This window comes from Macrobrachium nipponense, chromosome 40 (assembly GCF_015104395.2).
Source record: "Macrobrachium nipponense isolate FS-2020 chromosome 40, ASM1510439v2, whole genome shotgun sequence".
NCBI classification, from domain to species: Eukaryota; Metazoa; Arthropoda; class Malacostraca; order Decapoda; family Palaemonidae; genus Macrobrachium; species Macrobrachium nipponense.
In genome coordinates this window covers 57,880,464-57,952,552 of record NC_061101.1, presented here as the reverse complement: position 1 = coordinate 57,952,552, position 72,089 = coordinate 57,880,464, and the positions used below count along the sequence as shown (strand labels likewise).

The 72,089-nt window shown below is 40.2% G+C and overlaps 1 protein-coding gene and 1 long non-coding RNA gene across 4 annotated transcripts in view; both read right to left on the bottom strand.

Annotated features, from left to right (window-relative positions):
* Positions 1 to 8,575, bottom strand: part of LOC135212179 (uncharacterized) — a 117,849-nt gene extending 109,274 nt beyond the window's left edge. Inside the window, exons 1-2 of one of the 3 annotated variants that reach the window (XM_064245620.1) lie at positions 6,165 to 6,198; positions 4,011 to 4,466 (exon numbers count right to left, since the gene is read on the bottom strand). In XM_064245620.1, coding sequence (XP_064101690.1) covers positions 4,011 to 4,167 — 157 coding nt within the window. In that variant the 5' untranslated portion in view covers positions 4,168 to 4,466; positions 6,165 to 6,198. Of the gene's footprint in view, positions 1 to 4,010; positions 4,467 to 6,164; positions 6,199 to 8,304 lie in introns of those variants that run through there. The other 2 variants (XM_064245621.1, XM_064245624.1) reach the window with 2 other exon arrangements.
* A 16,712-nt stretch (positions 8,576 to 25,287) lies between these two features.
* On the bottom strand, positions 25,288 to 45,690 carry LOC135212361 (uncharacterized). The gene is made up of 3 exons (XR_010313889.1): positions 45,612 to 45,690; positions 44,786 to 44,887; positions 25,288 to 25,387 (listed from the first exon to the last, which is right to left on the bottom strand). It is a non-coding gene; the product is annotated as an uncharacterized LOC135212361 (long non-coding RNA).
* Between the last annotated feature and the right edge of the window lie 26,399 nt (positions 45,691 to 72,089).

Sequence of the window (72,089 nt, the reverse complement as noted above, 5' to 3'; positions counted from 1 at the left end):
AGTTTAATAAAATGCCAATATCACTAGGTTTTTAAAAAAAATTGTACGAATCAAGCGGCAGATCTAAAATGTATATTTACCAATTACACTGTTCCACCAAAAACAGAAATGAAAAAAAAAATCACAATTTCGCCTTGGCTGTAATGTTTGTAGTATTTCTCTTTAGTTTTGATAATAACATCGTCCAAGTTTCTTTATTACGAAATCATCTACAATAAACACACGTAAAGGCATTCCGATTTTTTCCTTATTGTTTGTTTGTATGGTGTTTTTACATTGCATGGAACCAGTGGTTATTCAGCAACGGGACCAACGGCTTTACGCGACTTCCGAACCACGTCCAGAGTGAACTTCTATCACCAGAAATACACTTCTCAAACCTCAGTGGAATGCCCTAAGATCGAACTCGCGGCCACCGAGGTGGCAGGCCAAGACCATACCGACCACGCCACTGAGGCGCTAATTTTTTTCCTTATCCCCGAAGGATTTGACGTCCAGTGCCAAAACGACCACTCTTAACCGCTGCTAATGAATATCGACGAGGAGTGATCCGATCTCCAGCTTACTCAACCGCATGCTGCAATTTACAATCAAATAGGATGTTGTTTCACCACTGGAAATTAAAATAAATACGTCTATATTATTAGAAATAATTTTTCCTGTATTGTTTAACATGCATATTATTTATTTTTTTCATTTTCATTCTAATAAATAAATCCCCCAGCAACAAGAACAACAACAAAGTAGTTTGTAGGCTTACTCCTCGCGTAAGAGAAGGCTCCCCTCTGGAAAGAGAGAGAAACCCTGAACACACGAAGGAACAAAAGGTAGGTAAAAGAAAACTTACTTGAGTGAAAAACCTCAATGGAAGAAGAGATCCTTCTCACCCATAACGGCATTGGGCTGCAAAATTGGTACGTTGATCCTCCACCATACTGTCATCAAACACGCCCAATTGCGACCCTCTAACCTCAGCAGCTTTCATTTTATCCAGTGTTAAATTTAACCATGATCGTACGTCTGGCAATGATATAGGACAGGCCACCCGCAGTTTTTACTTGCTTTAGATCAACCATGCAATGATGGCCGTCTCAGTGTTACGACTAATTACCCGTGGGCATCAAGAGACACCATTATCATGTCTGCAGTTTTGACAAGCCAATCAATGACTGTTATATTGCACGCTTGCACTTGTGCCTGATGGAGGAAAATTCAGGAAACAGAAGAAATACACACAGCTACTACGTCCATAGAACGAGCGATCAAATTCTCCGCCCATATAAAACAGTTTTTTTTTTTTACATCATGTGAATTTCCTGATCGTTTACCTGTTAACACGAGAACAATTAAATCCCTTTCAACTGCACCTTATCTTCCTTTATATATTGTAAAAGTAGATTAATACTGCATATATCTTCTCTTGACTGTATGAAATGTTATATAGAGTTTTGCACCATTTTCAGATTCCTTATTTGCTTTAGAGTTATAGGATGTCTAAAAATGTATGTTCAGATTTTGCATTACATAATGTAAAAGTTAATATAACGTAGAATGAAAAGAGAGATTAACTTTGTCTGTTCCAAGATAGAATTGTTTCCACAACTTGTCATCACCTCAAGATTAGAGACCCTGAGATCTCCGTTGTGTTTTGGAAATCTGTCTTCATGTATGATAAGGGACTTCTGTTTCAGATCGAGTAAGTCTTTGTTGAGCATACAATGTACATAAACTGGTTTCATACGTGTACGACTTTGCAGAAACCACGTGAAAATTTCACAATTTTTCTGTAAAGTTACATCATATTAGAAGCTTCTAGAAAGATTGCACCATCTTTCACAAGCCCAAAACATTTTGACCCTGTCAGTCTCTTGAAGTGCCCATACTAGGAGGAAGAAAGCATTCATTCAAACTTAGAACATCATAGCGTTTAGATCTCTCTCTCTCTCTCTCTCTCTCTCTCTCTCTCTCTCTCTCTCTCTCGCACGCCACTTTTGATTTCAAAGTAACATTAAGACTTTAGTGTACATAATTGTTGGTAACTCGTAAATTTTAGATTTTGTATTTCTTAGAGTTATTTAGTATTATTGAGTGCATTTTGTGGAATCTGAACAAACATTGTACAAGCGTGTAACAGCGCCTTTTTATTTTTTGAAATATTGTGAATTGTGTGGTAAAATTGTGAAAAAAGCTGCAGCAGCAGAAAGACAATTGGTACCAAGGTAAAGTGTAACTAATAGTTACAATGGTTTGGTGAAAATTTAAATTTTTACACATTGCAATTTTTTGTTTTGTGTTTGTTTCATTTGAAGTGATTTTATGTGCATTTATCTATTTTCTTATTGAAATGTTATATATATATATAATAATATATAAATATATATATATATATATATATATATATATATATATATATATATATATATTTATATATATATATATATATATATATATATATATATATATATATATATATATATATTCTTATATAATATATATATATATATATATTATATATATATATATATATTTGTGTGATTGGCGCTTTTTTCACAATATTGGTATTTTCCACATTTTTCTGTGTTTTCATTTGCATTCACAATTTAATTAACTTGGTTATTTTCATTAATTAATCATTGCACATTTAATTGAATTTAGCACTTGTGAATTAATTTGCATTTACTTAGAATTCTTTTCAAGTTTTAGAATCTTTTCAAGTTTTAGTGATGTTTAGCACTTGTGAATTCATTTCCGAATTGTTTTAATTATTGCCTAACACTTTTGAATTTCGAATTAATAAATTTTCTTGAATTTTGTGATAAATTAATTTTGATCTAATTTTACGTAATTTAATTCAAGAATTAATTAAACTTTGCTTTGTTTTCAAGTAACAGTAATTTCCCTGAGATTGTGAATTTCACTTATAAATTTTGAGTTTGATAATAAATTTTTGTACTTAAATTTTTTATAAGTGTTTTCTTTTTCACCAGTATAATTAAGTAATTATATGATATGTTTAGGTACAAACATAGAGTGGTAAGTGAGCTGTTTTCCTTCAATTTACTTGAAGTGAGTTAGAACCAGGGAAGTACTTAGACTTCTGAAATCAGGGAAATACTTAGACTTTTAAAGTTGTTGATGGAGTGATGCCCTGTAATTAATTTAATTACCTATAAGATTACCTCACACCTGTTATAATGAACTTAGTCTGAATTTCTGCAATACTGGTAATTTGTTTAAGGGATCACTGTTACCTTTAGAGTATTCACTCGTTTAGTACCTGTGATGAAGGTTCAGGTGTCTGGCTGTTGTGAGGTAACAATTAATGATTGGTATATATATATATATATTATATATATATATATATATATATATATATATATATATATATATATATATAGATAATACATATATACATATGTATATATAGTATATATATACATATCTATATATATATATAAAAAATATATATATATATATATATAGTAGATATATATCACATATATGATAGATATATATATCTATGTTATATATATACTGATATATAGATACATATATATATCGATATAATATATATCATACACATATATATATAGATATATATACACATATATATATAGATATGATATCTCTAATTCTATATAAAATGTCTAAATAATAAATTACATAATATTATAGATATATATATCTATATATAATTCTGTATATATATATTAAAATAATAAATCTAAATAATGTATATAGAATATTATATATATATATATATATGTATATATAGATATATATATCTATATATACTATATATATTTATATTCTCTATATATATATATATATATGTGTATATATAAATATTTATATAATATACATTATATATAGTACATACATATAATGTATACATACACACACATACAATAAAATGTGTCATAAACTATATATATATATATATATATACATATATAGTACAAACATATAACGTATACATACACACACATACAATAAAATGTGTCATTTACCTGGATTACAGACAAGATCATCTGGATCGGAGTTGGTCTTGTTTTTATTGTTTCCTTTATTTCTACGTTTGCCATTTTCCTGTTTGTCTGCGGTTGGGCTCTGTAGTTTCATGCTGAGGTAATACTGGTCCATAACTGATCCGGCTAAGGCTCTCATGATGACATTGTCGAAAAGGAAACAACTTAATCTATCTTTAGCGAAATCATGAGCACCGTTGAATCAGCATACTTCTCGAAAAGTCACATGATTCGGAACCAGTTCTTTCTCACCTGGTACCTTGCTCTTACTAAAGTGTCATCTTTGCTGCATAAAATAAACAATTTTCTTTCAATTTTTCTAACGTCTACTTTATATCTGTTACCTCAATATTCATTACGGTTTCATATAGACTTAGTCTTGAGGAGCAGGTTCTACACCGGCACAGACATCTTGTCATATAAGACTTAGTCTTCGGCCTAAAATTTCAAGAATTGTTTTATTAAGTTTATGTCGTTATCCTACATTGGTCCTCCTTTCTAGCACCTTATCATTACTCAAATTATCTTCTTCGATAATAGGTCAGAATAAAACCTACTCAACCAATTTTCTTTGGAGTAAAAGCAACAAGCTATAACCAGATTAATTAACACTCTAGGAATCTGCATTCTTTTTGCATTTCAAGCTTTCAAACATCTGCTCTCATTTCGCCTCCACTGAGGATTTCCAATTACCATTTCAAGATCTATCTCACCAGAGGCTGGCTGCAAGCATCCCTCCTCTTGTAACTAAAACTTTTTTTAAATAAATAAAGCATCAATAGAATCTATCAAATAACTCCACCATCGATGCTAACTACAGCTAAAGACTTGCATAACTGTCTCAATATCATCAAGGTTCCTATCAAGAATAGCAGCCATCTTCTAGACTATGTAGGTGGTAACGTTCATCAATCTTCTAGGCCTAATTTCCTATAAGGAAATTTAAGTGAAAGTGTTTATCAATCTTCTAGACCTAATTTCCTATAAGGAAATTTAAGTGGAATCATTCATCAATTTTCTAGGCCTAATTTCCTATGAAGAAATGTAAGTGGAATCTTCATAAACTGTTCTAGCCCTAATTTCTTATAAGGAAATGTAAGTGAAAGTGTTCATCAGTCTTCTAGACCTAATTTCCTATAATGAAATGTAAGTGAAAGCGTTCATTAATTCTTCTATGCCTGATTTTTCATAACGAAATGTAAGTGGAATCTTCATAAACTCTCCTAGGCCTAATTTATTTAAAGGAAATGTTAGTGGAAGCGTTCATCAATCTTCTAGGCCTAATTTCCTATAACGAACCCACGCTAACCATCCATTACAGCCATGTTGAAAATGAGACTTTGCAGATGACTACAATTACCTGTCATGCTAGCCTGGGGTTCTTAGTACATTGTCACTGCAACAGCTGTTTAACAACCTCTACTACGATTAACGGATATCTAATAAAAAAAAATGCCAACACCAATTCTACCAACACAGAAGCTTCTTACGAAATCCTCCACGTAATACACATCTGGGAACTGAAAGTATTTAAGGGCAAATTTGACATATAATAAAGAATAATTATGACTATTTATCAGAGATGAATGATGAATACAACAGAAAGCGGAACCGTTTGAAATTAAACACTGATACGATGGCTTAATAACTGTGGTGATGGGGCAGCAGCAGTCTTTTGTAAACAAACAATAAAAGAGGCTAGCAGATTCTCTCTCTCTCTCTCTCTCTCTCTCTCTCTCTCTCCTCTCTCTCTCTCTCTCTCTCTCTCTCTCTCTCTCTCATGGTGGTAAATGTGGCTATCTTTAAACCAAAAATATGCTGAAAGCAAGTCACACTAAGGGTTACTTTTCATCCACAATGTAGAGTTTCCCTGATCATAATATTCTGCGCAAATTACGAATCCAATTCATCCCAACGATTCCAGTCTATTCCCACGATTCTAGTCTATTCCAACAACGCACGAAAGGGAGGGAAAACGGATATCTGGTAGAAGTCACGCAAAAAAAAATAAAAAAATAAAATAAAAACACGTTCAAGGGACATGTGAGCTCCTTCGGAATAGCATCCTCGATTTTCACCACAAAAAGAAAACAAAAAAAATGTCCCGACGACATAGTAGTTCTCGACACCACTCACTCATCCCTGGTAATTACCGCCACCTCCTCCTCCACCACCAGCGACACCAACACTGGTTGGAGGAGGAAGGAAGGACTAGGTTGGAGGGGCGAGTGTGGGTGTGGGTTTGCGTGCGTGCGTGTGTTTGTGCGTGCGCGAGGCGACGGCGGACGAGGGGAATCGGAGAATGAGCTTGCGCATAGAAAGCTCCTCCGTCCCTATGGTTTCTCTCCCTCTTGCTAACCGTCATCAATATAGCCCACACCTCCTCGCCAACACTCCAGGCCAGCGAGGGGGAAAGGTCGCCGGTTAAAAAAATCACCTCTCTCTCTCTCTCTCTCTCTGTATGCCGTATCTTTCTTTCAACCAAATAGTGATGGGAAGCTCTGGAAACTCCTCGGGCAATCCGATGACAATGGCTGTCAACAATTTACGTAAACAAAACAAAAAAAATAAAAAAAGTTATACACCTATGTAAAAACAACTGATATTATGTCAGGAGACATGATATGAATAATTATCACATCACCGTGATTCATATAAATTATTCAAGATACTAATGTCCTTTAATATCTAATTCGCTCTACCTCGGAATTCATATATTTTTATATATGTAAACCGATGGGGATTTTGTTTTTAGTTGAGAAAACGAAATTATTATCAACTAAAAAAATTTCCTTTCGGCTTAATATATGAAAATATATTAATTCCGAGGTAGAGCGAATTAGATACTCAATGACATTTGTAACTTGAATAATATATTATATATATATATATATATATATATATATATATATATATATATGTATATTATATGTATATATATCATCTGCTAAGTAAAGGACAAGAAGTCGAAAGGCCTTGCAGAACTACATCGTTTCTCTTCCCTTCGTGGATTTTGTCTTTATTTATTCATACATAGCCATCACGTTCCATATTTTCGTGATTCAGTTATACATACATACACACACACATAGTACATATATACATGTACTATGTGTACACGATTATTAGCAAAGCAGTGCTTACTGGGTCATGATCAGCGCCTCAGTGGCGTGGTTGGTATGGTGTTGGCGTCCCACCTCGGTGGTCGCGAGTTCGAGTCTCGGCCATTCTATTGAGGAGTGAGAGACGTGGTTCGGAAGTCACGTAAAGCCGTTGGTCCCGTTGTTGAATAACCGCTGGTTCCATGCAACGTAAAAACACCATACAAACAAACAGGACCATGATGGCAAGAATGGCGTATAAACGGTACCTTACTCTATTATTAATTCTTTTTTCGTGCCTGAGGTCAGGTTATATTGCGTGGGGAGGGGGCGGTTTGGGGAAGGTAGGACCCGGAGCCCTTTAGGTTGATGACGAATAAATAAAATTATGTATTTTTCCATATGCATTTTTTTTTCTTTATGATTAATCCATTTCAACCATTACCTCATGCGGTACACTGTGGGCAATACTTATGGTTCTTTGCAGCGTCCCTGCCTCAGGCCCATAACTACATCCCTTTCATTCCTTTTAGTATTGTACTTTCATTCATATTCTCTTTCTTCCATCTTACTTTACACTCTCCCCCAAAACAATTACTTCAAGGCACAACTACGAGGTTTTCCTCCTGTTACACCTTTCAAAGGTATTTCTATACGTATAACAATTCCGCATGACCACATCGTTCATCCCCGCGAATACGAAAGCCACCAGGAATTGGGGAATCTGTATTTCGCCGTGTTTAGTACGAGCCCCTGGGGGTTAATTACAGTCGTCCGAATAAATATTACTTAAAATTCTTGTTCAGGAGGTAAAACTGCATAGAAAACCGCAACTGCCATAGTCTAGGCCGCCGCGGAATAGAACTGTAGATCTACCCAAAACAATTTTGGCTATCAGTCCTAGATTATTGTATACGATTCAGTAATGAACTTAGCCCATTGACGATATTACAAATAATGTGACGGCAACATTTTTAGCCTCCGAGAGGCGAGCCTTTTTTCTTCGTTACTCTTCTTTTTTTATCTTTTTTTTATCAACGTATGGGGATTTCGGTACAAGCGAACTATCTAGATCGCCGTATGTTGCCTACCATACCCGGGTGCTTACTCGTTTGAACTGTCACACACAGCCTGAACAATCCCATGCATCTGAAACTGAACAGTATTGCAATTACCTTGTTGTTGAACTTGCCCGGTTTGGATGACACTCCAGCTATGCAGTTTTCGGTGAAAGTTGCACTTGGCCTTTTCTATTGCTAAACGAAAGCCTTTCTTTGTCTCTTGAGTTCGTTTCAGTTCTTGTTAAGAGTACTCCATGTGCAGAGGGCTTCTTTTTCCCTAAGGAAACATGGGTAATTTTTTTTTTCTTTTAGATTCTGCAAATAGCACGTGCACGCGACAGCCGCAAGGTTTCCGTCAACACGCCTCCCTTCAACACAGCCAGAGAAAACTGACGCGGGTGGGAGAGACGGGGACCGTGGAGTCGGGAACCCGCAACGCAACCCTTCAACCCAAGATCCCAGAAGCGAAAGTAAAACATGATGCTTTGCCAGATAATTCCCTCGTGATTTCCTTCACAATGGAGATTCTGATTCAGTTCGGCTCACTTTCGTTTTCCGAAAATGAAAAGTCGGTGTTTCTGAATGTGCAAGCGCATATTGTGATGCCTCTCGTCGAAGAAATTCCAAGTTAGTCAGAGTTGTTGATGGTATACGTCTGGCAGCGCGCTAGGACCGCTATGATCAATCTATTGCCGTAGTGGAGACGTTGTTTCATGGGTTACTTAATGGAAATTAATGGGGCGTCCCTGCGCGTTTTCTTGTGGAAGGAAATACCAATTGCCCTTTCTTGCTGTAAGTGTAGGGATGCAACAGTTTCTAGGTAGATGTATATATAGTATTATGATATCTCGCGGCGTGAATACGGGAGAATTTAGACTCGGCAGGTGTGTGAAGTTAAAAAGCCATTGTAAAACGTGTTACTCTGAGAAATTATATGAATTGCTGTTTCATTAGAAGACTAATTAGCCTACTGATATTGGTTTTCAACTGTTATTATCCATATATGATAAAAGGAGGCCAATAATGTACTTCTAATCGAAGTCTTCCCATATTCACTCAGAAAAATGGTCAGGTACCCTAAAAATCAAGTCATTCTCTCTAGATAAGACGACAAAAGCATTCAGAGAGAGAGAGAGAGAGATTACAACATATTAACCAAACGAATATAATGATAAATGAATGAGGAAGATAAAACGTGCCTGGTCTTCGTGGTGAGGAGAAAACTGGGCCCCTTCACTGGACAGTCAGTCACGAGATTAATCCCGAGGCAAAAGCTGTTTAAGGACGTTCCTCGCAAAATCTGTTGTGACCAGTGAAATAATTTGCTAAACTGAGTTACATCAGACAGTGCAAACGAGAAGTGACGACAGGCATATGTACACAGTATTTGTGCATCGGGTTCCCTTTGAAAAATCAAGATCTTTTTTTTTCTTTTTCAATATACAGGAGTCAGTGAATTGAAGTTTGTGTAGTAAAGGTTTCAGATAGCACCTTGTTCTCTCTGTGGGCCATTTTGGAAATGAATTTCTACCTCTTAGGCCTTAATAACGAGAAGTGTACAGTGATCTATAAAGAAAACTGTTTAAGTGAGCTACAGATTTAATTTTTTAGTTTTCTGTAGAAGAAAACTATTGTGCTGGCTTTGTCCGTCTCCCTGCAATTTATTCTCCCCGCCCTCAGATCTCAACATCTACAGAGGCTAGAGTGCTGCAAATTGGTAAGTTGATTATCCACCCTCCAGTCATCAAACATGCCCAATTACAACCCTCTAGCCTCGGTAATTTTTATTTTACTGAAGGTTAAAGTTAGCCATGGATCGTGTATCTGGCATCGCTTGGCGTAGGACGCACCTTCACTCTACCACAGCTGGAAAACAACTGTAACAATACCGGGCGTAGCTGATGGTTTTATACAGCATTATATATTGTACAGAAAACTCGATTGCGCAAAAGGAACTTCGGCGCGTTTTTAACTTGGTTTTATTTGAAATTTTACATTGTTCACAGAAAGGTCAAAGGTTAATGAGTGCGTCAAATCAATATTGATAGTGCTCTTTATTTTCCATAGAGTTTTCCTTCTTTCTCTTATGAAATGTGCATGACCTCACACAAAGAAAATGATCATTCTAATTACAATTTGCCAATTAAGCAATATCTATTCTTCTTTAGGTGATATTCTATTGGTGCTTTATGGGTTCCTTTGACTTTGCGTTCTTTACACAAGTGCTGAATGAAAACCAGTAGAGGCGCTGCTTCCTTAATTAATAACAGTCTCCTCTACGACCAGACTAACTTTCAAATACATGGCTTCAGGATTTCCTTGCAGCTTCAAGATAGAGAAGTACGTTGGAATATTTAGACTACAAAAAAACTAAAAGTATTGCGAAGTCTGCTCTTTAACCAAAAGAGATGGTGTTTTATACAATGAAGTCAAGACTACTGACTGCATTCCAGTCATCATACCAATGAAACATTCAAAAGATTAATGTTTACACTTGACCCAGCTCCCAAAGTCAAAAACTAAAGCCATGGTGTTACTAGATGACAAACTATTCATTTGACGCTTCTAGTGGACGTTGACATAAACGTTGACATATCTATCTAACCCCTTTCCTCTTGAAGGGTCGGCAGCAGCACCTGTGATAGAGGAAACAGATCATTAGAAAACAAGGCATGATCCAGACCGTTTTCACCAGAGAAAATTGAAATGAATAGGCTATATTCTATTAGAAATAATTGTTCTGTACTGTTTAACATGCACATTATTTAGTATTTACATTTTCATTTTAATGAATACCTCATAAATATCCCATCCTAAAATTCCTGTATCTTTAACTCAACATGAAACACTTTTTCAGAACTTCTTAGGCTTTTCCATTGGGCTTTCCTACCCCCTTAACAAAAACAAAAACAATAACAACAAAGTACGTAGTTTGTAGGCTTACTCCCCGAGTAAGCGAAAATATATTTCGTTTGCGAATTCTGACAATTTTTGTCTTTTCATTCAGAACGTTAATGCCGTAGTGATACTACGTAATACCTTTCGCAACAAAGTTCCTTCTCTGCTAGAATGAGATTCAAGTCTGATCTTAAAGGTCTGCATCTTGCCTACTCTATTTGCTTATATCAAGACAAGGAATGCAGGTAATGTTGGGGTTGTGTGGAAATGGAAGAAGTTTAATTACAATTTCAACAGTCAAAATTGTGACTTTGATTTTGATTTATATAGATATTTGGCATTATGAAACACACTGGGCAACTAAGGCCATTCAGCGTTGAAACGGAAATTGACAGTAAAAGGTTACAAAGGTGTAACGGGAAGAAAACCTCAAAGCAGGTGTACTATTAAACAATATTGTTACGAGAGGGTGGACAGTAAGATTGAAGAAAGAATATGAATGGAGGTACAGTAAAAGGGATTTCGAAAAAGGGGACTGCAGCTTATGCGGGCCGAAGGGACGCTACATAGCACCGAATGAGGCGCACTGACAACACTACCCCTTTACGGGGGTCTAAATTGTGGTCAGTTTTGTAGCAGAGTTGGAAATTGCAACATTTTTTTTTTTTTTTCTAATAAATAGTACAGCCTCTTCCATGACTACTTTTACTAATAGTGGACTGCCAAACGTCTTAAGACAATTCATTTTTCTACAGATGCTTACAGTCTCTATCATCTTGTGGCGGAATTACAAGCAAGCAAATCTCCGCACAGTGACTTTAGTCGTACCGACTATCATTGTTCCCCAACGCACACTTTCCCCTTTACGATACTATTTACAGACAAGACAACTGGTTGACCTACAGACAAAAACAAAATTCTCACATTCATGTACTCACCAGATACGATTGCCGGGTACGGCCGCCGAGACGCAACAACCGCCGGAAACCACAATGCAAAACAACCCAACAACATCAAAACAACAGCACTACAAGTCCATACACAACTACTTACAAACAACACCTAGAAACCACGGTAATTCTGAAGAATAGTTCCGCACGGACTGCAAGGAACGTAACCGCAAATACAACATCCACTAGGGATTAGGGCGTCCAATGTATTTTGGCGTGTTTAGTACTGGCCCCGGGTGGTTAATTACAGTCTTCCAAATAAATATTACTTAAAATTCTTGTTCAGGAGGTAAAACTGCCTGGAAAAACCGCAACTGACATAGTATAGGTCGCCACGGAATTGTACTATAGATCTACCCGATTGCCTTCAAGGTGAGAATCTATGCTGCCAGCCGGGTACTACGGCCGCCGAGACGGCAACAACCACCGGAAACCACAACGCATAACAACCCAACAACATCAAAACAACAGCACTACAAGTCCATACACAACTACTTACAAACAACACCTAGAAACCACAACAACTCACAACAACAACGCTCAATTTATAACTACAACAACTCGCATACAATATCACCAGCAAATCAAACAACTTCAGAAAACACACAATACAACTGACCATCCAATGCCAAGACCACTATCTGGGAAAACCGACTGACCATCACAGACTCTGATCATAGACTGACTGACTGACTGACCTGGCAACCGCGCCAGCAGACAACATAGACGATCACCCAACAAACAAACCGCTTGTTAACTATCCATCCACCATATACGATCTTTCTCTCTCTCTCTCTCTCGTCTTTCTCTCTCTCTCTCTCTCTCCAGCTCACTAACCCACACTCTTCAGAAAAACGCATACGCACTTATACACTACCACACAGCAACACCAAACATGAACACGACGCACCAACATACAAAAACATTTAAACTCTCAATTATTCCCGACAACTACAAACAACTTAACGTCACTCTCTCTCTCTCTCTCTCTCTCTCTCTCTCTCTCTCTCTCTCTCTCACACACACACACACACAACCCTCGAGGACGTTGTCAAATGTAACTACCATATCACTACTCCAAAATCTGTACTACATATGACATAATCCAGCTCAATTTTACTTTGTCATGTTTTATTCTGGCAACCCTGAATTCCTTGAAAGTCATTTCAGCAACTGTTAATCTTTCCCACCTATGAAGTCACAATTCATCGAAAAGTTTGAGGTTCTTTTAACAGGTGGGGACTAATGGGATCTCGGATATTCACCATCGTTTTAGCCTAATATCACCACAGGTAAAAAAAATGTGTCTAATACCTCACAGATATAAGGATGTGAAATTTAATGTTATAGAAACCTTCCACTGTTAACTCCCAGTGCTATACTGATAGTATAAGAGATTATATAAAGGTGACGAAGAATATGGGGTCTAATAATAAAGCAACCTCTGATTTTTTACTTCCAAACTAAGTTTGCTGCAAATATACCCTGGTGCTACTTGGCTTGTTATCTATGTGTCACCTCCTCCGAAGTGCTAGTACTAAACATGGCTGAAGCTCCTTGGGAAGCCGTGCTTAGCACTAGCCCGCATGTAATCAAAGATATCATTTACTAATATAATTTTTCGATCACACAGTGTAGAAATGGTTATATATAATACTACTTTGATCCCCCAAGGGGCTTGTGCTAAACATGGCATCCCATTGAGATTCCGCCATGTTTAGTACTAACACCTTGGAGTAGGTGACGCGTAGGTAACAAGCCAAAGTAGCACTGGTAAGAGTTAGCCTACAGATGCATCGAGTAACAATACAAAACCGGAGGTGAAAACTGGATTTGCATATGATGGCCGACCTCGAATCATAACTTCCCATGTTATTTCGTTGCTGGCAAGAAATTCGGCTGGTGATCCGATGAACGACGATATGAAAGATGAAAGTGTCCAATCCTGACATGATATTGTTCCAAGTGAAAAGGTTAAGTATATCTTAGTTTTACCAGACCACTGAGCTGATTAACAGCTTTCCTAGGGCTGGCCCGAGGGATTAGATATTTTTACGTGGCTAGGAACCAATTGGTCACCTAGCAACGGGACCTACAGCTAATTGTGCGATCTGAACCACACTATGTCGAGAAATTAATTTCTATCACCAGAAATAAATTCCTCTGATTCCGCGTTGGCCGAGCCAGGATTCGAACTTCAGACCACCGGATTGGTAGCCGAGCGCGAAAACCACCCGTCCAGCTAAGAACTTCCAAGTGAAAAAGCAGGTTAATGACGACAGGAGTAGCACCATAGATCATTGCATATTTGTAATTTCATATGATATAAGCTGATGAAACATGAATCAAACAAGAAATGTTAAAAATGGGGTTTACCAGATTTGCACGGTCCATCATGTGCTTTCTTGAGTCCGGGATACCTGCATTTTGCATTATATAAGCCACACTCGTTGGGGTATGTGGTACCATCGCTACCACAAACGGGCTCGGAAATGGTGGGGCAAGGCTTATAGCAGGGATCTGGAGTAGCTAGTTATGGAAAAATTAAATCACCTGTAGAATTTTACTTTAAAAAAGTTAAGAATTTACCAAAGCAAATGTATAGATATACATAAATTGACATATGAATGTGTGTTTGCTCCAGCATAACTCTGAAATACGTGGAGAAATTTCAGCCAAACTTGGTATACATATCACTTACTATCTGGAAAAGAATACTGTGGGGGTAAGGCATCATTAGCATCAAAGGGCACCATTGGGGGTTGGGGTGGAAAGAGCTTTCCTGAAACGGGGCTGGTGCTACTAATAGACTTAGTAACTGAATAAACTTGATGGGTTTATCAAACCTCATTTCAACCAACTGAGGAAAACAAAAAAATTAGCTGCTGAAACAGTGGGTTACGCTCTTTCTGAGGGGAAGAAGTATTTGATATGGGTGATTGTATACTACATGAAATCGTTGCCAGTAAGAAAGCAACTTACTGGAATAACCGAATCTAATTGAAAAGACATTTAACAAAGAAAAATCATCATGAAACCCCTTGACGCTCCAATGCAGATAAACTAGAAAAATAAGTCGGTAGTCGTTCGAATCCCTACATCAAAAAATACTTGCCTACAACATGCATACGTAAAGAGCAAATATTACTAACTTGGGGATATGTACGCCTCTAGGTTTTAGTGCTATACAAAAAAATGTAAAAACTTCCTAAAAACATTGACAATTAGCAACTATAACATTTCAATATGTATATATATCATATATATATATATATATATATATATATATATATATATATATATATATATATATATATACCCGACTTATTTTTCTAATTTATCTGCACTGGAAGCATCACGGGGTTTCATGATGATTTTTCTTTGTTAATTGTCAATTAGATTTGGTTATTCCAGCAAATTGCTTTCTTACTGGCAACGATTTCAAGTAGGATCTTAATCTTTATCCTTATATATATATATATATATATATATATATATATATATATATATATATATATATATATATATACGATTTCTTATGTAATTGAAAAGCTTAATGATTTCTTTGTAAAAACCGTAAAGGAAAGTAACAAAAGAATAGGGGACTACATATCGACAAGCTGTAAATTAAGAAGGAAAAAAAAAAGAACTTATTACCATTGCACGGTCCATCGTGTGCTTTCGTGATCCCGGGATTCCTGCAATCTGCAACATGTAGACCACACAAATTGGGGTATGTGGTACCATCGCTACCACACACGGGCTCGTAAATGGCAGGGCAAACCGTATAGCAGGAACCTAGAATACAGAGTTATGGTGTAAACAAGGCGCGATCTGACCTCCAGCTTACTCGGGACCCGCTCAAGATTTTTTTCTCCCTTCTCGCATAAGTTGTTAACATTATATTCCTGATTTTGAACGTAAATTAAAACGTGCTAAAATCTAGTCAAATAAAGACTTGTTTCACCATTGACAATTAAAATAAATACGCTATATTTTAGTAAAAATCTTTTTTGTACTGTTTAACATGTATATTATCTATCTTTTTACATTTTCATTCTAATAAACAAATCATAAACATCCCATCCTAGAATTCCCGTATCTTTAACTCAACGCGAAACACCTTTTTCCATAGACCTTTCCTAACCCTCAAACAATAACAACAACAACAACAACAACAAAACAAAGCAGTTTGTAGGATTACTTCCAGAGTAAGCGAAAATGAAATCAAATATAAACTTTTATTTCTTATCCAAAAGTTAAAAACTTACCAAGACAAATACTTTATAAAACAAAGGTAAGGTATACAGTCTCATAAACTAATAAGTAATTAGCCAGTCAGTGCCATAAAACCCCAAGTGCATTATCAGTCACTGTAAGGCCTGAATTTTGTTATAGTTTATCTATTTTCCTCCTTATGCCTTTGCTCCTAGTCTGGAAGCTTATTACAACCACTTGAGATTTTTTTTATTCTTTTTTTGATAAAGCAACATTGGTTCCCTTTTTCATCTTTCGTGGTGTTTATCAGAGTTCATTTTTCTCAAGTATTCTGTTCCTCTAGACTAGGGCCACCTGGGTCTTGATTTAATTCTCTTTTTATATATTGGCCAACTACTGTCTTTTTGTGTCTCACCTCATCCCAGTTACTTTTGAGCATGATACCAGTGTTTACCATTAAAGTTCAAAATATTTTCAGTTACTTTCTAGTTCCCAATAAGTATAACTAGGTAATTTTGGCTCCCAGTCTCAAATTTCTTCACCCAAAATGATACAATATAACTACACTAGATGCACAAACTAAGAATGGTTTGTAAAAGTCAGGGAGGAGGGATGTTTCTGTAATCAATTGAGATTTTTCTTGTCTCATAAATTAGACTGGAGACCTCCAGTGATGAATGCATGCAGATCACTTTTTGTTCTTAAGAGGCCTTCCACTTGTTGGATTGCTTAAGACTTAGAGTCTAAGATATACATACAGAGATACCACAGTGTCTAAGTCTTAGACACTCTGTGTTATCTCTGTATATCTTTTAGCAAGTGACTTAATGGTTAACTCAGTCGTTGTCATTCCACTTGAGGAGCATAGGTTACAAACGGTTGACTCAGTTTTTGTCATTCCAATTGAGTTCATACTTCTGAAGCATTTATAAATTGCACTGCAAATTTCCTTTCCTCCCAACATTCACCAAACGTGATATTTTGTCAGTTCTATGAACCTCACTTCCGGCAGTCAAAGAAATACCCTAAGCTAAGTACTAATAATAATAAGTACTAGGAGAGCTGTTAATCAGCTCAGTGGTCTAGTTAAACTAGGATATACTTAACTTATTCACAAAATTACTCTAAAAGAAATAAGGAATTTGTAGACAAAGTGAGTGAATAACAATTTGTAAATTTACCGCAGTTTCCTTTATGTGCCAAAGTAATGGTTGGGTCGACGCACGTTGCTTTGTCCAGTTGACATTGTGTGGCGTAGGTGACGCCATTGCTTCCACAAGCAGGCTCCTCCGCTCCAGGGGCGCAGGTGACGTCACATCCACCGGCAACTAGGCAATACGAAGAGATATTTATGAGTGACTATTAATTGGTTCTGAAGTTTTTTCCACATGAAACAATTTCTATAAGGAAGAAGGAAACCAGTGTAGGGTCCAGTGGCTTGGCAAAAAATCATTTAAAAGTTGCTGCACAAGGTTGCTAACTTAGCGAGAGTTGTGTGAAATATTGGCAGTTTATCTACTTTCATATACAACCCCAATGATGTACAATAATGTACCGAAAAAGTGAGTAAAAAGAGAAAGGTGAGTAAAAAGAAATAGCCATTAATAAAGGTTTAACGAGCCAAATGTAAATTTACTGCAGTTTACTTTATGCGCTAAAGTAATGTTACAACCCCAATGATAAAGTAATGTACCAAAAAAACGCGATAAAAAGAAATAGCCATTAAAAAAAAAAGGTTTAACGAGCCAAATGTAAATTTACCGCAGTTTACTTTATGCGCTAAAGTAATGTTACAACCCCAATGATAAAGTAATGTCGCGAAAAATGCGAATAAAAAGAAATAGCCATTAAAAAAAAGGTTTAACGAGCAAAATGTAAATTTACCGCGGTTTACTTTATGCGCTAAAATAATGTTACAACCCCAATGATAAAGTAATGTGCCGAAAAAGGTGAAAAAAAAGAAATAACCATTAAAATAAGGTATAACGAGCCAGATGTAAATTTACCGCGGTTTACTTTATGCGCTAAAGTAATGTTATAACCCCAATGATAAAGTAATGTACCGATAAAGGTGAATGAAAAGAAATAGCCATTAAAAAAATGTTTAACGAGCCCAATGTAAGTTTACCACAGTTTCCTTTATGCGCTAAAGTAATGTTACAACCCCAATGGTAAAGTAATGTACCGAAAAGGTGAATAAAAAGAAATAGCCATTAAAAAAAAGGTTTAACGAGCCAAATGTAAATTTACCGCAGTTTCCTCTATGTGCCAAAGTAATGGTTGGATCGATGCACGCAGCCTTGTCCAGTAAGCATTCTGACGCGTAGATGATGCCATTGCTTCCACATACGGGGTCCGTTCCAGGGGAGCAGGTGAAGTCACATCCACTGGAAGCTAGTTAATAGGAAGAGATGACGATTAACAATGTAATGATGTCTCTGCTATCATTTTTTCTTGAAAACAATCACAAATTTATGAACAAATCATTCAGCATATGAGCCATTTTGCTTGAAAAACATGCAAACTTTAAGTATTGTAATAAAGCTTGGCAATGAAAAGCCACGAGAACTTACAGCAGTTTGTATTTTCTAGAGGAACCTTGGCCCATCCACAGTCGCCATTGCATATGTAAGCTGTATTGTATTCACACCTGAAGAGAATTCATGGAGGATACTTTAATCTTAAATATTAATATACTGAATGCATCATGATTACCACCAATGCAACTCCTACACATAAAAGTGTAATTTATCGTTTTATTTCATTGGGCGTTTGGAAGTAAGTTTGTCAGTGGATTATCTATGGCTACTTTATGTCATATGGACAAAATGCCTATGAGGCAAGTCTAAAGCTACGCAGCATAGTGCTTACGAAAAAGTGGAAATGTCTTTAAAAGGGGGGACGCTTGTTTGTATGGTGTCTCTACGTTGCATGGAACCAGTGGTTATTCAGCAACGGGACCAACGGCTTTACGTGACTTCCGAACCACGTCGAGAGTGAACTTTTATCACCAGAAATACACATCTCTGACGCCTCAATGGAATGCCCGAGAATCGAAGTGTGAAGACCACAGCAGTACTGGAGAAACGGTACTCAAAATTACGAGCTGACTCTAGTAACACCAACTTGTTTAGGGAGACATTGCCAAGATTGTGAGGTGATTTTTCTGAGTATGCATCCCAACAAACATGTTCAAACGGCATTAGGTACAGCTTAGAGCATGTTTACCGAGAAGATTGATAAATAAAATGAACTGACTGGCTCTGTTGATCTGTAGAATTTGAACTAAGCCACTCGCTCTTATTTTCATTGCAGTCACCACACATGACGAATGAAGCTTTTGACTCCTGCGATTGCGCCATACTAATCTAAGAGAAAGGCGTAATATGGAACAGTCAACATTTGGATTGCTGTAAACAGCAATTATATCAAAACTGTAGAACTTGCTGACAATCTTAAAAAAAAAAACTTCATGGCAAATACGTATGGAATCTCACGACAATCAATGAAGTTGGAGCCATCAAATCCGGGGTTTAAAACTAAACCTATAACTTGTCTCAGATATGAACATCAAATCGTAGTTATGGGCAAAAACTCTGGAGACCAAAAGAAGGTGACCTTTAGCCTCGAATTTTTGAGTAAAGCACTCTGCAATCTCTCATATAGTAATTAAAAGCAGGCTCAAGGTTAAGCTCAATGTCTCCCAAAAGAATTGAAATTAACGGCATAGAATTAGAAGAAAATCTAATAAATAGAGGCATAACATCAACAACGCAGTAAAAAAACAACAAGCAACAAACAATGAAGCAACACTTCCACAACACTTCAACAACCTAGAAATGGGCAAGACAACACTTACACATTCTCTGATGTATCTTTGAAGTTCAATGGAGGAATTTTGCAGCTAAGCTTGACTACACAATCTGTGAAGGTAACCAGCTGTCTGGCCTTCTTTTTGGAAGCATCAGGGATTTGTAATTACACACACACACATACACACACACACACACACACACACACACACACACACACACACACACACACACACACACACATATATATATATATATATATATATATATAATATATATATGATATATATATATATATGTATATATATATGTGTGTGTGTGTGTGTGTGTGTGTGTGTGGGTGTGTGTGTGTATGTGTGTGTGTGAGTCTATGTATGTGTGTATGGATATGTGCAAGCAAATACCACTGGAATATAATGGATGGAAGGTCAGTGCCAAGTGCTTTTGCGCTGACTCACGCAAATGAGACACGGTAGAGAAGTGTGGTAAAAGGTTAAAAGGGGCCCCCGGGCGCAAAAAAAAAAAGGAGTATAAATAACAAAATGGCGGTTTGCCGAAGGGAAACAAAGTCTGAGAAAATCCGAGATAGCAAAAAAAAAAAAAAAAAAAAAGTGGATGTTACAATTTTTTTTAATACTTATCAACAACTTTAAGTTAAAACATTTTAAGAATTAAATTTCCTGTTTTAAATTAAAATCTTTGACTGTTTAAGAGTGATGCTTATGTTACTAAAAAATACAAAGAAATCAGCATGAGATTGTGTAAAAAAGAATATCATTACAAAGAGGTAACGGGATTCAAAGTAATTAGTGACATCATAACGTAATGTAACACACTAAAGAATAATCAAACTTAGAAAGAAAACAAGACGTGATCCGACATCCAGCTTACTCGATGCGTGTGCTAAAATCATTGGTCAGATAGTGCATTGTTTCACCAACGAAAATGAAAATAAATACACTATATTTTATTAGACATAATTGTCCTGTGCTGCTTAACATGCACATTATTTTTTACATTTTCATTTTCATACATAAATCATGAGTATCCTATCTGAAAATTCCTGTATCTTTAATTCAACGCGAGACGTCTTTTTCAGACCTTTTAAGGCTTTCATACCCCTTAACAAGAACAACAATATGAAAGTAGTCTGTAGGCTTACTCCCCGAGTAAGCAAAAATGGGAGAAAGGTGCCAGGGAAGTTTGGGGTTTTCCCTTGTTCAGAAGCCAATGAGATGGGCAACCCACAGAGAGGGAACAGGAAAAAGAAGGGGAGAAAAGTCCTGAAAGAAGGCGGATGTTCCTGCTTAAGGTCAGAAGATTGTAAAAACCAACTAAATTTGGCACCTGTGATGATCCAGCTTCTGAAAACCACCATGCGGTGTAAGAATACTACCACCGTAGGTCCTGCGTTTCCTGAAAGGCAACTAAAAGGACAGCTGCTGCCTCGCAGTCTTACTTTTTTAGTAAAAGGCCAGACCCACTGCCAATAACTGCGGAAACTGCTGCCCTGCCATATTACTTTTTAGCAAAAGGCTAGACCCACCGCCAATAACTGCGGAAACTGCTGCCCTGCCATATTACTTTTTAGTAAAAGGCTAGACCCACTGCCAATAACTGTGGGAAACTGCTGTCATGCAGGTGGACTTTTTAGTCAAAGGCTAGGCCCACTGCTAATAACTGCGGAAACTGTTGCCCTGCCATATTACTTTTTAGCAAAAGGCTAGACCCCACTGCCAATAACTGTGGGAAACTGCTGTAATAGCCAGGTGGACTTTTTAGTCAAAGGCTAGGCCCACTGCTAATAACTGCGGAAACTGCTGCCCTGCCATATTACTTTTTAGCAAAAGGCTAGACCCACTGCCAATAACTGTGGGAAACTGCTGTCATGCAGGTGGACTTTTTAGTCAAAGGCTAGGCCCACTGCTAATAACTGCGGAAACTGCTGCCCTGCCATATTACTTTTTAGCAAAAGGCTAGACCCAACCACTGCCATAACTGTGGGAAACTGCTGTCTCGCAGGTGGACTTTTTAGTCAAAGGCTAGGCCCACTGCTAATAACTGCAGAAACTGCTGCCCTGCCATATTACTTTTTAGCAAAAGGCTAGACCAACTGCCAATAACTGCAGAAACTGCTGCCCTGCCATATTACTTTTTAGCAAAAAGGCTAGACCCACTGCCAATAACTGTGGGAAACTGCTGTCATGCAAGTGGACGTTTTAGTCAAAGGCTAGGCCCACTGCTAATAACTGCGGAAACTGCTGCCCTGCCATATTACTTTTTAGCAAAAGGCTAGACCCACTGCCAATAACTGTGGGAAAACTGCTGTCATGCAGGTGGACTTTTTAGTCAAAGGCTAGGCCCACTGCTAATAAAAACTGCGGAAACTGCTGCCCTGCCATATTACTTTTTAGTAAAAGGCTAGACCCACTGCAATAACTGTGGGAAACTGCTGCATGCAGGTGGACTTTTTTAGTCAAGGCTAGGCCCACTGCTAATAACTGCGGAAACTGCTGCCCTGCCATATTACTTTTTAGCAAAAGGCTAGACCCACTGCCAATAACTGTGGGAAACTGCTGTCATGCAGGTGGACTTTTTAGTCAAAGGCTAGGCCCACTGCTAATAACTGCGGAAACTGCTGCCCTGCCATATTACTTTTTAGTAAAAGCTGACCCACTGCCAATAACTGTGGGAAACTGCTGTCCATGCAGGTGGACTTTTTTAGTCAAAGGCTAGGCCCACTGCTAATAACTGCGGAAACTGCTGACCCTGCCATATTACTTTTAGCAAAGGCTAGACCACTGCCAATTACTGCGGAAACTGCTGCCCTGCCATATTACTTTTTAGCAAAAGGCTAGCCCACTGCCATAACTGTGGGAAACTGCTGTCATGCAAGTGGACTTTTTTGTCCAAAGGCTAGGCCCACTGCTAATAACTGCAGAAACTGCTGCCCTTCATATTACTTTTTTAGCAAAAGGCTAGACCCACTGCCAATAACTGGGGAAACTGCTGTCATGCAAGTGGAACTTTTTAGTCAAAGGCTGCCCACTGCTATAACTGCGGAAACTCTGCCCTGCCATATTACTTTTTTAGCAAAGGCTAGACCCACTGCCAATACTGGTGAAAGCTGCTGTCATGCAGGTGGTACTTTTTAGTCAAAGGCTAGGCCCACTGCTAAACTAACTGCAAACGGAACTGCTGCTCTGCATATTACTTTTAAGCAAAAGGCTAGACCCACTGCCATAACTGTGTAAACTGCTGTCATACGGTGGACTTTTTAGTCAAAGGCTAGGCCCACCACCCTGCTATAACTGCGGAAACTGCTGCCGCTGCCATATTACTTTTTTAGCAAAGCATAGCCTCCACTGCCAATAACTTTGGAACTGCTGTCCATCAGGTGGACTTTTTAAGTCAACAGGCTAGGCCCACTGCCCTAACTGGCGAAACTGCTGCCTCCATATTACTTTTAGTAAAAGGCTAACCCACTGCCAATAACTGTGGGAAACTGGGGGGCCCTGTCATGGCAGGTGGACTTTTTAGGTCAAAGGCTAGGCCCACTGCTAATGAATCTGCGGAAACTGCTTGCCCTGCATATACTTTTTAGCAAAGGCTAGACCCCTGCCCATATAACTGCGGAAAACTGCTGCCCTGCCATATTACTTTTTTGAGCAAAAGGCTAGACCACTGCCGATAATGTGGGAAACTGCTGTCATGCAAGTGGACTTTTTTAGTCAAAGCTAGGCCCACTGCTAATAACTGGCAGAAACGCTGCCCTTCCATATTACTTTTTAGCAAAATGCTAGGCCCACTGCCATACCTGCGGAAACTGCTGCCCTGCATATTACGGGGGGGGGGGGGGGGGGGGGGGGGGGGGGGGGTTTTAGCAAAAAGCGAGGCCCACCGCCAATAACTGTGGTTGATGACAGCAAGGGCATGCGGTCGTAAAAACCCCTTTGCCAAATAATAAACTATGCCTGATGTTGTAAGGAAAGGTGCATCAGGCAACCGACCCCATAGTGTAGGGATAACTGTAGGAAAGAAGATAATCCAGCTTCTGAAAAATGTGGCACTGACTATGACAGTGCGAAAGGTAACTGAAAGGAGAGTTGAGCTGAGCATACACAAACTGACCTCCCAAAAGAGAGAAAAGGAAATTCATAGTTTATGCAAAAAATATTATTATTACCATGCAGATGAAAAGAATAAACGGCAAATTATCACTACCTGTACTGGCCTGCTTCATACACCTGCATCTGGTAGACGCAGAGCGAGTCGTGGTCCTCTGTGAATAAACGACAGTTAGTGTAGTGTAACTAGTAATGATTTTGCTCTCAAAAGACCCTCAGTTTCATCAAGGATATTATTACAGGCTACTGTAACCAGAATGATGTATTATCAAACTTTTCAGCTCTTAATTATGTTTGTTTTTAATATGCTTCATTTAATGGAATACGACTCATTCTTTATAGTTAATACTGATGCCTCGAATAGGATTCTGTATAAAATATTTACCAGATCTTCCTCAGATCTGGTAATCGTTGTAAACATTAGTACAGCAACATCTAGTTCAGTGGTTCTTAGATTTTTGCCAAAGTGTAAATTTGTATACTATTATACCTCATTGCGTATATGAATATATGGACGAATGATAGATTTTAGTTTCATTGCTGTTAAATGTTTTGATAAATATGCAGTTTTTGGTAATTTTGCAACTAACATCACAAATTTGAAAAATGATAAGCACCATCTGGCAACCTGTTGCGTCCCAGTTTAAGAATCACTGATCTAGTAAAAAACAAGCAGTCAGATAAAGAACTAAAAACTAATTTTTAGATAGTCCAAAAGATTTGAATGCTAAGAAATAATTTCTGCTTTCAGAAGTCCCGAACTAAATAAAGTAAAAAAAAAAACTTCAATGTGCTTTTCCCATGCAACCTCTCATTTTCATCTTCACAATATTACAAACACAGTGACTTACCTTGTAAGACATCAGCTATTTCCGAATATGACTTTTGATTTGCTAATGCCAGAGGAGTTCGGCCTACGAGTAAACAAAAATAGATACTGCGTCAGTAAAATTGCTGGTTGGGAGAAAATTTCTCTGTTTAAATTTGTCGTGTTCTTCCTGAGTACCATTTGTTAGAGGGGTCAGAATTTTTCCGAGTATAGCAGTTCAAGAAGAGAAGTGTGATTCAAATAACGAGAGAAATAAGGTCGTACCCCTGTTATCCATGAGAAGAAGATTTGGACAAAATTTCATCGCGTACCCAAGCGATTCAGAGTCCCTACTCAAGACAAGGCGATGTATAAGGGTACCATCTGTGAAGAGAAGAAAATCATCGAGTTTTTAAAATCTAATAGTATTTTGACATTAAGCTAAAATAACATCGATTATAAAAAGATAGAGTGAGTTTAAGTGACCATAGAACGATACACACAATTCTTGATGACATATTCCACAGCCCCAAAGGTCTTACAGATAGTTCCCATCTCATTCTAGTTTTCAGAGAACCCACAATCTTCCTTCACTCTGACTATTTTGTCTTCAAACTTTCATAGCTTTTGTTTTAACTGTATTCCTAGAAATCTTATTGAGGTGAACAGGTTTCCCTTAGTCTGGTCCACTTCTGTGACCAGTCACGTATACGCAAACTTTTGGACGGGTTTCTTCCAGTCTGGTCCGCTTCTGTGACTAGTCACGTATACGCGATCTTTTGGACGGGTTTCCTCCAGTCTGGTCAGCTTCTTTGACCAGTCACATATACGCCGCGATCTTTTGGACGGGTTTCCTCCAGTCTGGTCCGCTTCTTGTACCAGTCACCATATACTCTGCGATTCTTTTGGACGGGTTTTCCTCCACTCCTGGTCCGCTTCTGTGAACTAGTCACCCCTATAACGCGACCTTTGGACGGGTTTCCTCCAGTCCCTGGTCCATTTTCAGTGGGACCAGTCACGTTATACGCGACCTTTTGGACGGGGTTTCCTCCAGTCCGGTCCTGCTTCTGTGACTAGTCAACCCATACGTGGAACCTTTTGGATGGGTTTCCTTCCAGGTCTGGTCCATTTCTGTGACCAGTCACGTATACGCGATCTTTTGGACTGGGTTCCAGCCAGTCTGGTCTGCTTCTGTGGACTAGTCACCCATACACGACACCTTGTTTTGGACGGGTTTCTTCCAGTCTTGGTCCATTTCTGTGACCATCACGTACTAACGCGACCCTTTTTGGATCGTGGGTTTCCTCCACTTCTGGTCACCGGCTTCTGTGACTAGTCACCCATACCGCGACCTTTTGGATGGGGTTTTCCTCCAGTCTGGTCTTGCTTCTTTGTGACCATAATCACCCATACGCGACCTTTTGGACGGGGGTTGGGTTTTCTTTCTCCAGTCTGGTCCATTTCTTTTGTGGACCAGTCACGTTATACGCGACCTTTTGGAACTGGTTTCCCTCCAATCTTGGTGCCTGCGTTACCTGTGACCAGTCACCCAATACATAATCTTTTGGACGGGTTTTCGCCTCCAGTCCCTGGTACTGCTTCTGTTGGACCAAGTCCACCCATAGACGTAATCGTTTTGGAGGAAACGGGTTTCCTTTCCTCCAAGTCTGGTCCCGCTTTCTGTGACCAGTCCCCACCCACACGAGGAAATCTTTTGGACTGGGTTTCCCTCCTAGTCTAGGGGTCCGCTTCTTTGTGACCAGTCAACCCATTAACGTAATCTTTTGGACCAGGGTTTTCCTCCAGTCTGGTCCGCTTCTGTGACCAGTCATCCCATTACGCGATTTTTTTGGACGGGGAGGGTTTCCTCCAGTCCTTGGGTCGCCGCTTTCTGTGACCGAGTCACCCATACGACGGATCTTGTTTTGGACAGGTTTTCCCTCTAGTCTGGTCCGCTTCTTCTGTGACCCAGTCACCCATACCGTAATCTTTTTAGGACTGGTTTCCTCCAGTCCTGGTCCACTTTCTGTGACCAGTCCACCCATAACGTAATCTTTTGGACCGGATTTTTTACCTCCAGTTCCTGGTCCCGCTTTCTGTGAACCATCACGTATACAGTGTATCTTTTGGATGGGTTTCCTTTCCTCCTAGTCTGGTCCGCTTCATGTTGACCCATCCACACGTATGACCTGCGATCTTTTGGACCCGGGAGGTTTTTCCTGCTAGTCTGGTCCGGCTTCTGTGACCAGTCCCACCCATAACTGCGATCTTTTGGGACTGGGTTTTCCTCGTAGTCCTGGTCCCGCCTGCTGTGGACCCAAGTCACCCATAAACGTCGATCTGTTTTGGACTGGGTTTTCATTTCCTCTAGTCCCTGGGTTCCGCACTTCTGTTGAACCAGTTCCCCACAGCCCATACCCGCGATCTTTTGGACGAGTTATTTTCCCTCTAGTCCCTGGTCCGCTTCCTGTGACCAGTTCTACCCATCCAAAGTACCGCGATCGTTTTTGGAACGGGTTTCTTTCCACCAGTGCTGGTCCCGATTTCTGTGACCAGTCACCGTTACACCCTGTTGAATTTTCTTTTGGACAGGTTTTCCTCCAGTCCTGGTTCCCATTTCCCTGTGGCCATTCACGTATAAGCGATCTTTTGGGACGGGTTTTTTCCTCCAGGTCTGGTCCGTTTCTTTCTGTCACCAGTCACCCATAGCGCCCAATCCTTTTGGATGGGTTTTCCTCCAGTTCTGGTCCCGCTTTCTGTGACCAGTCATGTTACAACGTGAATCTTTTGGACGGAATTTCCTCTAGTCTGGTCCGCTTTCTGTGGACCAGTCCACCCCATAACGAAGATACTTTTGGATGGGTTTTCCTTCAATCTGGTCCGCTTCTGTGACCAGGGTCCACTGTGACACCGTGATCTCATTTTGGACCGGGTTTCCTCTAGTCTGGGTCCGCTTCATGTGACCAGTCACCTATACGTGATATTTTTGGACGGCGGGTTTCCTTCTAGTTCTGGTCCGCTTCTTTTCTGTTCTGTGGACCATGTCACCGCCCTAGATCGCGGGATCTTTGGGAACAGGGAACGGGTTTCCTCCAGTCTGGTCCGCTTCTTCTTCTGTGAACCAGGTCACCCATAGACGCGATCTTGTTTTGGGACGGGTTTTCCCTCCCAGTCTGGTCCGTTCTGTGACCCAGATCCACGTTAACACCGTGATCTTTTGGACGGGGTTTTCCTCCAGTTCTGGTCCATTTTCTGTTGAACCAGTTCACGTATAAGCAAATCTTTTTTGGGGGACGGGTTTTTCCTCCAAGTCTGGTCCGTTTCCTGTGACCAGTCACCCACCATCGCAATCTTTTTTGGGAATGGGTTTTTCCTCCAGTCTGGTCCCGCTTCTGTGACCAGGTATTATGTGCACGTGATCTTTTGGAACGGATTTCCTCTAGTCCTGGTGCCGCTTCTGGTGAACCAGTTCACCCATCACCGATCTTTTGGGATGGTTTTTCCCTTCAGTCCCATGGTCCGCTTTTTTTTCCCCTTCTTGGGGGTGAACCAGGGGGGTCCCACGTACACCGTTGATCATTTTTTTTTGGACGGGGTTTTACCTCTAGTTCTGGTCCTGCTTTTCCTGTGGACTAGTCACCCATACGCGACCATTTTGGACAGGGTTTCCTCCAGTTTTGGTCCATTTTAAAATGCCAGACTAAATTTCTGTGACCAGTCACATGACGTAATACGCGACCTTTTGGACGGGTTTTCCTCCACTCTAGTTCCGCTTCTTCTGTTTGACTAGTTCCCACCCATAGAACGCCGGACCTTTTGGACGGGTTTCCCTCCTAGTCTGTGGTTCTGCTTTCTGTGACTAAAAAAAAAAAAAAATGTCCACCCATACGCTACCTTTTCGGACTGGTTTTCTTCCAGTCTGGGTCCATTTCACAGATTTCTGTGACCAGTCTACGTATACGCGTCCTTTTTTGGAATGGTTTCCTCCAGTTGGTCCCCCTGCTTCTGTGACCAGTACCCCCATACGTAATCTTTTGGACGGGTTTCCTCCAGTCTGGTCCGCTTCTGTGACCAGTCACCCAATACGTAATCATTTTTGGACGGGGTTTCCCTCCAGTCTGGTCCGCTTCTGTGACCAGTCACCCATACGTAAATCTTTTGGACGGGTTTCTCCAGTCTGGTCCGCTTCTGTGACCAGTCACCCCATACGCGATTTTTTTGGATGGGTTTCCTCCAGTCTGGTCCGCTTCTGTGACCAGTCAACCCATACGCGATCTTTTGGACAGGTTTTTCCCCTCTAGTCTGGTCCACTTCTGGGACCAGTCACCCATACGCGATCTTAAGGACAGGTTTCCCCTCTAGTCTGATCAGTTCTGTGACCAGTCACCCTACGCGATCTTTTGGACGGGTTTCCCTCCCAGTCTGGTCCACTTCTGTGACCAGTCACCCATACGTGATCTTTTTTTTTTTTTGGACGGTTTCCTCCAGCTGGTCCGCTTCTGTGACCAGTCACCCAATACGTGATCTTTTGGACGGGGTTTTTACCCTATAGTCGGTCGCTTTCTGTGACCAGTCACCTATACGTGATCTTTGGACGGGTTTTCCTCTATCTGGTCCGCTTTCTGTGAACCAGTCACCCATACGCTATCTTTTGGACGGGTTTCCTCTAGTCTGGTCCGCTTCTGTGACCAGTCACCCATACGCGATCCTTTTGGACGGGTTTTCCTCTAGTCTTGGTCCGCTTCTGTGACCAGTCACCCAAAAAGCGATCTTTTGGACTGGGTTTCCTCTAGTCTGGTCCACTTCTGTGACCAGTCACCCATACGCGATCCTTTTTTGGAACGGGTTTCCACCAGTCTGGTCCGCTTCTGTGACCAGTCACCATACGTAATCTTTTGGATGGATTTCCACCAGTCTGGTCCCGCTTCTGTGACTAGTCACCCTACGCGATCTTTTGGACAAGGGTTTCCTCCAGTTCTGGTCCGCTTCTCGTGACCAGTCACCCATACGCGATCTTTTGGAACGGAGTTTCCTCCAGTCTGGTCCGCCTTCTGTGACCAGTCACCCATACGAGATCTTTTGGACGGGTTTCCTCCAGTCTGGTCCCGTTTTCCTCTTGACCGGTCACGTATAAAAGCGATCTTTTGGACGGGTTTCCTCCAGTCTGGTCCGCTATCTGTGACCAGTCACGTAACACGTGATCTTTGGGGGACGGGTTTCCTCCAGTCTGGTTCATTTCTGTGACCAGTCACGTATAACGATCTTTTGGACGGGTTTCCTCCAGTCCTGGGCCGTTTCTGTGAACAGTCACCCATACGCGATCTTTTGGATGGGTTTCCTCCAGTCTGGTCCGCTTCTGTGACCAGTCACGTACACGTGATCTTTTGGACAGTTTTCCTCTAGTCTGGGTCCGCTTCTGTGACCAGTCACCCATATGCGATCTTCTGGATGGGTTTGCCTTCAGTCTGGTCCGCTTCTGTGACCAAAGTCACGTACACGTGATCTTTTGGACGGGTTTTTCCTCTAGTCTGGTCTGCTCTGTCCAGTCACAGTCTACGTTATACCGATCTTTTGGACGGGTTTTCTCTAGTCGGTCCGCTTCTGTGACCAGTCACGTATACGCGATCTTTTGGACGGGTTTCCCTAGTCTGTCCGCTTCTTTTGTGACCGGTCACGTATACGCGATCTTTTGGAGGGTTTCCTCCAGTCTGTCCCGCTTTGTGACCAGCCACCCATACGTAATCTTTTGGACGGTTTCCTCCAGTCTGGTCCGCTTCTGTGACCAGTCACGTATACTAGTATCTTTAGGACGGGTTTCCTCCAGTCTGGGTCCGTTTCTGTGACCAATCACGTATACGAGATCTATTGGAGGGGTTTTCCTCCAGTCTGTCCGTTCTGTGACCAGTCTCCCATTCGCGATTCTTTTGGACGGGTTTCCTCTAGTCTGGTCCGCTTCTGTGACCAGTCACATATACGCGATCTTGGACGGGTTTCCTCTAGTCTGGTCCGCTTCTGTGACCAGTCACCATACGCAATCTTTTGGATGGGTTCCTCCAGTCTGGTCCGCTTCTGTGACCAGTCATGTACACGTGATCTTTTGGGACGGTTTTCCTCTAGTCTGGTTCCGCTTCTGGTGACCAGTTCACCCATACGCGATCTTTTGGATGGGTTTCCTTCAGTTCTGGGTCCGCTTCTGTGACCAGTCACGTACACGTGATCTTTTGGAACGGGATTCCTCTAGTCTGGTCCGCTTTTGTGAACCAGTCACCTATACGCGATATTTGGACTGGTTTCCTCTAGTCTGGTCCGCTTCTGTGACCAGGTCACCCCAATACGCGATCTTTTGGACGGGTTTTTTCCTCCAGTCTGATCTGCTTCTGTGACCAGTCACCCCATACGCGATCTTTTGGACGGGTTTCCCCAGTCTGGTCCGTTTCTGTGACCAGGTCACGTACACGTGATCTTTTGGACGGGGTTTCCTCCAGTCTGGTCCATTTCTGTGACCGTCACGTATAAGCGATCTTTGGACGGGTTTTCCTCAGTCTCCGGTCCGTTTCTGTGACCAGTCACCCATACGCAATCTTTGTTTTGGATGGTTTCCTCCCAGTCTGGTCCGCTTCTGTGGGACCAGTTATGTACACGTGATCTTTTGGACGGATTTACCTTTCCTTAGTTTCGGTCCAGCTGTTCTGTGACCAGTCACCCCCATACGCAATCTTTTGTTTGGATGGGTTTCCTTTCAAGTCTGGGTCTGCTTCTGTTGAACCCAGTCACGTACACCGTGATCTTTTTGGACGGGTTTCCTCCTGATCCTCGGTTGCTTCTGTCACTAGTCACCCATACGCGACCGCTTTTTGGACGCGGTTTTCCTCCCACCCTTTTGGTCCATTTCTGTGACCAGGTCACGTATACGCGGACCTTTTGGACGGGTTTCCCTCCACTCTAGTCCCGCTTCTGTGACTAGTTCAACCATACGCGGACCTTTTGGACCCGGGTTTTTCCTCCCAGTCTGGTCTTGCTTCTGTGACTAGTCACCCATACGCGGACCTTTTGGGACGGGTTTCGTTCCCAGTCCTGGTCCATTTTCTGTGGGAACATCCACGTATACGCGTCCTTCTGAGAATGGTTTTCCTTCAGTGGTCTGCTGCCCTTTGTTTTGAACCAGGTTTCAACCATACCGTAATCTTTTGGACGGGTTTCCTCCAGGTCTGGTTCCGATTCGTGACCAGTCACCCATACGTAATTCTTTTGGACGGGTTTCCTCAGTCCTAGGGCCGCCCTTATGTGACCAAAGTCACCCAATACGTTAAAATCTTTTGGACGGGTTTCTTTCCTCCAGTCTGGGTTCCATGCTTCTGTGACCCAGTTCAACCCATACGTAACGATTTTTGGACGGGTTTCCTCCATGTCTGGGTCCCGCATTCTGTGACCAGTCACCCATACGCGAATCTTTTGGACGGGTTTCCTCCGTCTGGGTCCTTTCTGTGACCAATCAACCCATACGCAATCTTTTGGATGTTTTTCCTCCATCTGGTCCGCTTCTGTGACCAGTTATATCACGTGATCTTTTGGACGGATTTCCTCTAGTCTGGTCGCTCTGTGACCATCACCCATACGCGATCTTTTGGATGGGTTTCCTTCAGTCTGGTCCGCTTCTGTACCAGTCAACGTACACGTGAGCTTTTGGACGGTTTCATCTAGTCCTGGTTCATTTCTGTGACTATTCACTCATAATACGCGACCTTTGGATGGGTTTCCTTCAGTCTGGTCTCTTCTGTGACCCGTCACGTAACACGTTATCTTTTTTGGACGGGTTTCCTCCAGTTTTGGTCCCTTTTCGTGACCAGTCACGTATACGCGACCCTTTTGGACGGGTTTCCTCCAGGCTGGTCCGCTTCTGTGACCAGTCACGTCACGTGATCTTTTGGACTGGGTTCCCTCAGTCTGGTTCATTTCTGTGACCCAGTCACGTATAACCGATCTTTTGGAAACGGGTTTTCTCCAGTCTTGTCCGTTCTGTGACCAGTCTACCCATACGCAATCTTTTGGATGGGTTTCCCTCCCACTCTAGGTCCGCTTCTGTGGACTAGGTCAACCCATAAGCGACCTTTTGGACTGGTCCCTCTTCCAGTCTGGTCTGCTTCTGATGACCAGTCACCCATACGTAATCTTTTGGAACGGTTTTCCTCCCAGTCTGGTCCGCTCTGTGACCAAAGTCACCCATACGTTAATCTTTTGGACGGGTTCCCTCCAGTCTGGTCCCTTCTGTTGACCAGTCCCCCATACGGGTTAATTCCTTTTGGACGGGTTTCCTCCAGTCCTTGGTCCCGCTTCTGTGGACCATTCACCTACGCGATTTTTTGACGGGTTTCCTCCAAGTCTGGTCCCGCTTCTGTGACCGTTCACACCATACGCAAATTCTTTTGGGACAGGGTTTCCTCCTAGTCTGGTCGCTTCCTGTGACCAGTCACCCATATACTCGATCCCTTATGGACAGGTTCCCTCTTTAGTCTGATCCAGCTTCCTGTGAACCGTCCCCACCGCCATACCGATCTTTTGGAACGGGTTTCCTCCAGTCCTGGTCCCACTTCTTTGTGACCCAGGTCACCCATACGTGGGATCTTTTGGACCGGGTTTCCTCCAGTCTGGTCCGCTTTCTGTGACCAGTTCCACCACTACGCCCCGATCTTTGGACCGGTTTTCCTCCTCAGTCTGGTCGCTTCTGTTTTGGACCCGTCCCTATTTACCCTTGATCTTTTGACGGTTTCCTCTATCTGGTCCGCTTCCTTGTGACCGGGTCACCACCATACGCTATCTTTTGGACGGGTTTCCTCCCTATGTCTGGTCCGCGCCTTTGACCATTCACCCATATGCGATCTTTTGGAACGGGTTTTCCTCCTAGTCTGGTCCGCTTCTGGGTACCAGTCACCCATACTCAATCTTTTGGACGGGTTTCCTCTAGTCTGTTCCGCTTCTGTGACCAGTCACCCATACGCGATCTTTTGACGGGTTTCCACCAGTCTGAGTCCGCTTCTGTGACAGTCACCCATACGTAATCTTTGGATTGATTTCCACCAGTCTGGTCCGCTTCTGTGACTAGTCGCCCTAACGGCGTCTTTTGGACAGGTTTTTCCTCCAGTCACTGGTCCGCTCTTGTGACCAGTCACCCATAACGCGGGATTTTACGGGGGGGGGGACCGGGTTTCCTCCAGTCCTGGTCCGCGTTTTCTGTGACCAGTCACCCATAGACGCATCCTTTTGGAGGACGGGTTTCAACCAGTCTGGTCCCTTCTGTGACCAGTCCACCCAGCACGTATCTTTTGGATTGATTTCCAACCAGTCCTGGTCCGCTTCTGTGACTAGTCGCCCTATAACGCTATCTTTTGACAGGTTTTCTCCAGGTCTGGTCCGCTTTCTCTGTGACCATTCACCCATAAAGACGCGATCTTTTGGCGGGTTTTCCTCCAGTCCTGTCCCGCTTCCTTGACCTGTCACCCATGCGCGATCTTTTGGACGGGTTTCTCCAGTCTGGTCCGTTTCTGTGACTGGCACGTATAAGCGATCTTTTGGACGGGTTTCCTCCAGTCTGGTCCGCTTCTGTGACCAGTCACGTACACGTGATCTTTTGGACGGGTTTCCTCCAGTCTGGTTCATTTCTGTGACCAGTCACGTATAACCGATCTTTTGGACGGGTTTCCTCCAGTCTGGTCCGTTTCTGTGACCAGTCACCCATACGCAATCTTTTGGATGGGTTTCCTCCAGTCTGGTCCGCTTCTGTGACCAGTCACGTACACGTGATCTTTTGGACGGGTTTCCTCTAGTCTGGTCCGCTTCTGTGACCAGTCACCCATACGCGATCTTTTGGATGGGTTTCCTTCAGTCTGGTCCGCTTCTGTGACCAGTCACGTACACGTGATCTTTTGGACGGGTTTCCTCTAGTCTGGTCTGCTTCTGTGACCAGTCACGTATACGCGATCTTTTGGACGGGTTTCCTCTAGTCTGGTCCGCTTCTGTGACCAGTCACGTATACGCGATCTTTTGGACGGGTTTCCTCCAGTCTGGTCCGCTTCTGTGACCAGTCACCCATACGTAATCTTTTGGACGGTTTCCTCCAGTCTGGTCCGCTTCTGTGACCAGTCCCGTATACGAGATCTTTTGGACGGGTTTCCTCCAGTCTGGTCCGTTTCTGTGACCAATCACGTATACGAGATCTATTGGACGGGTTTCCTCCAGTCTGGTCCGTTTCTGTGACCAGTCTCCCATTCGCGATCTTTTGGACGGGTTTCCTCTAGTCTGGTCCGCTTCTGTGACCAGTCACATATACGCGATCTTTTGGACGGGTTTCCTCTAGTCTGGTCCGCTTCTGTGACCAGTCACGTATACGCGATCTTTTGGACGGGTTTCTTCCAGTCTGGTCCGCTTCTGTGACCAGTCACGTATACGCGATCTTTTGGACGGGTTTCCTCCAGTCTGGTCCGCTTCTGTGACCAGTCACGTATACGCGATCTTTTGGATGGGTTTCCTCTAGTCTGGTCTGTTTCTGTGACCAGTCACATATACGCAATATTTTGAACGGGTTTCCTCTAGCCTGGTCTGTTTCTGTGACCAGTCACCCATACGCGATCTTTTGGACGGGTTTCCTCTAGTCTGGTCGGCTTCTGTGACCAGTCACGTATACGCGATAGTTTTGGACGGTTTCCTCTAGTCTGGTCCGCTTCTGTGACCAGTCACCAATACGCGATCTTTTTTGGAACGGTTCCTCTAGTCTGGTCCGCTTCTGTGACCAGTTACATATACGTGATCTTTTGGACAGGTTTCCTATAGTCTGGTCCGCTTCTGTGACCAGTCACCCATACGCGATCTTTTGGACGGTTTCCTCCAGTCTGGTCCGCTTCTGTGACCAGTCACGTACAGATCTTTTGGACGGGTTTCCTCCAGTCTGGTCGTTTCTGTGACCAGTCACGTATACGAGAATCTATTGGACGGGTTTTCTCCAGGTCTGGTCCGCTTCTGTGACCAGTCACAAATATACGAAATCTTTTGGACAGGGTTTCCTCCAGTCTGGTCCGCTCTTTGGACCAGTCACCCATACATGATCTTTTGGACGGTGGTCCTCCAGGCGGGTACCGCTTATGTGACCAGTCACGTCCATTACGAGATCTTTTGGACGGTTTCCTCCAGTCTGGTCCGCTTCTGTGACCAGTCACATATATGCGATCTTTTGGACGGGTTTCCTCCAGTCTGGTCCGTTTCTGTGACCAGTCACGTATACGAGATCTTTTGGACGGGTTTCCTCCAGTCTGGTCCGTTCCTGTGACCAGTCCACCCATACGTGATCTTTTGGACGGGTTTTCCTCCATCTGGTACCCTTTTCTGTGACCAGTCATATATGCGATCTTTTGGACGGGTTTCCCGCCCCAGTCTGGTCCGCTTCTGTGACCAGTCACGTATAACGCGATCTTTTGGACGGGTTTTTCCTCCAGTCTAGTCCCGCTTTTGGTGACCAGTCACGTATACGGCGATCTTTTGGACGGGTTTCCTCCAAGTCTGGTCCCTTCTGTGACCAGTCATGTATACGTGATCTTTTTGGACGGTTTTCTTCCAGTCTACGGCTTCTGTGACCCAGTCACGTATACGCGATCTTTTTTTTTTTTTTTTCTTTTGGACGGGTTTCCTCCAGTCTGGTCCGCTTCTGTGACCAGTCACGTATACGTGATCTTTTGGATGGGTTTTCCTCCAGTCTGGTCCACTTCTGTGACCAGTCCACGTATACGCGATCTTTTTGGACAGGTTTTTCCTCCAGAATCTGGTCCGCTTCTGTGATCAGTCATACGTATACGCGATCTTTTGGGCGGGTTTCCTCCAGTCCGGTCTGCTTCTGTGACCAGACACGTATACGCGATCTTTTGGACGGGTTTCCTCTAGTCTGGTCTGTTTCTGTGACCAGTCACGTATATGCGATCTTTTGGACGGTTTCCTCCAGTCTGGTCCGCTTCTTGTGACCAGTACAGTTATACCACGAGTCTTTTGGACGGGTTTCCCTCCCAGGTCTGGTCCGCTTGCTGTTGGACCAGTCACGGTATACCGCGATCTTTTGGATGGGTTTCCTCTCCCACTTTAGCGGTCTGTTTCTTGTGACCACTCCACGTATAACGTTGAATCTTTTGGACCGGGTTCGTCCTTCCAGTCTGGTCCGCTTCTGTGACCAGTTCAACATAATTATGCGCATCTTTTGGACGGGTTTCATCCAGTAGGTCCGAATTTCTGTTGACCAAGTCACCCATACGCGATCTTTTTGGGCACGGGTTTCCTCCATCTGGTCCGTTCTGTGACCAGTCACGTATAACGCGATCTTTTTGGACAGGTTTTCCTCCAGTCTTGGTCCAACTTCTGTGACCAAGTTCACGGTATACGTGATTTTTTCCACGGGTTTTTCTTTCAGTCTGGTCCGCTTCTGTGACCAGTCCACATACGCGATCTTTTTGGACCGGGTTTTCCCTCAGTGTGGTCCCACTTCCTGTGACGGAGTCACATTATACGCGATGCTTTTGGACGGGTTTCTCTAGTCTGGTCTGCTGTGACCAGTCACGTATATGCGATCTTTTTGGACGGGTTTTTTCCTCCAGTCTGGTCCGCTTCTGTGACCAGTCACGTATACACGATCTTTTGGACGGGGGGTTTCCTCCAGTCTGGTCCGCTTCTGTGACCAGTCACGTATTACGCGATCTTTTGGACGGGTTTCCTCTAGTCTGGTCCGCTTCTGTGACCAGTCACCCATACGTAATCTTTTGGACGGGGTTTTCCTCTAGTCTGGTCCGTTCTGTGACCAGTCACCCATACGCCATCTTTTGGATGGGTTTTCCTTTCCCAGTCTTGGTCCGCTTCTGTGGACCAGTTCACGTTACACAAGTGATCTTTTTGGACGGGGTTTCTCTAGTTGGTCTGTTCTGTGGAACCAGCTGACATATACAGTGATCCATTTGGACTGGTTTCCTCTAGTCTGGGTCCGCTTCTGTGGACCAGTCACGTATACGCGATCTTTTGGACGGGTTCCTCCAGGTCTGGTACTTGCTTGCTGTGACCAGTTACATTATACGAGATCCTTTTGGACAAGGTTTCCTCTAGTCTGGTCCGCTTCTGGATGACCAGTCACGTATACGCGATCTTTTGGGACCAAGGTTGTTTCCTTCTAGTCTGGTCTGCTTCTGTGACCAGTTACAATTATAATTGATCTTTTGGAAAGGTTTCTTAGGTTTCCTCTAGGTCGGGGTCCGCTTCTGTGGAACCAGTCCACCCATACGCGATCTTTTTGCGGACGGTTTCCTCCTAGTCTGGGTCCGCTTTTGCTGACCAGTCAAGTATACGCGAGATTCTTTGGACGGGTTTCCTCTAGTATGCGGTCTGCATTTTCTGTTTGACCAGTTACATATCACTGGATCTTTTGGAAAGGTCTTAGGTTTCCTCTAGTCTGGTCCGTTCTTCTGGACCAGTCACCCATACGACGATCGTTTTTGGACGGTTTCCTCCAGTCTGGTTCCGCTTCTGATGACAAGGGGTCACCGTATACGCGATATTTTTGGGACGGGTTTTGACTCCAGTCTGGTAAGCTTCTGTGACACCAGTCACGTATACCCACGATATTTTTGGACGGGTTTCCTACCAAGTCTGGTTCCGCTTCTTTGTGACCAGTCCACCGTATACGCGGATCTTTTGGACGGTTTTCCTCTAGGTCTGGTCTGCTTCTTTGTGACCAGTTACATAGACGTGATGATTTCTTTTGGACATGGTTTTTCTCTAGTCTGGTCCGCTTCTGTAGGACCAGTCACCCATCCGCGATCTTTTGGGACTGGTTGCCATCCAGGTCTTGTCCGCTTCTGTGACACCAGTCACGTATACGCAGATCTTTTTGGACGGGTTTTCCTTCTAGTCTGGTCTTGCTTCTGTTTTTGACCAGTAACATATACGTGATATTTTGGGCACAGGGTTTTACCTATAGTTTGGTCCGCTTGTGTGACCAGTCACCCATACGCAATCTTTTGGACGGTTTCCTCCAGTCTGGTCCGCTTCTGTGACCAGTCACGTATACGCGATCTTTTGGACGGGTTTCCTCTAGTCTGGTCTGCTTCTGTGACCAGTTACATATACGTGATCTTTTGGACAGGTTTCCTCTAGTCTGGTCCTCTGACCAGTCACCCATACGCGACTGGACGGTTTCCTCCAGTCTGGTCCGCTGACCAGTCACCCATACGCTGATCTTTTGGACGGGTGTCCTCCAGTCTGGTCCGCTTTTGTGACCAGTTCACATAGATTCTTGGACGGTTTCCTCCAGTCTGGTCCGCTTTTTGTGACCAGTCACCCATACGTGATCTTTTGGACGGTTTCCCCAGCTGGGTCTGCTCTGCTGACCAGTCACCCATACGTGAATCTGACGCGTTCCTCAGTTGTCCAGCCATTTTTGTGGACCATCATATATGCGATCTTTTTGGACGGGTTCCTCCAGTCTGGTCCGCTTCTGTGACCAGTCACGTATACGCATTTTTGACGTTTCCTCCAGTCTGGTCCGCTTTTTTGTGACAGTCACGTCCGATCTTTTGGACGGGTCTCCAGTCCGTCCACTTCTGTGACCAGTCACGTATACGTTGATCTTTTGACGGGTTTCCCTTTCCAGTCTGGTCCGCTTCTGTGACCAGTCACGTATACGCGATCTTTTGGACGGGTTTCCTCCAGTCTGGTCTGCTTCTGTGACCAGTCACGTATACGCGATCTTTTGGACGGGTTTCCTCCAGTCTGGTCCACTTCTGTGACCAGTCACGTATACGCGATCTTTTGGACAGGTTTCCTCCAGTCTGGTCCGCTTCTGTGACCAGTCACGTATACGCGATCTTTTGGACGGGTTTCCTCCAGTCTGGTCTGCTTCTGTGACCAGACACGTATACGCGATCTTTTGGACGGGTTTCCTCTAGTCTGGTCTGTTTCTGTGACCAGTCACGTATATGCGATCATTTGGACGGTTTCCTCCAGTCTGGTCCGCCTCTGTGACCAGTCACGTATACACGATCTTTTGGACGGGTTTCCTCCAGTCTGGTCCGCTTCTGTGACCAGTCACGTATAAGCGATCCTTTGGACGGGTTTCCTCTAGTCTGGTCCGCTTCTGTGACCAGTCACCCATACGTAATCTTTTGGACGGGTTTCCTCTAGTCTGGTCCGCTTCTGTGACCAGTCACCCATACGCGATCTTTTGGATGGGTTTCCTCCAGTCTGGTTCCCGCTTCTGTGACCAGTCACATACACGTGATCTTTTGGACGGGTTTCCTCCAGTCTGGTCTGTTTCTGTGACCAGTTACATATACGTGATCCTTTGGACTGGTTTCCTCTAGTCTGGTCCGCTTCTGTGACCAGTCACGTATAAGCGATCTTTTGGACGGTTTCCTCCAGTCTGGTCTGCTTCTGTGACCAGTTACATATACGAGATCTTTTGGACAGGTTTCCTCTAGTCTGGTCCGCTTCTGTGACCAGTCACCCATACGCGATCTTTTGGACGGTTTCCTCCAGTCTGGTCCGCTTCTGTGACCAGTCACGTATACGCGATCTTTTGGACAGGTTTCCTCTAGTCTGGTCTGCTTTTCTGTGACCAGTTACATATACGTGATCTTTTTGGAACAGGTTTCCCTCTAGTCTGGTCCGCTTCTGTGACCAGTCACCCATACGCGATCTTTTGGACGGTTTCCTCCCAGTCTGGTCCGCTTTTGTGACCAGTCACGTATACGCGATCTTTTGGACGGGTTTCCTCTAGTCTGGTCTGCTTCTGTGACCAGTTACATATACGTGATCTTTTGGACAGGTTTCCTCTAGTCTGGTCCGCTTCTGTGACCAGTCACCCATACGCGATCTTTTGGACGGTTTCCTCCAGTCTATTCCGCTTCTGTGACCAGTCACGTATACGCGATCTTTTGGACGGGTTTCCTCCAGTCTGGTCCGCTTCTGTGACCAGTCACGTATACACGATCTTTTGGACGGGTTTCCTCCAGTCTGGTCCGCTTCTGTGACCAGTCACCCATACGCGATCTTTTGGACGGTTTCCTCCAGTCTTGTTCGCTTCTGTGACCAGTCATATACACGATCTTTTGGACGGGTTTCCTCTCCCAGTCTGGTCCGCTTCTGTGACCAGTCACCCATACGCGATCTTTTGGACGGTTTCCTCCAGTCTTGTCCGCTTCTGTGACCAGTCACGTATACGCGATCTTATGGACGGGTTTCCTCTAGTCTGGTCTGCTTCTGTGACCAGTTACATATACGTGATCTTTTGGACAGGTTTCCTCTAGTCTGGTCCGCTTCTGTGACCAGTCACCCATACGCAATCTTTTGGACGGTTTCCTCCAGTCTGGTCCGCTTCTGTGACCAGTCACGTATACGCGATCTTTTGGACGGGTTTCCTCTAGTCTGGTCTGCTTCTGTGACCAGTTACATATACGCATATACGTGATCTTTTGGACTGGTTTCCTCCAGTCTGGTCCTCTTCTGTGACCAGTCACCCATACGCGATCTTTTGGACGGTTTCCTCCAGTCTGGTCCGCTTCTGTGACCAGTCACGTATACGCGATCTTTTGGACGGGTTTCCTCTAGTCTAGCTCTCCTTCTGTGACCAGCCATGAATGCACAATCTGTACCAATAACTTATCAAATCATTTAAATGCTTTCAAAGGCACCATCGTCATTCATAATTTTTCTGTTGTTTCGTTGGTAGGCAGGAAAACATGAATAAGGATTATCTAAAATCGTGGAGTTCATCCTCAGCGGAAGAAGGGCAAACTTTGAAAATTTGGCTAGACACTAGACTTTGTAGGCGATAGTTTTGAACGCGTTCGTAGATTTTTTAAAAATTATACGTATTGCACCTGCGTAGCTCAATGCTGAAGAGGGATGGTCACTAAGCCTGTAGATTAAAAAAAGTTCCTGGACAACCTGTAAAATGTCAGTGCCCATGGCTGGTGATGGATTGGAAGGCCATACTACATATTTGAGAAGATCAAACTACAAACGGAAGTCGATTTGTTACTGTTTGCAAGAATCAGAAACGCGTTGGCTCCACGCAATGGAAATCAATTTAAGACAGCCAAGGAAACAAGGGAACTATCCCCAGCAGTGCCTACTTGGCAAATGACATTAAAATTAGTTAAGAAGAAGATTGTATCCTTTAAAGTGATATGTGATTGATACGTTACGTTGAAAATCAACATTTTTAAAAGTAGTCATCTACTGGTAATGTACCTATTTACCAAATATAACCAAATTCATGAAAAATAGAGTATTAGCCTATAAATTAACATTAGGCCTTAACAGTATTCCAATGACAAAATATTTGTGAAAAGTTGTCACCAAACTTTAACAAAGAAAAAAAAAGAGTTAAATATATCTTAAACTATACCACTGGGCTGATTAACAGCTCTCCTAGGGCTGGCCCGAAGGATTAGATATCTTTTTAATTGGCTAGGAACCAATTAGTTACTTAGCAACGGAACCTACAGCTTTCTGTGGGATCCGAACCGCATCATATCGAGAAATACATTTCTAATCACCAGAAATAAATTCTTCTGATTCCACACTGAAGCAGCTGGAAGAGAACTCGTGCTAACAGACTGATAGGCGAGTACACAACCCACACGTCCAGTGAGGAACTACCAACCTCCAATATACCTGCTCACACAGAAGAACGAAATGTTAACCTTGACATCAGAATATGACCCTTAAAAATGAGCCAAATGGAGAAATGTTTTGGTAAAAGAGTAGCAACTTTCCAAGCTTTATCAAAATCAGGAAAATATAACCCTTGTAATGACATGTAACAATGAAAAATTGATCGAGATGGAATAAAAATGAACAATTTCCCTTTCGGTAGCGTTCAATGCTGATATGGGAGGACTCTATCAGTCTCTGATATCTATAGAACATTCTAGAATTTCTATCTTTGAATTGACCTATTACCTGAGAAAATGAGTCGGGATTTAAAAAAAAAAAAAGAGAGAGAGAGAGAGAGAGAGAGAGAGAGAGAGAGAGAGAGAGAGAGAAGAAAAATAATGCAACATATTTTCATGGTAATGATAACTGTTTTTCATAAACTTCTGCTCTAACCGCTTTGCCGTTAAATTTCTATTACAGTACGTAAGGATATTACAAATTATAAGTGGTAAGTTTCTTACCAGTTACCAACTGGGTCATATAACGTAGCTACAAAAGAAAAATCATAAACTATTACTTAATCAATACACTACGGCGATTGTGTTGTGTATGTTCAAAAGGCAACAGCAGCAGCGCAAAGACGTCATCTGGGACATGATACATTTAGGAGAATTACCAACTGACATCAAAACAACAAATGAATTCTACTACAAGATTCCCAGTACCTGTAAGTACAACTTAAACATCTTACGCAGAAGAACAGACGCAACCAGCGTAGATTATGAGGATCAAGCAACTCTCAAGTGATGCAGTGAAGGGGCAAAAACACGTCTGTCTGCTCCTTCAACAATAACAAGCTGAAGTGAATGAGATTATGAAAGGCTCAACTCTCATCATTGCAGTTTTCCCTGATCTCGCTACCATTGTACTCTTTTTTTTTTTTTTTTTTTTTTTTTTTTTTTTTTTTTTTTTTCCATCTGTCCATCCGCCTATGGTGTTTACGCATGGTAACACTGCATCCCGGGCTTTAAATAATATCCTATTTAGAATATTAACGGTGTAATTCCCATACAGTAAATTATTAAAACACTTTTCAGTTGCAAATGTACACCCAGATATCCTTTTACTTACCTAAAACTTGCACATAGCGTAACTATTTAAAGCCCGGGACGCAGTGTTACCATGCACGACCACCACAGGCGGATGGGCAGATGGAAAAAAAAACAGAGTATACATCCAAACTGTCTGCTGAGTAATGGACGTCGAGTCGAAAGATCTTGCAGAAACTCCGTTGTTTATTTTCCCTTCATGGCTTATACCTTTATTTATGGATTTATCACGTTCCAAACTTTCGTGATTCAGTTATACATACCAAACGATAAAAGAACTGGAAATGGGTTATATAAGTTTCCTATGCACAACAGAGAAAAAAATCGTAAAAATCGCGTTATATGGGAAAATAATCCACAATAATCTTCGGGAGCAATATAAAATTTATTAGAGAAAAAAGGTCCACAGTTTTGTACATATGTACAGAGTATATTTAAAGATCGATCTGAACAGGAAGCTTTCAGCAAACTGTTCGATTCACCTTTTTCATCTTTAAAAATATGTACCCATACATAACTGTGGATTCGTTTCTCCATTTCTTCAAGACTCGAGCTACTATGGGTATTTCTTAGTTAAAGTTGTTGTCATTGAATAGTTTACCAGACTAGAAAACAATCACCACAACAGATCAATCTTGAATTATAAGCTGATCCAGTCATTCCCATACATTTTCCATTAGATATTTCATCTTTTATCTATTAGAATCCATTACCAGCTCCTCGTTGGACGAATGGTTAACGTGCTCGCCTACCGATTCCGTACACAGAAGTTCGATTTTCCGTTCTGCCAACGTAGGTCCAGAGGAATTTATTTCATGCGATTAGAAATTAATTTCCCAATATAATGCGGTTCGGATCAGCTGTAGATCCCGTTGCTAGGTAACATATTGGTTCCTAGGCACGTAAAAAAAATATCTAATCCTTCGGGCCAGCCCTAGGAGATTTGTTAATCAGCTCAGTGGTCTGGTTAAACTAAGATAAACTTGGAGTAAATTACGGAAATAACTGAGGGCGTTGACGTCACTACCGCTGTCCAAGAGCAATTTCATTGGTCCAAGTGGATTCGAAAGTCGCGAGGTCATCATCAGCGGTGTGTAACCTGCGAGAAAGAGGAAGAAATACTGTTACCAGGAGGCAGTAACTATGCAGGGAACTCATATGATACACACACAACACACACACACACACACACACACACACACATATATATATATATATTATATATTATATATATATATATATATATATAGATAATATATTATATATGTATATATATATATATATATGTATATATGTATATATATAATATATCTAACCATAGAATTTTCTTGAAAATAATCTCATTATGTTCCCCACTCTCAAATTGCTGTAGGAGGTTCTAACCTAACCTGATTCAACCCAACCTAACCTAACCTAACCTAGGTGCATGGCAAAAAAAAAAAAAAAAAAAAAAAAAAAAAAGCTGAGGCTGGTACAATACTAGCCTACATCTCAGGAATTTGTGAATGGGATATTTGCAGCCTTTCCTTTATTTCCTTGTTTACATTTATGTCGCGGGGGCACTTATGCTCATATGCTATGCCCGAGGGTATTGTTGGTATCATAATTATGTACGTATCTGGGAAAGTAGACTTGTGTTCGATTTTGGTATGAGTCAGAAATTTATGTGCTTGCACATAATTCTCCTTATGGCTGTTTTTGTATGACGTTTTGATGGATAGTTTATCTAAAGATCCCATAAAAAGAGGGGAAATGCAATATACAGTATATCTGACACTTGATGGACACCAACGACGGGATACCGAATGTTCACTGACGCTTACCTTGTGAGTCGATCGCTGTTAAGGAAGCCCCATTGGCTACGAGCATTTTTATTAAGGCTCCATAGCCTTTACTGGCAGCATAATGAAGAGCACTCTGACCTTGAAAAGAAAAGTCACATTATTATTATTTCAGTAGACGAAACCTATTCACATGGAACTCGCGCACCAAAAGGACCATTCATTTGAAATTCAAGCGTGCAAAGAATGTTGGTTTCAGCCTCCCACCACAGCAGCAGTAACTGATCATGACACAGAGCCGACGATTCTTCATCGCCCTGGGGGAGATAAACACGCCCCTCAAGATCTGGATTTTCCATCCAAAACACACCTACCAATCTCAGGTACCGGGCCACTGGCTCGAAATGTTATGCACTTTACTTCACGTCCTTCAGTATATAACTTTCAGCTTCAGAGGTGGACATCTCTGAACATTGCCTGATGGTTTGTATGGTGTTTTTACGTTGCATGAAACCAATGGTTATTCAGCAACGGGACCAACGGCTTTACGTGGCTTCCGAACCACGTCGAGAATGAACTTCTGTCACCAGAAATACACATCTCTCACTCCTCAATGGAATGGCCGAGAATCGAACCCGCGACCACCGAGGTGAGAAGCAAACACCAAACCAACCACGCCACTGAGGCGCTAACATGGATATCTCAGCCATCTTCTTTTGCAGGTGGCGATTCAATGCATCATAATCTCTCCCAGATTAAACAACTGGTGATTATCCTGTAATGTATCAACTTTGATAACAGGATCCTGAATATGATGGCCAAGATCTGGCCTTAAGAGAAGAGACATGGCACTGAGAATTCTTCAGACTTGTCTCGTGTTCACACCTTTAAATCACCAGCTTTGTACATTACAGGCTCTTACCATTTCTCGCTGGGACATGTTCTAGCTGGACTCGGTGGGCTGGCTTTCCATTAGGAGCAGCATTGTTTTCTCTAAACCTAGCAAAGTTTTTACCTATTACATATATACCAGTCAAAGGATGAGATTCCAGTTGGTACATCCTTTAGGGCGTTTGTTTCATTCATTACGACCCGTTGAGCCACTGAAAGAAACAATCAGTCATAACTATCAGACTGAGGTCTAGTCTTTCTGAAATCTTTGATCTACATAAATTCAGTGTAGGTTCTTCAAGGACCCTACAAGTCAGTCAGGGCTGTGTGGAAATGACGGCACTAATACGGCTTATCTTGTCCACATTGTGATTAGGTGTGGAGTGTGGAATCCACACGTAAAAAATTTCCACGCTTTTTATTTAAAAAGCGTATGCTAGTTCAAATCTAATAATAAGTTATGAATTTTTTTTACTATTCTTTTTATAAGTCTCACACACAAATATCTTTAAAGGTAAATAATTAGTATTATAATTTTTAATTTGTGGATGCATTTGGATGTTTATCAGATGCATGACCTGACACCGTTGATTGTTGTGCAAACCAAGACCTAGAACATAAACTAGATCTTGACCGTACGAACTGGCTGGCTCCAGCTCCAACCAGCCTCAGTTACCTATTCAAAATTATTTCTAATCTTCTCTTCAAAAAAATCTACATTTATTCTTTTTCGTGGTACTAGAGAGTATTCTTATTTTGCTAGTGCTGATGATATATTTTCTTGAAAAATTTGTGAATTATATACATACATTCATATTGCTATTTGGTACTAAATTATTTCTCAGCGAAGCTCTTTACAGCTTTGCAATACAGATTGCAATTTTTACATGTGAAAATTATTAATGTGCCTGTATAATCAGTTTGGTTATTCTACAACTACTGTTACATAAACTTTTGAAAGGAAAGGGCTTTAATAATATCACAATTTTAATTCGTATAACGTAAGATCTTAGCAGAAATCATAGGCCTAGTTTACCAGTATAGATAATAGTGCTCATGATTTCGTTGTCAGTTGATATTGCCCTAAATGAATGACTATGTGTATAACAACGATAAAAGTAGGAAATTATATAATGCAGTGGTAATGAAATCTTCATATAAAATAAATGGTTCGGTACATTAGCCTAGTTCCAGGATACGTTGCCAGTTTACTTACTCTAAAAAATAAGACATAGTTGTACTTACTATTACATTTGCAGCTTCAAAATATTCTTTATGAAAGTTAATGTGATTATGTAATTGCAATGATACAATAGTAATAATTATTTTTTTGAGCTCACGTGCCAGCATATAACCAATAGTGTTAGTTAGCCCAAGATATAGGTCTAGTCATTATATTTATATCAATACTGTCTGATTGACCATTATGATAAATTCATCGATACATTTCATTACGACGATGTGATTAAGATACTTTATTATTATTATTATTATTATTATATATATAATATATGTATATATACTATATATAATATAATTTATATATATGCATATTGCATTCTAGTACGGCATATCTATTTAACTTGTTGTAATAACTATAAAGCTGTTGTAAAAGACCTATGTTACTTTTTTCATCGTCCAATTAAATACATAAGTTTCATTTAAATTTTTCATCACTTGTTAAAGGAGTTTCATTCAACTCTTTCATCGTCAAATTAAATAAGTTTCATTCCAGTTTTTCGTCAAATTAAATAAGTTTCATTCCAGATTTTCTTCATCAAATTAAAGAAGTATCGACTGTTGTTGAGTTTTGAGTCTTTTACCCTCTCGTCAAAACACTAGAATAAAGATCTAACTAAATGTTTAAACAATATGAACTAAAAACGGAAAGGGTCGGTGTCTACCCTTATTAATCAGTTAAAAAAGAAATAAAATATTGGCTAGGAATTCATACCGCTAAGTTTTGAGCAATTACTAGGTCACGATAAACAACTTATAACATTCCTCCAGTTCCAACCACTACGTCGATAAAGTCGAATATATTGCATAACTGGCAAGTGTGTGATACCGAAGTTCCAGGGTTGCCATTTTGAGGAATGTCGTCTATTAGTGTGGCTTTCTGGTGACATCTGGCAACCCCCCGTGGCTTATCCGACCACAGGCCACGGCACTGAAGAATAAAATTCTTCACTTGCCTTTTTATATTTCATTATGAAAATAAAGCTATATAACATATCCTGCTTACTTATACGAATGAATTTTATTGAAATCCTTTATTTGTCTTCGTCAAAAATACTTTATGTTAAGCTAGTGACGTGTAGTTTTCTATCATCATGGAAAATAATTCTACATTGGAAAATACGCATTCTAACCATCAAATCATAAATAACTTCAAAAAATCAGATGAACTGCATATAGTAACACTGCTAAAAGCCAACGTTGTGAAGAAAAAACGGCACCACTGTACTGAACGTGGATTTCCTTAGTGTGGAAATCTGGCAGCCCTGAGTCTTGATGCCAGTCCTCCAAAGGGCGACTCGGAAGAAGGCAATTAGATAGTAGAGTGGTCTTCTGGAAATCTTGTAGAATTTTCCATGGGTTGGCAAAACTTTTATTTAAGCCTCTTGGTGGATTTTATCCTGAAGATTGTCTTTCATGGACCATCTTTCTGTGTGCCAGCAACCGTAACAGGCAACAGGATAAAAACAAACATCACCCATCCAGACCCACTGAAGAGGAAGGAAAGCCAAAGAGAAGGCAAATACCAGTAGATATCATCGTTCATGATGTCAACATCAACAATGAAGACATCATTCTGCAGTTTTGCATAACAATGATTATACATTACTATTTGAAAATGTTTGCATTAACGTTACTTCACCTTAATCTGGTAATTTTGATCTTAAATGGCAAAATATGACTATAGTACTATGATCAATGGTTATACTTCTATATCCAGTGAACACCTCTAACAAATTTTTGTTAATAAGAAATAATAAAATAGGTTAAGTGTGATTCAGAAACAACAAATCAGTGAAAAACGTCTTGTAAATGAGACCAGTAACATTAAGAGTAAATTGTACAAAAAAACTGCATTTTTCAATGGAACTATAGGCCTATTATACGTATTGCTATCAAACTCCGGGGGCCGTATTTATAAACTACCATCTTCTGCTTCGATGAAGAGGGCCATATTTTTAAACTACCATCTTCCGCTTCTTCGAAGAGGCGTTGTCCAGGACAGTTGGTATGTTGAAAGAGGTAAACAGAGTCCAGTGCTTCCACTTCAGGATAAAACACCCTAAAATAGGCTAGTCAAACCTCTCTTAGGGCCGTATTTTTAAACTCCCACCTTCCCTGTTCGATGAAGACCCTGCTCGTGAAATCATGAAGCTGTATTTTTAAAACATCGGCGAAGGCCTTTCACAAAGAGCAATTCTGCGGGAGGGTTGGCATGCTGGAATGATACACAAACATTTCGCACCAGCAGACAGCTGTTCTACTTCTATCTCACTTTATACCAATATATATATACAATATATATATATATATATATATATATATATATATATATATATATATATATATATATATAGATATAATAAATATATATATAAACTTTATCACTTACACAATTCTTTTGTGCTTTAATACAATTACTGCAGCAGAGTCCAGCTGGCTTCACAGCTAGGCTCGCCTACTGATTACGTCACGATCATTGGAAATAGTTTCGAAAAGTTCGTGAATCTGTGGTTCTTTTCATCTTTATTTATTTTGCAATGGTTCTTTTGCCTAACTAGAATACGTTGTGCTGATTAAGATAAAATCCAAGAAGAGGTGAAAGACGATTCTGTCATAGCTGTGAAGTTGATAAACTGGCGACAGCCAGGAACTTGGTAATGGTAACGTGATGTCTTTTAAGTACAAAGACAGTCTATTACAAGAGTGTAAATAAGACCATATATGCATTGAAGTAATGAAAAATATGGACTGCTTAAATATTTAGTATGTGTTATACATTCCAATACTTACATTAGTTATGGGGTTCTCTTTTTATTTTACCAGTATATAATATATATATTATATTATATATATATATATACTCTATATATATAATATATATATATTATATATATATATCGAAGAGGTGGTCAAGACCGCGTCTTCGGTTCCAATAATTTTCACACCTCGGGCTCGATCGCCTTCGGCACGAAGAGGCGCTTCGCGGCACAATAATACCATTTCAGTGACGAAGAGCTTTTTCGAAGGTGGTAGTTTAAAAATGAACAATGACATACATCAGTATAGGCCGTCTCTTTTGTTACTTCAGGTTCTTATGTTGATGGTTTTAATTCTTCTTCGATGGATGTGATTGGGGGATGGTTGTTTTTGTTTTGTTGCAGTGTAAAGACTTAGTAAGATTGTAAGCGCTTACAGAAGGATGATGGTCCATAAAAGACAATGTATGGGGTAAGATCCACCAGAAAGCGGGGATAACGATAACATTGCATTGTACGCTTATTACAGTATATAGTGATGCATTGGTGAGAATAACAGTCAAAATGTGAGGGTGGAAAAGTTGTTTGTTCTTCAGTTTTATAGAGAAAGATATTGACAAATGAACCAAGTTTTAAAACCAAGTTTTAAAACAAAGTTTTGTTTTTTGAAAGCATTATATTCTTAAATTCAAGAGGAAGAAACGAAAAGAAAAGTAGCCACCACAACTCCCAGTGATGTAACATATTTTGTGGCATCTCTTTAAAAAAAATGACAAAAAATGTCTTCATGAAGCATTACGATGAGTTCCGGACACCCACAGGTTACTGTCATTATAAGAAACTGTATTGTATTTACGTGTTTTCTTTCGTAACTGGATCAGTTTGATGGTTTTAACTAAAATATCTGGGATCTGAGTTAGCCTAATCTGACACAAAATAAACACAAAGCCCTTACTTTCTCCCAGTTTCAAATTGGGGTCGCCTCCGGCTTTCAGCAGAGTATCCAAAATAGTTAGTGCTTTCAGGTCGCCATTATTGGTACTCCGGCAAAGGGCCATAATGGGAGTGAGACCTGTAAAGAAAAATAATCATTTTCATATAATTCTTTTTAAAAAAATATTTTCATATAATTCTTTAAAAAAAAAAAAAAAAAAAAAAAGTTAGAGCGCCTTTTACCAAGTCCTTAGTTTTAGTTTTCTGTAAAAGAAAACTACTGAGCTGACTTTGCCTGTCCACACTTTTCCTTTTCGCCCTCAGATCTGAAAAACTACAGAGGATAGAGGGCTGCAAATTGGTAAACTTAGGCATGGATTGCGCATCTGGCATTATACGCTTTACATAACACTCGATTGCGCAAAGGAAGATCGGCGCATTTTGTACTTGTTTGAATATCATCCACAAGGTTTAAATAATAATGAGAGAGATCATGGCATATGTGTAAATCTAATATGCTTACCTGCATTGTTGATATGGTTAACATTTGCATCAGCGCTTATCAGAGGATCTATCAGCGTGTTGCCTCTCTCTACGGCACTGATCAGTGGTGTATCTCCTGCAAAGTCAACAATGTATGCTCTAAGTTGTTGCTTGAATCCAAGCATATTGCAAAAGGTTCTAGCAAAACTGAAACTATCTGTCACAAGAGTTTGAGCTTCCGTGATATTATGTTTTCCTCTGGAGTAAGTCAACGTCCCGGAGCTAATTTATATCACGGGCAAAAAATTATTACGAGATATCAAAAGACGTAGTGAAGCCCAGCCACAAGAGACAGATATGGAGGTCAAGGAATACAAGGGAAGGGGTAGGGAGGGCGTAGTGCTTTTATGCTGCAAGTTTACTTCTGCGAAACACGTTTCCACTTGTTCATTGTCATCATATCTCACAGTGAAAGGGGTAAGTGAATGAATGAAATGTTGGGACTTCGAGCATGGCTCATGGGTCGGTCCCGTAGTGAATCAGGAATTTCCGACGCTACAAAAGAAGAAAAGTCTTTAAGAAATTAAAGAAAATGGTCCCTTGGTCTCCTTGACAATTGACTGGTATTAATTCAGGCCATGGAACATCTATTTCAGACTTCACCTGTTGGTGCAATTCGCCCATTTGCTCCCACTCGATGGCCTCCTACATAATCCCCACCCCAACACAAAAACACATTTTACATGACACACACCCCATAATAGATATATAAGAGGGACTTGGGAAACACGGAAACGTGTAGTGTTCATCAGTAACAATGGGATGAGATGCATAAAACTCTAGAGAATCAGTCGCAAATGTATATAGATCATGTACTCGGCTGGAATTGAAAATACCACAGTACGGCAGGCCTTGGCTAATCCTTGGTTATTCTACAGTATAAGCTTGTAACCTTTATTGGATGTGTTTTACTGGGTTCAGTCGCAAAAGTTTGACCTGCTAAATTAATTCCCTAAAAGAAATAAAGGCAGGAAAAACCATAAAATACAACAGAACCCTTAAGAAGATCAATTTTGCCCCAAGAATAGGCTCTGCATATGAAACAAATTGATGTTTTCGACTTCTCTCGTAACATTTAAAGATTTTTATACCATATATTTGCAGACCAGCATTTCTATTTGGCTTATTTTACCTTGCCTCCCATTGGCTTTTTTATTAAGAACAGAAATTTTCTAACCATTGTAATGCAAATCCAGTACTCACCTTTGGTGTCTTCTCTGTCGACAGCGGCACCTGCCTCAATTATTTTCTCAATAATGTGCTTGCTTTCTTTTGTGACAGCATAATGAAGTGGTGACGAAACTGCAAAATAGAAACGTTTAATATTTCACTTCTTTCACATCTTGGCAACGTTCTCTGCAGATGACATACCACCGCAAACGACACAAAAACGACGTCAGGGTAAACCCAATTTATTAGGAGATTTTTTCTAACCTAATCAAGTAAGTTGGAAAGCATTTACAAATGGGAACTGTAGATAAAACACTCTTTTTTCTGGCATCAGTCCTGCATTATAAAAAAAAACTCGGGATACATTAATACAATTATGCAAGAATGGAGTATAGTCACCATATGCTCCATTCGTGTATAATTGAATTCATAATAATGTAAGAATACTGTCAGTAGAAGCATTTTAACTACTATTTCAATTTATTGTCAGTATTCATATAGAATACTATCTGTAACTGAAAAACATATTATTATTATTATTATACTCTTGCACAGGCAACGATGATATATTGTACAATATAGGTTATGATAATGTACAGTGCTGTGGAGTTGAGAACAGCGGTGTTCCTAATATTATTAGTGAAGTTGTTATCCTAACTGGGAAAGCAGAATGCTATAGTCCAAGTGTGTCACAGAAGGAAAAGCCACCAGTGAGGAAAATGAAACTGAAAAGCAAAGATAAATAACGAAAGTAAAATTACAAAGAAAAACAAATAGAGTGGGTAAAACAAAAAACAAATAAGTTATAAAGTGAGACTAACGTTAGCTTGCTTCCTAATTTGAAGCGTGATCAAATCTACGGCCAAATAGATCTTTGTTTCACCAACAAAAATTGAAATAAATACGCTATATTCTATTAAAAATAATTTTTATGTACTGTTTGACATGCACATTGAAACAATATGTCAATGAATAGAAAACAGCTGCACAGAAACGCAGAATATTTATACTTACACGGTTCTTCAGGTAACTTCACTGAAGCGTTGATATTCATCAAAGAATCAAGGTTACTTAGGATACTGTTGGCATGGGAAGAAGTCGGGTAATAACGATCGATGGTATACAGTAGAGCTGTTTTGCCTAAAAATGACAAATGTTAGAATTAGTCTTTCTGGCCTCCAGAACAAGAAGAAAATCTCGAACTATTTTTCCCCCTGAGCCGAGATGACAAGGTCGTTCAGCAAGAGAAATCAAATGAATTTCTCAGGTCGCAAAGAGATAGACGCTTCAATTCATAGTTTTGCTGATTCATTTTTTGAATGGTAACTTCTTAAACAGTACGTGCTTTTTCCAATCTCCATATTCGTATATCATGGGCGCTATGGAATTTTTAAAAGGATTCGCCATTCACATGTGATGCTAAAAATATTTCTGAACATATTGGTATTTCCTAAACATTCTTAATTTGAGACCCTGGAACTCAAAATGAGAATAAACTTCTCTGACAAGCAACTACTTTCGTAGCTTGCAAGTCCTTCAGGAAAAATTCTTCCGCATCAAAGTCTTAAAAAAAAAACAATAAGACAGTGAAACCACAGTCGTACTATTTTGCAGATCAAAATACTAATGACTGATCGTGTCTAGTAGATACATATAACAAACACCAAGTACCAGAATCTAACTTCGTCATCCATGAAATGTAACTACGTATGGATGCATTATGAGATTCGACTTTTAACTACAGTGTATACTGACTGACGACACAAAATTCAGCTGCTAAACATCAATCATAAAGCTTGCATCACAAACCAGATTATTCACAAATTTGTTTTTCATAAGTTATAGTTCCACTGATACTGTTTAGCTACAGCTAATAGATTATTGATTCTCAAAGTTGGTGCCGTGGTACCCTGGGGTGCTCCAGACAGTGCCTAGGGGTGCCGCAAGATTGTCATGAATTTTTATTTGGCTAGATCATCTCAGTGAACATTTATTAAAATAAATAAAGGCTGCAGAAGTATTTATATAATTATTATCAGTGTGTCTACTCTAACATATTACCATATATAGATATATTCATGCGATGTGGTGGGACGGTGAGGAAGGGGTACCACGATAATGGTTACATTAGCTAGGGTGCCATCACTAAAAAAATATTTTGAGAACCACTGCTAAGTAGACACTAACCGTCATAATCCACCACGTCGGCATCGGCTCCAGCGTCAATCATAGGTTGCATGACAGCCTTGCTGTGTGCGGCAGAAAGAATCAGTGGAGACCGACCTAAAATAGAGAAAAGATCAACCACATTACGATACTTCATTTACTGTTAACGTGGATTAGTAGATTTCAGAGTACCTGGCACTGATGAAGTGAAGTCAACATTATATTGATCATAGCTATGGCTATATCTTAGTTTTACCAGACCACTGAGCTGATTAACAGCTCTCCTAGGGCTGGCCCGAAGGATTAGATATTTTTACGTGGCTAGGAACCAATTGGTTACCTAGCAACGGGACCTACAGCTTATTGTGGGGTCCGAACCACATTATAGCAAGAAATGAATTTCAATCACCAGAAATAAATTCCTCTGATTCCGCGTTGGTCAAGCCGAGAACTGAACTTCGGACCACTGGATTGATAGCCGAGTGCGAAAACCACTCGTCCAACGAGGAACTCATATATGTACTAGGATCAATGCTTATTCATTTCACTTGTCACATAATTCATAAGGAAACCCCCATAACTAAGACAACTGCATCTCAAGGATAAATGGCCTGAGGACAGATGACTTCCAAAATCTTTGACAGTGGCTGCTGTCTTGACCACAGAATATCTGAGCCAGCTTCATAAGGTTGGAATGGGCCCGGAATGGTCCCATAAGGCTTTCAGTAAGGAGTTATGCTGCCTTTTATAGGGTTAACTACTGCAGCTCTACTCTTCTGAACAGCCTTTGCATTTTCACTTCTTTAAAAAGTATTTTTTTTATACAAAATACTGAGATGCTTCGCTCTTGCTTTAGGGGTGTGCTCTTCCAGACTGCACATGTCCCTTTTATCTTGTCCTCTTTTTTATGATTTACACATTTCATGTCATAGAGAAGTCATATTTTGGTCCAGAGCAGCTCATCACATATTTTTGTCACTTCTGAAGAAGCAAGATAGAGGGAAAACTTTAAAAATGACACCATTCGATTGGCTTTGGTCTAAATAAGGACTTTATTTTTCAATACAGGATCCTAAAAAGTCAAAATTAGTTTTATGAAACTTATGCACCCATAAGACTTTACCAAGGCTTATATCTTGTAATTCCTATCCTGGATATTCATGATATGATGAAAGCTAAGGCTTAAGTGGGCTCGGCAACTATCATTTGTTCACCAGTATCTGCTTACTAGTGGCTACTTTATCTAGATTGGTTTCCTTGCTTTGTAGAACTTGTGATCACTTTGTAGAACTTTGTGATCACTTGTAGTTTTCCACACTATCACCTGGTCTAGGGATGTCCAAACTCACTGGGATTTTATCATATCAAACCTTTTGCTGTCAAGTCATTGATACTCGATCACTTACAAGTAGAATCCAAGTATTCTAGACATAATCGGGAGAGTCATTTATATTTCTCGTGTGTTACTATAGCAGTCGATACTTTAGCAATATTTGGTTTCATAACTATGAAATTACTTCCTAATGGTATCCCTTCTACATATCATTATCTTCATATTTATGGTGTTCACTATAAGTGTTGCCAAGTGCGGCCGGCTGTCAAACCAGGCTTCAATAGCAGTTTCCTGCGTTTGGTCATGTACGTACCCAAGCTTCATTTTCTTTTACGTCTGATCGTAGGGGTCCAGAGGCGCGGGAAATTTGATCAACATACATCCATAATGGAATAATGAAGAATAACCTTAAAAAGACATCACTGACCCTTTGTAAACTCCACTTCACCAGTGACACTAGTAACAGCTGATTCATGAATGCCCACCACAGACCTTATCCTGTTGTTGTGACAGACCATAGCGAAACTACGGTCAGCACCATTCTAATTATGTTGGCATGTAACTTAGACACAATACAGGGAAGCAAATTCCCGAGATATATACCAGTACTATTGCACCAGCCCTGGGTTTTTTTTTTTTTTTTTTTTTGCCATGCCCCTTAGGTTAGGTTAGGTTAGGTTATGTTAGGTTGGGTTGGGTTGGGTTGGGTTAGGGTAGGTTAGATTAGGTTAGGTTAGGTTGGGTTGGGTTAGGCTAGGTTAGGTTAGTTCAAAGAAGTAATCTACAAGTACTTTGGGTTTTTGAAATATGGTATCACATCTTGATATTCAAGGCAATGAAAGGAGGTCGGACCCTTCAGGTGAATCTTGGACCACAAGATTGGAGGGAGCTTATGAAATATGTAACAGGAGTAAATATTACTGAGAAAGAGGAGAAAGCAAGTACTAGTACTTTTGCTAAGCCGCCAAAAGCAAGAACTTATGCCAGAGGAGACTATCCTTGAGACGTCAGTCATTGGCTCCCCAGCTCTCCTTATCCAATAACAAGAAGCTTTGGGAAGGTTATCGTCGCAGCTTGGAAACTAGAAAAGATAATAACTTAACCATTCTAAATAGGCTAACGTTAGCTCTGTTTTCAATTACAATATATTTGAGAAACTGGGTTAATTTCCCTAGTTAATTGCTTAAATCGTTTAAGAGTTATGGGGCACATTTTCCTAGAGATTCAATGAAAAATTAAATACGTTTCTTAATGAAGTTGACTTATATGGCACCAGATATGCAGCCTAATGCAGTAACAATGGGAACAGTGCATATTTAATCCTCCTACAAACAGCAAGTCTACATTGTGTTTTACACATACAAATGCTTTCGTCAAAGTGCCCATGAGGGTTCGTAAATAAAGTAAACGCGATTATAACAACACAGCTAAGCTAATATTCATATAACAGTAACTGAATTTACATTTGGAGAGAGAGACAGACAGACAGACAGAGACAAACAGACAGAATCAGGCAAAATGTTCTGGTAATGAAAAGTCCAGTTTTTTATTGCTAAAAACCTTCGCTGTTTTGGACCAAATTCTAGTGTCCGTGAAAACATACATGCCTGACTTCAAGGAACTATTACATAAAATATCTGAGGGTTAGTTAGGGCAGTTTTAAATCTCAAAAAAAAAATTACTGAATTAAACCAGGATTTATTTATAAAAGGACAATAGCCTGTATTTAGACTAACACTTTATGCGCGTACAGATGTAAGACAGCACATCATTTGAAATACATATAATTAATTCACTGTACCTACATTATCACTTCATGGCATAGGTAAAAATCTGTGATTAATAAATGAAAATCATTTATTAAAAATAAATAAATTAATAAATAAAAATGAATAAAAAATAAATAAAAGAATAAACAAAAATAAATATATAAAAAATAAGTAACTAAATAGATAAATAAATGAATACCCGTGCATATTCAGCGCAATGTGCAACTCTCGCAGATCGAACTATGGCTTAATATCTCACCTTCATGATTCAATCTGTTAACCTCTGCACCAGCATCTATGAGCGATTTTGCAACATACAAGTAGCCTTTCTCTGCTGCCCAGTGTAGCGGACTATTAGCTGAAAGAAAAAGGGACTCCGTTTTATACAGCAGAAGTAATGCAACTGTGACTAAACCGGCCTTCATATCATTAGTGAAACGTGAAAATCATTAAGCTATGGATATACTGCTCACAAACCAAAGTTTTCCAATTGGAGCATTAAGTGAGGAAACACCAAATATGTCATTTGACAATTAGACAAGGCAGCCAGAACCATTCATCCGCTTTTCACATCTGACAGACATAATTGTCAAGTAAAGCGTTGCAATTGTAAGACGAGATAAAGATAATAGTGGATTAAACTTCTTGATTTATGACAAATTTCCATACGGGACAGATGCGGTATAATATATGTATCCTACTAACTGCTATCCAAATTGCGTTTACCTTTTATGTCTTCTTGTCACTTCGCGCCTCCCACTCATCCAGTCATCAAATACCGTTTATGCCCATGGGTGTTTATAACAAGATGATATATAAGTTTTCTTATCAACTTCTCCAAGAGGAACTATGTTCTATAACCTTCTGAACACTGACTAGGTATAGCTAAAGCCATAAGCCTGTTTGATTCCTCTCTTCTGCCAATATTCTCCACTGTTTTCAAATCTGATGCCGCTACTTCTTGCTTATAGGTTAAATATGCAAACAATTTATGGCCCTGATGCTGTTCAGATCTCTTTATCCATCTGTTAGACACTGTACTTACTCAGTGCCTCTCGCCAACGTCCTCGAAGCAGGATACTTGAGTGGAACATCATAATACATAAATATTCTTCATGAGAATACTTAATTGCCTATTTTGCAGTTAATATTAAACCTCTTCATATACGAATTTTCGTTCTTTTTTTGTCGTTCTTGTTGCCGACGAAAGAAAAGAGCTATAGTTGCTTATCCAATCAACTTTATCCATAAAACATATTATCAACGTTGTAGACTTCTTTGAAGCGAGAGTCTAGGGTATTAGTGAGTCCCTCGCACAAGTCATTAAAAGAAGTTTGAACCTAAAGTATTACATACCTGAGGTTTTGCCTGGGCTGGGCTGGCGCGAGCGCCCAACATACCAGAAAATTTTTACCGAGCTGCCAAACCCAGCAGTGAATGAATTGTTAACATTTCAAACGACTTGCTCCTTCACAGTGAGATGTGGTGAAAATGAACACGTGGGTAAAATAAGCACTAGGCACCGACGCAGGGAAAAAGTTAAGTATATCTTAGTTTGACCAGACCACTGAGCTGATTAACAGCTCTCCTAGGGCTGGCCCGAAGGATTAGATATTTTTACGTGGCTAGGAACCAATTGGTCACCTAGCAACGGACCTACAGCTTATTGTGGAATCCGAACCACACTACATCGAGAAATGAATTTCTATCACCAGAAATAAATTCCTCTGATTCCGCGTTGGCCGAGCCGGGAATCGAACTTCTGACCACCGGATTGGCAGCCGAGCGCGAAAACCACTCGTCCAGCGAGGAACTAACGTAGTTAAAGCCTCAGGTATGTATAGTGCTTAGGTTTCAACTTCTTTTATGACTTGGGTAAGGAATTGTTGACGCCTTTGATCCTCACTTGGAAGACCAGGGTTCGGTACTGACATAAGTAAGAAATTTACATATGCACACACACACACACACGCACACACACAAAAGCGCTTCAGTGGCGTGGTTGGTATGGTGTTGGCGTCCCACCTCGGTGGTCGTGGGTTCGATTCTCGGCCATTCCATTGAGGAGTGAGAGATGTGTATTTCTGGTAATAGAAGTTCATTCTCGACGTGGTTCGGAAGTCACGTAAAGCCGTTGGTCCCGTTGCTGAATAACCACTGGTTCCGTGCAACGTAAAAGCACCATACAAACAAACACACACACACACATATGTATATGAGGATGAAATAAAGTAGAAACAATAAAGAACTCACCTGGAGCTTCAGGAATAAGGACACTAGCATTAGCTGCCAAAAGCTGTCTCAATATAAGGTTCCTACGTTCTTCAGGGCCATTAAACGATTTGATCAATCTTATTAGAGCCGTGTGCCCTGTGATAAAAAAAAAAAACAATTGTCCAGATAATCTCCTACGTATCGTTTAAGATTTGTGTTACAATTTCAAAATTCATTTGCCCCACCTTCGCCTGCTTTATGCTATATATATCCTTGCTTACCAGTTGTGACCGCTGAGCTTTGGGTGTCACAACCGTTTTACTATATATTCCTTACCCAAGCATCCTAGTCGACATTTAAGGATAATGATGTTGCTCTGGCAATTATTTACAAAAGACTTAATCTATATTTAAAAGTTTTTTTTTTCCAGCCACCTAAATACAAGACATCTTTTTTCAAAAGTTCAGCGTTCTATGGAGCAAAATCTCACCGAAGATATCCATATGATTAACATCAGCTCCTGCTTCAACGAGGTCACTAATCACAGGCCGTCCTTCATTAGCAGCAACAATCAGAGGTGTTATACCTGCAAGCAACAGATAAAATGGCAGCCAAAACTTCCAGCTTGGAACTTCTTTACTTATCAAGTGACAATTATACTAGATGCCATAACGTATAATTGACAGATGCCGTACATTACACACAATCTTGAATTAATAGAAAGGGGAACCATAGAAAGGCAAGAAGTAGAAATTTACCTTGGTATAATTTGGAAAGGGACACCATCAGTGTCTGTCTAACAGTAAGTAACACTAAAACAAAAATATAAGTATACAGCTCTGAATAAACTTAGCAGAACATTTCCAGAATTTAGAGGCGGAAGGGAAATGAGTGATTAAAACCCATTGATCAAAGTTCTTAATTTCACATATTTTAAGTTTTAATGTCAGATACAACCTTGAAATGGCAATTTATTAGAACAAATCATTAGTTGTTCTCTTTAATGAAATAACTTAAATTTAAAGTCAGGGCAACAGTCCCCTTCGGCTGAACAGAAACACAAATAGGCTTAGAATATTCAGATATTCAGACAAGCATCACTGGCACACTAAGGGAAATGACGCCAAGGTACTACTTGTTGTGACTGTGTCATCTACATTTTGTTGATAATAAAGCAGTTCATATCATAAGAGATGCACGCTCAGGATTAACTGATTGATTAACTCTTCAGAGTCGTACCAGAAGTGTTGTCCTAACGGGTTCATCGTAAATTAATGTATTTCTCACTATAAAGGATTTTCTTTCAAAGCAATGAATATATACCAAAAGCAAGTATTTTTTTCTTTTTGCAACTAACCGCTATAATCCTGCCTGTTAACATCAGCATTGTCAGCAATTAACGCCTTGGTTATTATATCAGCATGCTCAGCAACTGCTAGATGAAGAGGCCCCCAGGCTGAAAAGTTAAATGGATGCATGAGTAACAACTATAGTTCTTTGGTAAAGTTGGTAGAATAAGCTGATGGTCAAGAATACAGAGGAAATAGAAAGAAATCATTGAACCAAAGGGGAAGCAGAAATTTAACTCTACATGGTGAATTCGAGTTGCTGCATCAACATGAAATAATCTTGTCAGATAACCTTTAGAAATTACATGGTTCTGAAAGTTTAGTTTAGAATTATTTTGAAACCATGGCAATTTTGCAAAGTCTATTCAGTCAAAAGGAAATGGCAAAGTAAAACTATGTGTTATAAGAATGTTTTTCAAGAAAATGTTTCAATGTTGTGGAATACTTGTATTCCTTCACTGGTGATTCTGTCCTCTATATTACCAAAAGGAATCGAGAAAAGTAACTAGCACTATAGAATGCTAGAGTATAGAATGAAAAGAATGAGATGCTTCCTCCTCATGATTAAATACACTTAACCTAGGACTCCCCATCTTCAACCTGGTTATTCTAACCTGAGTCCCATTTTGGGACAAGGCATGAGCTCATTGAGTATGTGGCTTAAAACTGTAAAAGAGACTTGAATTCTAAGAGATAGCTTTGGAGACAATTGAATTTTGCTGGGAGGCATAAGGATTCAGTGGAGCAAAGTCAATTGTTACTGGCCCAACGGGTTAAGACAAAATACATGGTCTCGCTTCCATTAGGCAGTATGTCAACAGTTTCTGAAAGCTTACTGTTAACATTGACATTTTCCTTGAGCAATCACTTAGTCTGTGAAAATATGTTGGAAAAGAGGCAATCCCTCACTAGAGTTGATAGCAATGCATCGCATTGGAAACTGTCACTAATGCCAATATAGCAGCCCAAGCACATTCCCTATCTTGTACTGAAAGGAAACTTGACTTCTTGACTCTGGTGGGCAAAAGTAGATGCTGGCAAAAGGATACTAACAGATGACTGTAACTCTCCCACTAAATCTTCAGTATTACTAATGCAAAAGGGAAACCTTCAGAACAATCCCTATGTCTAGGTGAGGCAGCTTCATACCCAGACGGTCCTTGCCTATAAATGAGCCATAAAAGTTACTACTCTTACTGCTGAAATGGTCTTTAACGAAAGATGGAGGCTTCAAATGAACATAATGGCCAGCACTGTGCAGCAGTCATAGTGCTAGCGGCTGGCAGAATCCTTGACGAAGTCCTTGATGGTGATCAGTGCAACCTCTGAGGTCGTTGAGTCTAAGAAAGCACTGGAACTTTCAGGTTCCCCATTCACAGCGGAGGGAGTACTCTGCTCATATGAGTGGTATAGAAACCACAGAGGAAGGTGAGAGTCACCTACAGGGAAACAGGTTCAGGATATCTTCAAGCCCTTGCTGAGGCACATAAACTGAAGCTGGAGTGGTCAGTGGAGGAAGAAAAGTGGTAAGAACTGGAACATGAAGCATGGCTGTAGGAGGTAGAGCAGAGGACTTGATTCCTGCATCAGGCAAATTAGGTGCTGCTGATGGCTGCATCACTGAAAGTGTACTGTCAGTCTCGTACAGTAACTGCTGTCAGATGGCATCTGTCACTGAGGAAAACAAGTACGCTTTCAAAAGAATAAGAAGTCCTCAGGAACAGGTATGTCCAATGAAGTTACGACAGGCAAACTGGGCGTTGAGTAGGCAGATCAGCTAATGGGCAAGCCAAGAGCAGCGTAGCAGGCAGAGTTGAGTCAGAAATCTGATTATATGAGGGGAGTTAGCAGGTAGGGAAGTGTGTAGCATCAAGTAGGCGAACAGGTAATGTATGTCACTTGAAGATAGGTACTCATTCAGTGTGACTAAAGAGGAAGAGAATTCAGCTGCTGTCCTGGTAACAGGCAGTTCAAAAGTAAGGAAGCACATGGGTCCACTGCAGCATTCTTCATTGGTTTTCATTTGTACATTCATATGTCTGAAGGCCATAATGCCCAAAGAACATCTTGATGTTTTTTAACCTACTTTCCAAGATCAAAACCTTTACCAGGAATCCCTCCTAAAGAAAGGGAGTCAATTGAACCAACACCAGGTTATGTCTGGACAATTTTTGTTCTGTCTGTTTATTTTTCATATGTTTCTAGTTCATTGTGTGAGATTTTGCTTTTTTTTTATTTCTGTCTACAGTAAGGTGTCTTGGAATTACCATGCACTGGAGTCAACAGTTAAAAAGAAAGAATTGCTTTTCACTAAACAGTGACTAGCAAACTTCGACTGGTTGCCATACCTAGATACATACAACGCTCCTGATGCTTTGAGGGTCCATTGATATCAGCTCTATCACTGGGAGTAGAGCTTGAAGCTATCACCTACCTTGACACTGGCAGAGAAAACATGCATTATATCTTTCTCCTCCCTGGTTTAAAAGCAATTTAAATTTGCAATGAAAGCCATGCATTTGCCATCCCAAAATCAAATAGGACAGTGTAAAGAGAGCAAATGGAATAAGAGGTTGTAAAAATTCTTAGTAATTAATTTAGAACTAACAATCATTGGCAGAGTCACAAGTTGATTCTGTACAGTTGTTCTTTGAGGGCTTAACCGAACATCAAGGTGCTGGGAGTTTGAGAGTATGGAACAAACAAAACATCCTGTAATCCCTGACTGCTTCCGTGTCATCTCCTTCAGAATGTTTGGTCAGCTGAACACTATCCATCGATGAATCAAAGTAGACTCTTTTAACTGTCATTAGGAACGTCTTAGGAACAACAATGTCTTTAGAATTACAGGATTTCTGGGCATAGCAAGCGTAAATTCCCTGAATTTCTGTCTGAAAAGTTCACCAATATTTGCAAATCAGCTTGTATGCATGTACACGTATTTTTTCCTGTACACAGATACGAATGAGAGAGAAAGGAATGAATTGCAAAACCCTCCATTATTTTACATTCAGATCAGAGCCTTAATTACAGACCTATCAGCAAAACAAATAAAAAAACCTCCATCATGCAAAGCAGTAGACTAGACTAAGTTTAAAGTTGTCTTTAATGCATGCACAATAGAATATAAAAGATTGTTTACAAAATATGTTCAAACCTTTATGTACTTCTAATTTTTCACTTACTTTTATTCAAGCTGGTGTGAGCTGCTTTGTCTCTTCATTTTCATAAGATTTTATACGATACGTTCTAAAAGCACATAACATACCTGGAGCTGCAGGGAGTTCTATGTTGGCTCCTGCTGACACAAGCGCCTCATGAATTTGAAACAGTGCCTTGTTTTTTATGTTATAGGTCATTGCAGTATTGCCTGAAAGTGGTCAAATAAAATGGAACTCAACCAAAGGTCAATGATGATTTGAAATATAAAAACTAATTCTACAATATCCATTCACTAACCACTCCAAAGTAAAAAGGAAGACTTCTTATATAGAGAAACAAAGCACTTTCAGTCTTTATCTTAAGTTTATCTTTTTAAAATATAGATATCACTATCTCTATTCTGAATGCTCGTATATTTTCTGTTTCATGCAAATCCAAGTAAGTCCGTTCAGCTCATTGTAATTCATATTTAATAAGAATCAATATTTTTTTGTATGGAAGGATTGCCAGCTCAAATGTAACAATATGTGTATGTGTGTTATACATATATCTGTATATATATATATATATATATATATATATATATATATATATATATATATATATATATATATATATATATGTATATAGATATATATATATATATATATATATATATATATATATATATATATATATATATATATATATATATATAGGTATAAGCCACGAAGGAAAAATAAACAACGGAGTTTCCGTAAGATCTTTCGACGTTCAACGTCTTTTACTTTATCTGCTAAGTAAAGGCCGTTGAACGTCGAAAGATCTTGCGGAAACTCCGTTGTTTATTTTTCCTTCGTGGCTTATACCTTTATTTATGGATTTATTACGTTCCAAACTTTCGTGATACAGTGTTTATATATATATATATATATAATATATATATATATATATATATATATATATATATATATATTTTATAAAATTTTATGTGTGTTTATTGCTATAACTCTAGAAATTTTCCCTAATATGGAAAATATACAACAGTCAACATCACTTCCAACCTAACTGCTGAACTTTAGATGAACAACCCTTGTAGGGAATATACTAAAACGTTTTTGTCTTGGTAGATCTAGAACACTTCAACATATTGAGGTGACAAACTAGGGCTGACCTCGTCGGAGAAGCATCCCTACCGCTGAATGAACTCGACCATTATCATGTTCAAATTTCAATTGATTGTTCTCTCACATCAGAGTGCTTGGGTCTAGTCTACAGGAGTGTCTAAATCAGGGCCCGCGGGATGGGATGGTCTTAAGTGGCCCGTGAGGAGCCTAGAGATTTTTCACCCCGAGCTACTATAACTGTTAGAACTGAGGAAAATTTAACTAAAGTTACTAAACTGTTAAAACGAGACAAATTTTACCTTTCATTCATATGACAATTTATTAATTTATTTCATATTATGATTACTGGTAATAAGGCTCTTTTATGAATAAGTAAATCAAAGTTTACTTATTCATAAGGAATAAGTAAATCTTTGATGGCCCTCGAGACCATAACCAAGGGCATAATTGTCCCTCGAAAGGATTTGAGTTTGACACCACTGGTCTAGTAAGCCAGCATTTACGAAATAAGACTAGTTTCTTGTAAAGGTTTTTATATTGAAAATTGCCATTAAACTGATATTGTAAATGGTGATTGTTGTAAGATCCAATGTATAATTAAGGAAATTTATGTGTAATAAAATACAATGGAAAACCACATCCTGAATCTTATGTCTGAATGGTATAAATTGTGGTTACTTGCCGCTATAATCCTGGTGATCGACGTCTGCTCCTGCATCAATTAAGATATCCAATACAGTTTCGCCATTCTCAGCTGCAAGCAGCAGTGGTGTTTTGCCTGTAACGTAATGCGAAAAATAGGTTTATATATGTTACAGTAAATACGAGAAATCCATGGAAATTAACTTTGATCCCCGAGGACAAGTACTAAACACAGCGAAACAGTGTAGATGAATCATTGTTTCATCGTCTTTAGTATTAGCCCCATGGGGGAGTCAAATGTCCCTGAGTGTACAAACATAGCAAAACACGTTTGAGGGCCCCATCCCCAAAAGGGACTAGTATTAACACGGCGAAACAGTGTAGATGTGTCACTAGCACTCGGGCTAGTACTAATGGGACTCAAAAGATACCATTTCTGAAGCACTAACTTTGGCCTTCTGAGGTGCCTCTAAGTTTCTCTTTTTTTAAAGACAGAGCTTTATCCTAAATGCGTCCATGATGGTAATTATCCCATTGAGTCAAACAGGATGAGTGTCAGCATTATTCACCCATGACATGGATACAAGAGCAGAAATGGCTGCTTCTGATTCGAGCGAATCACAGGTTCCCTTGGACTTTCATTATTTACTTACTGGCAACTCTCCATTCTATTGGAAAGATAACGTATCATATACTTTAAATGCAGAATATGATTACATCTTTTATAATGTCGTAAACAACTTGCTGAATTCATTAGAAGGAAAGCGTACACCTCAAATTAGAAACTGAGAGTTTTCTTCAGCCGTGTACTTTGGATCATTTTAGTTCTGAACTAAATCATAAAAGATAAGAAAATCTATTGTCATGAATGTTAAAACTATAAAAGTACGAAACTATTTTGTAACTCTTGAAGTAACTGTCAATAAACATTTGCTTAAAGAAACATAACTCACCTTCATCGTCAGTCCTGTTAACATTGGCCCCTGCGTCAATTAACTTTTTAATAATGTAGGTCTGTCCACGTATAGCAGCCAAATTCAAAGGTCCTAACACTGATGAAAGAAATATAATATTGTTAATCAATATATACTCTAACTGTGGCAAGTCTTAAATAAGCTTTTACTATAGCATCTTCATAATGCCAACCACTATTATCAGTGATAAGAGAATACTAAAACTCACGTGGAGGCACCGGGAGATTTGGATCTGCACCTGCATTTAATAAAACATCACACATCACATTTTTTTCATCAATGGTGCCATACGTAGATGGGTTTAACGCTGCCATTAATGCCGTATACCCTGGAGAATTAAGTTAGAATTAAGTTTTACCAAATTCCGAAAGATAATCAGTGGTTACAATGCTGGAAATTTTTCATCTAAAGTCACAACTTTAGTATAATGATATCACTCACTGCTGTCCTGGGTATTTCAAGATAGCATCATGTGTCATATAGCATTCCGATTATTTTCATATTCAGACAATCAGAAAAATTATGGTCAGAATTAGTTATTTTTTAATTTCTACAAGAGTCACACAATAATACCTGAAGCAAAGGAATGAAAGGAAGAGAACCTCCCACACAATTCCAGAAATTGCTGAAACATTGAAATAGATGCAACAGTTGCCATTTTACCCTAATAGCAAAGACACATCCTTTGGACAAGGGGAAAAAGATGTTTATAACTCATCTTCGCGCAGGATTCAGTACACATGAAAAGGTTAACTTTGCTTGTTTCTTGGCCTAAGAAGCGATTAGAGTAATGCTCAAATATTAATTTTTGCCTGATAAAATGTATGTCAACAGCAAGCATAAATGTAGTAGTCCCCTCTTACCACTTTCTTCCATCCATTTCAGAGCGCGAGGATGTGCATATCAGCTATGTAACTTTGCAAGGATGCAAATAAAAGTGCATTCTGTGAAGATGGCTTAGAATCGAGTGGGGAGCAAAGTCTGAACATTCTGGAGTAAGATGGATAGTGCTGTTCTTACAATCTCTGCTTAGCCAGGCGAGAAGGCCTGTACTCTGTGCGTATGCTGAGTTAATATGAATATTGTGTCAATTGACCTTTTGAAGTTGAAGAGTTAGGGCTCTTATACACAATGCGTGGGCAAGTTTGATTTTGGCGAATGCTTTGGATCAGTGTTGAGGAGTGGCAGGGACCCTACATGGGTGACCACGCAAATATTCAGCTGACTCGTAGCTACACAGGAAGTGTACATAGGTGTTTCTGTCTACACGGGCAGTCCCGAGCGCAGCATAGGTACTATGCATCGAAACCATATTGGCCAAGTATTTTATATAAGAGCCCTTAAGGGAAGGGGAGGGGATAAAAGTCAAAGGGCAAAAGTCATGAGTCCTTTGCATGAGTGAAGAGAAATCCTCATTGAGGCATCTTCGTCTCTGCTCCTCTTCTTGCTTATGATCATAACTTTTTTTCATAATAGTTACATACAATGTGTAGTTTTTCCTTGAAAATAAGCTGGCTGTTCATGTAAATAATACTACGATCCCATCTTTTGAGTAATTATGAAGTCGTTTGATTAGACTAAGTGGTGTGCTTCAACTGCTTAATGTTAATAATTACTCAGGAGATAGGATCGAAGTTAGACAATGATAAAACTCAAAGTTTGTCACTAAGTTCAGAACATTGGATCCTCCTTTTTGGATCTGTTCATTGTATGCTTCTTTAGTTATTGGAAACTCATTTAAATTCTAGGTATCCTTCTTGATTGCCCATTCACTTTCAAAAAAGATCTGACTAATCTCTTCTTCAGCAGTATAATAAACTCAATCTTTCAAGGTTTTCAGAGACTTGTCTAACATATGGAAATGTCTTTTATTCTTTTAGATTACCTTATTTTGAGTACTGTTTCTCTGCTAGGTCTTCCTTCGCAGCTGGCTCACATGTTGGATTGTTGGACAAAGACTTAGTCCTACTAATTGTGTATTTATAATCGTACAAATCATTGAGACTATATCAGTTCTAACACACCCGTTTTCTTTGTTGTTTCCAATTGATAGTTTATTCATTACTTCTCAGTTTCTTCTTCTGACTGGGCTGCATTTCCTTCCTTGAGCAACAATGTAGCATTCTACTTTTCCAACTATATTTACAACTGGGCTAGTAATATCTCCTGATTTTTAACAGCGTGACTGCACATATTTATGGTCATATTTCAAATGGAATATGTGTTTAGTGGATTTGTTTTATGCTACAGTGCTATACTGCTCTTACTGCTGTGGACACTGTAGGTTTAACTGAATCGAGTATTTATTCGCATGGGGGAGTTTAGTAAACTGCAAGGTTAGACTAGGGTTTTAGGATTATAAGTTAAGCATAAATTTAGTTACTTATGCATATTGTATACATGTCGACAGCCTATTGGCCCCTCTAGCCAAGCTAAATTGGAAGTTATTATATCATTTTAGTCATACAACAATTCATAATCTTTTTTCTTGTAAGTGGGTATATTTAAAGGTATATTTAATCTAACATAGCTCTTTATTATTGACATCACAGATGTTTTCATCGTAATCATCAACCCGTCAACACTGAATTTTATCAATACAGTTCTCTTCCCTCACATCTCGCCAGGTGCCACAATATTACCAATTTCCTCTTTCATATACAAGTAAGTTCCTCAAGATCTTTTCTTGTGATATCTTTTGAGTCACTGTACTGCTGCTGCCTTTTCTTAATGGGTTGCTTGGGTGCTTTTGGTGTTTCTGCAAGTTTGGCATCTTCACTGATTCAGAAGTGAAGACAAATCTGGTCAGTTTAACAATGCCATATAAAGCCCTGGCTAACAACTACAGGAATCCAGCAGCACTCTCTCAGTCTCCCTCTGTGCATAGCAGGCAGACCGCTGTTTACATTTTAACTAGGTTTTATAGCTTCTTTTATTTGTATCTCTTTTGCTGGACTAGGAAACAAAGGGAAATGCATGTAGTCTAGGGGTGAGTATCTCAAAACACTAGCATTGAAAAATTGCAAGACCTCCATGCTTGCTTGCCTTGAAACAAATACATTCTCAAAGTAGACAGCTAGGTCTTTTCATTTTTTTTTTCTGAAACTTAGTGCATTTACAAATCACAAGTGTCAGAAGCTAGATTAGGAAGTGCTTGCAGTACATATTATATGATTATATATATTCTATCGTCCTTTCATTATCATGATAGTATAAATAGAACGAAAGCGGTGATTCAGTTTTTTCAACATGGTTTGTGTTATACTTCGTAATAAGATGTAATTATTTTCCAGATTGCTCTGGGAATGTGGCAAGAAATTCAATAAAAGGAAAATTACCATTTGCATCTGCCCTGTTGACATCTGGGTTCTTCTGTAGAATAGCGGTGATGACACTCGAAGAACTAAGTTGGGCTGCATGATGAAGAGGAGACCAGACTGGAAAGGACATTGCAATTACTTACAAATTTCTGAAGGAAAGGCTGTTCTGGATGTTTTCATTTAACACGGCGTGATCCGACCCCCAGCATACTTGGGGTGCGTGCTAAAGTCTATGGTCAAATAGCCCATTGTTTCACCAATGAAAATCAAAATAAATAAGCTATATTTTACTAGAAATCATTGTTCTGTACTGTTTAATAAGCACATTATCTATTTTTTTTACATTTTCATTCGAATGAATAAATCATAACTATATTATCTTAAAATTTATGTATCTGTAACTTAATGCAAAACACCTTTTTCAGACCTTTATAGGCTTTTCCACATATCTTTCCTGGGACAACCCCCTCCCCCTCCTCAACAATGACACAGTAGTTTGTGGGCTTATTCCCCGAGTAAGCAAAAATTGCCATTTTTTGTTCTTGAAATACTTCAAGCCCCAAAAGGTTAGACTCGTTGATATTAAATGGTACAAAATTCACAGTAAAAAGGAACTGTAAGATCCAATAACGCAACATGAATGAATCATAACACAAAGAAAACAGAACATATTAGTTCAAAACATAGTTCATAAAAACAAAAACAGGCACACATTCAGAGGTATATTTGTTTATTCAGTGAAGTAACGTGAGGACTTAAGCAGAAAGGGCAAAGAAAGATTGTTTACCTTATGATTAAAAGAAGAGGCAGAGAAATGCGACTCATAGACTCTGAAAACCAGCACGATATACAGAATGATTACCAGAAAATACGAGACAATGGATGGTGGAAAATTCCTTTCTGTTCACAGCAGGTCTACTGCTGAAATGATGCCCCTCCTAGAATCAGTC